At 39.9% G+C, this 72089-nt stretch overlaps 2 protein-coding genes across 2 annotated transcripts in view; both read right to left on the bottom strand.

Annotated features, from left to right (window-relative positions):
• Positions 1 to 23152, bottom strand: part of schip1 (schwannomin interacting protein 1) — an 816449-nt gene extending 793297 nt beyond the window's left edge. The window contains exons 1-5 of the mRNA XM_060905834.1: positions 23130 to 23152; positions 22806 to 22881; positions 10022 to 10086; positions 9740 to 9823; positions 5614 to 5764 (exon numbers count right to left, since the gene is read on the bottom strand). Coding sequence (XP_060761817.1) covers positions 5614 to 5764; positions 9740 to 9823; positions 10022 to 10086; positions 22806 to 22881; positions 23130 to 23152 — 399 coding nt within the window. The remainder of the gene's footprint in view (positions 1 to 5613; positions 5765 to 9739; positions 9824 to 10021; positions 10087 to 22805; positions 22882 to 23129) is intronic.
• A 14254-nt stretch (positions 23153 to 37406) lies between these two features.
• On the bottom strand, positions 37407 to 66025 carry mfsd1 (major facilitator superfamily domain containing 1). Its single transcript, XM_060905833.1, has 16 exons — positions 65604 to 66025; positions 65419 to 65471; positions 57354 to 57466; positions 56608 to 56650; positions 54583 to 54650; positions 52851 to 52959; positions 51890 to 51992; positions 50913 to 51011; positions 50477 to 50588; positions 47116 to 47172; positions 46815 to 46971; positions 46409 to 46506; positions 46118 to 46230; positions 43055 to 43102; positions 42844 to 42910; positions 37407 to 38428 (listed from the first exon to the last, which is right to left on the bottom strand). Exons 1-16 carry the CDS (start codon positions 65767 to 65769, stop codon positions 38425 to 38427), a joined length of 1410 nt encoding a protein of 469 aa, XP_060761816.1. The 5' UTR covers positions 65770 to 66025; the 3' UTR covers positions 37407 to 38424.
• Between the last annotated feature and the right edge of the window lie 6064 nt (positions 66026 to 72089).

The following is a 72089-nucleotide window of genomic DNA, read 5'->3' as shown; positions in this document are numbered from 1 at the left end:
CGTACGTGACTTGTCCAAGTGCATTGAAGGGGTTAATAGAGGAAGCCCGTCAGCAAAAGGAACCCACTATTAGAGCCTATTGACTTAGTGTGATTTTTGAGTGTGGCCTGTCTTGAACCGTAACAAAAATCAGCTTCAAAGCATCAGTCATTAGATCCATCCTGCTGTGCAGGCTTTCAAGCAAGCATGGTTGGATTTCATTACAGTGCTACATCGCTGAACTGATGAATATTCAATACTTCATCCATGCTTGCTGTGGTCTCACATTTCATAAATATGCATGAGGACCTTTGGGCATCACTGGGTTGTCCCACGTTTCCTATAGAGTCTTACTCCATATTACACATTCTCCATCTTACACCACTATTCTCATCACCTCATAGTACTTGTAAGCTTCATAAGATTGGTGCACCAGTCAAGGGTGTATGCGTGATAGCAAAAGATAAAAATTGAAGTGTGACAAGATTTCACAAGTGAAGGCCATATCTTGTACATATTAGACAGAGGATCGACCTAGGAGGTTAGTCCATACATTTTGCATGAGGCCACTTTGCTCCCACACTGGCGTGTCTTCTTTGCATGGTAAAATGAACAACTGCCTATGGACATAAAGCAAATATATTCCCAAACAATGGAAAACATAAACACCAAAACATGCCATGCTTGTGAAGCAAATAACCAATTTAAGTGTTGTGGTGATAAACTTGTTAATATCGCTGTAACAGTTTAATTTCATTGCTTTAAAAATTGCAACATTACTTGTACAAAGTCACTGATATGAGCTTGTGCATGAATTGTTTAGTGTTACATGAAAGGATAACTAATGGAAAGCAGTTATCCTATCATCTGAAGATCGCAAGTTTGAATCCCAATAATGCCAAAGCCATCCATGGCTGGGAATCAACAAGAACAAAATCGTCATTTCTCTTTGGATGGTAAGGATGGCATGTGCGCTCTCTCACGTCAGTGACAGTGATACTAGACAACTGTAGGTATCTGTGAGCTCATATTTGTGTAAGAGGGCAGATTGCTCTTTTCTTTCAAGCACCAACTTCAGTACAGTGGTGCTTGAAAGTTTGTGAACCCTTTAAAATTTTCTCTATTTCTGCATAAATATGACCTAAAACATCATCAGATTTTCACACAAGTCCTAAAAGTAGATAAAGAGAACTCAGTTAAACAAATGAGACAAAGATATTATAATTGGTCATTTATTTATTGAGGAAAATGATCCAATATTACATATCTGTGAGAGGCAAAGGTATGTGAACCTCTGCTTTCAGTATCTGGTGTGACCCCCTTGTGCGGCAATAACTCCAGGGACGGACTGGAACTAAAAAACGGCCCTGGACTTCCCCCCCAAATAGGCCCACTATACCATAGTATACTATACTATAGTGCTATAGTAAAGTGCTATAGTGGTATATTGCAGAGCATTTTTTTAACATAGTTACTGGGAGACCAAATGGTCTCCCAGTGGCCAGATTTGGTCTCCTAGTCAATGCCAAACCAGCTTCACTGGAAGACCAAATTTTAAACCAAGTTATGTCTTATCATTTGGTTCAATCAGTTGCAATTAATTAACCAAGTACCACATAAGTATACATTTAACAAGGAAAACGAAGATCTATGTTATAAGATATACACACAACAGGGGCGCCGCTAGGGGGGGAAAGTTAGGACGATTCTAAGGGCCTGGCACTGACAGGGGGGCCTGTGAGGGATATTAATATCATTTTAATAGTATTGCCTTGTGTAAGTTTTTGAAATAAAATATTTCATTTCATCTGTTAAAATAAGCAAATTATACATGGTTATGATTTGCTATAACATTTTTCTTGAATTATTTATGATATTGTCATTTCAGGCGGCACGGTGGTGTAGTGGTTAGCGCTGTCGCCTCACAGCAAGAAGGTCCTGGGTTCGAGCCCCGGGGCCGACGAGGGCCTTTCTGTGTGGAGTTTGCATGTTCTCCCCGTGTCCGCGTGGGTTTCCTCCGGGTACTCCGGTTTCCCCCACAGTCCAAAGACATGCAGGTTAGGTTAACTGGTGACTCTAAATTGACCGTAGATGTGAGTGTGAATGGTTGTCTGTGTCTATGTGTCAGCCCTGTGATGACCTGGCGACTTGTCCAGGGTGTACCCCGCCTTTCGCCTGTAGTCAGCTGGGATAGGCTCCAGCTTGCCTGCGACCCTGTAGAAGGATAAAGCGGCTAGAGATAATGAGATAATGAGATGAGATTGTCATTTCACCCCTCCACCCTTTTTACTAATGGTACAGTCTGATTCTGGGCGTGGGACACGTGAAATGTGTAGCTCCGTGCATGCACAGCGCCGCTATTAGCGCAGCTTAGAGCAGCTGGCAGTTTTTCTATGTGCGCAACAGAGGTGAACATTCTAGAAGTTGCTAAGAAGGAGCAGGTGTAATAAATTATGAAGTCCGGATATCACACTGTGTGTGAAAAAAAAATCACCTTTTTTCATAGGTATCTTTATTGTATAATTAAGTCTAGATGTTTTGCCATTGTTCATGTGTGGATTTGTTGATATTGTTAAGTATTTAACTTTAATATTTTGCACATTAGCTGTGGTCATAGATATCATTGCTATTGTTCATGTGTGGATTTATTGATACTGTTGCTAAGTATTTAACTTGAATATTTGAACATTTGCTGTGTTTTCTAATAAATGTGTGATGCCTAAAAGAAACCAAAAACACTTAGTGGATTTCTTGCAGTGCACTATGTAATTGTATCAAAAAACTAGTGTAGTTATTCATCAAGGCATACATTTGATCACATACAATAAGTCAATAAATGGAGGAAACAAAGGAATACATTTTGTAATCCTGATTATTGATGATGTTTGCTGGAGGGCTCTGGAGTATCCATAATATGCATACAGAATGTTATAAATCCATACTGATACAGTGATGCATGCAATTTCTCTCAACACAAACATTTGGATTGAATGAACTCCATAGGCTACTGATAATAGTTGCTCATAAAAGAAAAAAAAAAATATATATATATATATATATATATATATATATATATATATATATATATATAAAATTTTTAAGGCAACAGTCTATTCAGTCTAATTCTGACAGTTCTGCATTATTTAAAATGTTCATATACCAAATAATTGTATTACCTAAACTTGCTAGGTAGCTGATCAGATGCATAGTACAGTAGAAGTGCCAGCCAAAAACAGGCTTCAAATTCAGTTGCTTGAGCTTGAAAATTTTACCGGGGGGGCCCTAAATTTTAATCTTTCATAGGGCCCAAGATTTCTAGCGGCGCCCCTGACATGTTGGTTAAGAAAAACAAAACTAAAATTTGGTTAGGGGCGGCACGGTGGTGTAGTGGTTAGCGCTGTCGCCTCACAGCAAGAAGGTCCGGGTTCGAGCCCCATGGCTGGCGAGGGCCTTTCTGTGTGGAGTTTGCATGTTCTCCCCGTGTCCGCGTGGGTTTCCTCCAGGTGCTCCAGTTTCCTCCACAGTCCAAAGACATGCAGGTTAGGTTAACTGGTGACTCTAAATTGACCGTAGGTGTGAATGTGAGTGTGAATGGTTGTCTGTGTCTATGTGTCAGCCCTGTGATGACCTGGCGACTTGTCCAGGGTGTACCCCACCTTTCGCCCGTAGTCAGCTGGGATAGGCTCCAGCTTGCCTGCGACCCTGTAGAAGGATAAAGCGGCTAGAGATAATGAGATGAGATGAGATGAGATGAGATGAGACGAGATGAGAAAATTTGGTTACTGAGATGGCTGATGTCAGAATCCGATGTTATTACTGTGTAACTTTGAGTGTCTTTGACATAACATTTGTGCTTGGTAATTGCTCTTGATAGCTGTGTAGTCACTGTAGTGTGTTTGTCTGTATGGTGATTGGTGAACCATTTTGCATCACAGAATATGCCGCAGCGGTGCAGCCGCATGGACTCTGGGGCCTGTGATTGTATTGCCCAGACCAGTCGGTCTCCTAGTGGAAAATCCTTAAAAAATGCTCTGGTATATTGTCTGTCATAACAAAACCCACACAGATGAACTATTTATGATTGTTTATTCAAGAACTCAAGAACACCTATGTGGCAGCGGGGGCGTGGTCAAGCGCCAGTCTGTGACAAGAGGGCGGAGTCAGGGAAGGTAAGTGGCAGAATCACTACACCTGAGGGCAATTAACCTGTGTTTGTGTGTCTTCCCAGTGACCGCGCCCTACTTAAGGAGGGAGAGCGAGAGCAGAGGGAGCTCTTCCCCGAACCAGACGCCGATTGTGTGTGTGCCTGTGAATTCAAAATAAGTGTTCACTGAAAAGTGTAGCAATAAAACGCTGTACCAACCTGAACTCTGTCCTGCCGTCTTCTGTGCTCCAGATCCCGGGTTTTCAGCACCACTGTAGCGGTTCTCGTATAACGATGGAGCACAGAAGACGGCAGGACAGAGTTCAGGTTGGTATTATTTTCCTCAATAAATAAATGACCAAGTATAATATTTTTGTCTCATTTGTTTAACTGGGTTCTCTTTATCTACTTTTAGGACTTGTGTGAAAATCTGATGATGTTTTAGGTCATATTTATGCAGAAATAGAGAAAATTCTAAAGGTTTCACAAACTTTCAAGCACCACTGTAATATTCTATCACCTAGTAAGCTTTCTGAAATATTACAAACACCTATATTACATAAATCAGTGCACTCAAAATATTAATACCATAAAGCAATAGCTAATTATATACGAAAGATTGTCAGTCAACATTGAGCATTATCCACATATCATGTAAATCCATACACATTTGATTTCATTATTTGTAGCAATGTTATTGGTTCTGGTATAACTCTTCGTTATACCAAACTAGGGCAGAGCTAAGAAACCAAAAGGAAATTAAAAGCCTCTCAGCATAATGTGTAATTAATGTATTCATATAAAAGAAATACACACAAATAAATAGAGCAAAGGACAAAACGTTAACTGCCCTCACTCTGAAGGTTCGACTTGATGACTTCATTCAGGCCATAAAAACTTAGAGAACATGGAGGATATTCAGATAATATATTCAGCGTTCAATGAAACACACTCTAGCTTTCCTTCATTGATCTGCAGCTTTCAGATAGTAACCATGCCGTAGGGAAGAGCAAGATGGAGGTAATGTGAGGAATAAAAGCAATATGCCACTTACACCTCCACAGAAATGAGACTTACGCTGCTCACAATCCTGCACACCATCTTCTTTGAGAAAATGAAGAGAGAAAACTGCAAGTCTCATACAGCCCTCACCTCAATTAGTATGTACTGTAAATCTTGCTGGATGTCTGCATGTGTGTGTGTGTGTGTGTGTGTGTGTGTGTGTGTGTGTGTACACACACGCATTTTTGGGTTGGTGAGCAGTGTTTAATTCACAGAAAGCCCTAAAGGCAGACAGAACGAGGGTGCTGCACTCCTCAGACTACTTCATTAATCAATCAACCTACTTAGCAAATTAATCTAATTAGCTGCTAATTACAGATCTGGGCATCGTGCCAACGAACACTCAACATCTTCATCCCCCAGCTCAAGTCTGCAAGATGAATCTCTCATAGACACACACTCATTCACTCTCTCTCAAGGTTCCCTACCAGTGTGAGGTTTTGACCCAGCTCTCCAGTGGGAAGGTTAGTGGGAAGGGCATCTTCCTGTAACACCATCTCAAAATGATTTATGCGGTTCTTCGGCTCCTCCTGCCAGCCTTGTTTGCGCTCCAACAAAGTACGCCAGGCCCTCTGAATTCTGGGAAATTAAAACGTCATAGTTCATTTGCACAATTATAAAATACCCTCAGACACAGACACTGTTTATGGATGAAGGTCATGAATGTGATGTCAGATACATCTATTTATTTTTAACCCATAAACAATAATGACTGTACAAGTGAGCTTTATAAACACGATGCTGAGAAACAAAGAAATCAAAGCGGATGCTTTTTATCCTCACTCTACTGACCTGATGAAATCTGAGAAAACTAATTCTTATCGACTGCAGCAAATTGTCACCACTAGACAAAATTCAATTATAGTGCTGGGACCTGAATGGGGTCATTTGAGGGAAAATAAGCCATTCTGTGTGAGAATATTGCTGGGAAAATGTCTTTTGATTCTTCATTACTCCATTATAGAAACGGAACCAAGCTACAGGATCAAATTGTTGGAAAAATGAAGAAAAAAGAAAAAAAAAACTTTACCGTTGTGATTCATTTCCATTAAAACTAGAACTGACTTGCTTTTTTAAATGTTGGAAATATATCCACCAAATTGTATGTACAATATTTTAAACTGATACCGGTACCTAAAAGCTTTGACTTTCATATCCCTTTTTTAGGAAATATTTCAGTGGTAGTCTATGTGAGATGTGATTTTTTTTTTTTTTTTGGTAACACTTTATTTAATTGCGTCAACAGACTGTAAGATTTCAGCAATCTGAGAAGTTTATTGCAGGCTACACTGGATCTAATAAACATGGGTGCGACATCAAGTTTGATGTATGTAGACTGTATAACGATAACACTTACTGAATCATAGGCTACGACGCAAGTCAATATGCAAGAACAAGAATAAAATGTCATCAGCGTGTGCCATCCATCTGCACCACTATAGTGGTAAACAATGAAGCCAAGCAAAAATTGAGCCCTTGCTGATTTGGCACCAGTGTCACATTGGTCAGCATGTCATTTCATGCTGCATTCCTATTGGCTGGTCAGCAGATGTACGTCATAGCAGTCATCATATTGTGAGATGGTCATCCTAAATTTCTGACATTGTCAGAATTTTGTTCTACGCTATCTTTGCTAGCAAGACCATGACAATGGCCATCTTTAAACCTCTCTCACAACCACACAACCAAAGATATTACCACATTTCTTTCACTTTGTTCATCTTTCATCTGGGACAGCCCTATTGGTGGTGTTCATAAACCTACACAACATAAACCCTCTATAATAAATTTACAAAGGGCTACTCCAACAGACAATAAGAATATGTTGGTTATGATAATTTCTAAGCTGATTATATTAACTTATTACACTGAATTATTCACAAAAATAAGCCTACAGTATTTCTGTCCAGTCTCACAAATGTTCATGTACTGTGGCAGCACTATAAGCTAATTTCATTCTCACCCAAAGTGGCTTTGAACTGGCGTCACCTAGCAGTGAACCCTAATCTGACTATTGAAGCCTAGTCACATCTAAATTACATTAACAGCAATCAATAGCGGTGAGAACAGGAGAAACATGAGCCAGCAAATTATTCAAAACGACTGCAGCTGTAATAATTCAGCATGAATGGGAAGGATGCTTTAAAAAAGGCAAGAATAATAAGAAGGTGATGAAAAAGACCGTTCTATTGGAGGGTAACACTTTATTTTAAGGGTTGCTCCATAATTCTTTTATAAAACAATGTTCGATCATTTATGAATGACTTCGATCAAGGATCTTAGATGAGGTGGCAGATTTTATGTTATACAACTTTAGTTTGTTTTTATTGAGAATACATTCATAAAGCCTTTCTGTTCTGATACGTGAATAAATTATGTTCAAGAAAACGTTATAGAAACAGAGAATCTAATACGTGGCAAAATGATTACCACTTAGTTTGAGAGTATGAAAATCAGTTGTTCTGCTGACATTCATATAGAGGCTTCTTAAATAAGAAATGTCGTATGAGAAGGGTGCTTCTAATACAACCAACCAACACTACAGATACGAACAATCTATTTCTCGACTCATACATAGCACAGATACTGTAAAGCAAGTTCCCAGAAGGTAAGATGATGAGTGGGTAGTTCATAGAAGATCTCAAAGCTTTGTACATGTGCTGTTAGGATGCTTATGAATGTGCTAAGAAGTTTTAATGTAGGTAATCTTCCAATAAAGTGTTACCCAGGGATGAGAATGAAAAATATTTTAAAAGGCTGAAAAAAGCCGGGGGTTTGGGGGCCGCAGGCACCCAGCGGGGCCCAGGGGCAGAGCCCCGGTGGGGGCCCAGGGGGTGGGAGCTAATGATTTTGGGCTATTTTTTTTTACCCCAAAACCATTAATTTTATCAGCAAAAAGTTGCAATTTATCTGGAAATAAATTCCCCTTCTTGGTGGACTACCAGGTGAAAATGATTAATATGGTACAAGAGACTTGTTTTTAATCAATTCACATTTGATTATTTCAAAAAATCAATGCACCTTTTAATATAAACGAGCTCTACAGTATTATATTTCTGCATTTTTGCTATTCATGTCTTTGAATACTCTAATCCTTTAAAATGAAGTGCAAACCAGAAAAAGGTTCTATCATATAATTCTCTTAAGCTTTCTTCTGATGTTATCATGGTAGCAGGAGGTCTTGCATATTAAGCAGGCAACATTCAACATCACTCATCACTTCCCTTTCAACTGTTGTGTGTACTAACTAGGTTTTATCTGGACAGGATGTTGTGTAATGTAATACATATACCATACGGTCAATTTGAAGATCAAGATGGTGATTTTGAATTAAAGAACAGCCATGTACAATGGGCATTACATATTGGAAATTTTTTTAAAATCAAAAACTACAAGTTCATCTCGGCCTAAAAAATTTGGGCAGATGCTCCCACGCGGCACATGCCAGCCATTCCCTCCCCCGTCCCCCCATGAAATGAGCAATAAGTAGGAGAGTTATACACGGTATCATACCTAAAATTTTATCAGAAATATAGATATGATACTATGATTCTCCCTAACATGCTACATTTGATAAGCTAACCCCATTTATAAAAGATACACACTTATATATGACATGTATTTGAGATATACACACACACACACACACCATGGCATTGATTCGTGCGATATACATTATAAATATAATGAATCATTGAACAGGCAAAATAATTTTCGACCTACCTTTGTGTTTTTTGGTGTATACGTGAAGTTCGATAGTCCTTGCCCCTCTACTAGCGTAGTTTATCATGTCAGAACACAATGAGCAAAGTACTTTTCCTGGGATGTCTATTTTCCGTATGTGATCACCAAGCTTCATTGTGAGTCTGCTCGTCGATCTCGACAATCGACATTCAGTGTTCTGAACGGCAATTGCAAGCCACGCGTGGAGAGCATGCGCACTTGTGTTTATACACTGCACGCGATGGGATTTCCCGAAAATTCTACCGCAAATAAGTCGAACATTGTCGCAAAAGTGAATTAATTACGACATGTCGAAAGACTCGAGTGTGTTAACCCGGAGCCCACCAAGAATCAAGACGTTATAAGGTGACCACAGATCATTAACCATACCCCCCCCCCCCCCCCCCCCCCAATTTCTCAACGGATTTACATCGATCTCAAAAACGATCATTTTGGTCTGAAAAAGTCGGAAATCCGCCAATCGGCGGAAAATTCTCATCCCTGTGTTACCGCAATTACAATTGTAAAAGCAATACTACTAACAAAGTATTATTTCAGAGTAACACCTGAATGACATAATCCTGTTTGAGATGTTTGATGTCATTCAAATAGTTTGGCTTTTGGACTCATACATCATGCGAAAGGTTCTATGTGTCCCATTAACACAAACATTGTCTATTTAAAAAAAATTGATTGAATAGCTTGAAGTACAGATCTGGTGCACTTTACAGATCTTTGAAATCTCAATTTCAGAGTTTAGTTATGTCACACTGGTTCTCAAAGAGCCAACCTGACCTTCTCCACACTGCTCCCTTCAGGAAAAGCACTCACATTATGGCTGCCTTCTCCATTAGCAGCTGCTGTTCCTGTTGAAGTGCAGTATTTTCTTCTATCTCAGTCCGCTGATGATGGTTTCTGTAATAACAGACAGAAGGCAGGACAAAGGTAGGGATGTAAAGTTGATGAAAACACAGAAATCCATGAATTCAGTGTTTGAGATTTCAAAGTTCACTTATACTTCAAAAGTAATTTACAGCTAACTGTGCTAATCAGCTCACACTATGAATTTGTTGGGTTAAGTGGGTTAAACATGTTTACAGACAGCTCTCTAACCTCTCCATCTTCAGTCCTCCCAGTCCTCCACCGCTGTGGTTGCAGAAACGATGATGTCCTTCGTCCTAAAAAGCAAACCCCAAATTTTTTTTTCCCCACAGGATAATAAACATTTCACCCCCACATCATTTAACCCAAGTAAGAGTCTATCCATCCCAATTAGTGCCAAGTGAGGTACCAAGAGGAAATAAAGCGGATTATAAATCTACTGCCTAATGTCACAGATGGACCAGCTCACAGTCTCAGTCTTAGCAGAGAGCTTTCAGCAGGCCCGATATGTGATGTATTTACTTGCGTCTCTGTGCTGTCAGGGTTACAGCATGGTTTATTCTGAAGTCCTAGAGAATATTGGTAATTTCTGAAGATAAAGCCATTCTGACCTGGAAATAAACTAGGCCAAGAAAACTGGAATGACAGCACTGAATCAGACGAATGTTCAAGGGTGGGGTTTGACCTGCTCATCATGATGTTGAAGAGAGAACCATTATTGATGATGAATTCTAATTATTTCAATACTTACATATCTAGTGAAGTCATATGGCCAAATAAAGAACTTTGGGGTTGAAAATTGCATATTCCTAATCCTTCTTAATCAAATACTGTTAATGTTATGGTCATTAATCATATAACTGCGACCATATTGAGCATTGTGCCAAATTATCTAAATGTGTGTGAAATCTGTGTTATTGCTGCTTTCAGTAGTGAGCTGTGACATCTGCATAAAGGCCTAAGAAAGAAGACACCAAAGCTAAAGTAATTATTTTAATGTTGCAGCACATAAGCACTAACCACTTTCAGAATTTCTTGATGGTAAAACATTTGTAATAATAATAATATAGTGGTGTAGTGGTTAGCGCTGTCGCCTCACAGCAAGAAGGTCCGGGTTCGAGCCCCGTGGCCGGCAAGGGCCTTTCTGTGTGGAGTTTGCATGTTCTCCCCGTGTCCGCGTGGGTTTCCTCTGGGTGCTCTGGTTTCCCCCACAGTCCAAAGACATGCAGGTTAGGTTAACTGGTGACTCTAAATTGACCGTAGGTGTGAATGTGAGTGTGAATGGTTGTCTGTGTCTATGTGTCAGCCCTGTGATGACCTGGCGACTTGTCCAGGGTGTACCCCGCCTTTCGCCCGTAGTCAGCTGGGATAGGCTCCAGCTTGCCTGCGATCCTGTAGAAGGATAAAGCGGCTAGAGATAATGAGATGAGATGAGAATAATAATAATAATAATAATAATACAAGCTGGTTTTCAAAATAGTAACATATTCAGAATGTATCAGTTCTCAATCATGAGTGTATATCCAGATTTGTTCATAACCATGACCTTGCCCATTACCATGAAGAAAGATGAAACCAGAGGCAGTCAAGTTTCGCTCTGAAACTGATTTCTTTCTCAGTCTTTATGAAGCACTCTCAGTGCCTGAACATGCTGACATTGATTGAACGTCAACACCCACAGTCCCCAAGCAGAGGGTATAACATATAAAAACATCTTGAAAGAGAGACAGAGAGAGACTGACAGTGTTCATGCTTTTGTTGTTGTAAAGTTAGCTATAATAGAGGGCTATTATGGCATGTTGCTTCTTAGTGCCGAGGACAAGATCTTGCATTTTGTAGTGACCTCCCATGTATATTTTAGGCAGCCACATGAACCAGAGCTAGTTAGATAGCTTACAAGAATCATAAGCTGCAATTATGAACAAGTTTATGTAAAATATAATGCTGCATTAGATCCTAAGTGGTCATTTTTACCCTAGGCATGTTCAATGCCCCCATGTTCGTATTTTGTCAGCAACAAGCTAGGCAGCTAACTCGAATGGGTGATGTATATTTTCATTCTCATACATCAAACTGAATAGTCAGTGTTTTAGATTTAACAAGAAGACAGAGTCATCTATATCCCCCGCCCTATATACCAACTATATACCAAGTTTCAAGATATTATTTGTCACATTTTTCAAGTTCTGCTGCAGGAAACCAACCCTACCTCTTTACACTGACCTCAGCAGCCCATGGCATAAGCCCACCGGACCTTTGGTCCAGGTGAGCTAAAAATTTAAATTTCTCACATTTCTTAGTATCAAAAGGCACATATACATTACTTAATCAACACATATACCAACTTTCAAGACCATACCACTCATAGTTTTCGAGCTCTGCTCCGGAAACAAAACCTACCCCTAAGACTAACCTGAGAGACTAAATCTGAAATTGTTTCCATGGAAACATGAAAAATTAAAATTTCTCAAATTTCTTAGTATGAAAAGGCACATCTACATCACCTTGTTAATGTGTACACCAAGTTTCAAATCCATATCATGAATAGTTTTGGATATATGCTCCGGAAATGAACATTGCTCTTAGAAACTAAGTCAAAATCTATTTTTCTATGTAAAAATTTGGAAAACACTTTTTTTCAAAAATCCAAAATAGCAAAAGGCACCAGTTCACATGTTGCTTGATATGTATACAAAGTTTCATCTTCAGTAGTTTTAAAGATATGGCCCAGAAACGAAAACATGACCGGATGGACGGAACCCGTTTCTATATCCCTCACCAAACTTTGTTTGGGCGGGGGATAACAAATGAATGTCCTGTATGTTGGTTAATCTAAAGCTTGTACTTATATATAAAAAAAGTAATTTAAAAGGTAAGAAGTTTTACTTTGTTTATTTCTGATGCTGTGCGTAACCATGCTAATTTGATATCATATTGTCAAGTGAGAAATCAACTGCTCTGTTGAGAAAGGATTCACTAAATTGTACAAAAATAGTAACAGCACTATCGATAGCAAATAGTGCATACAGTTTTTTAATATCCTTTCTTTAAATATTCTAAATTGTTTTTAAATTCTTTGCACTATTTGTTTTCAGTGATGCGGTTACTATGTTGCACATCTACATTCTCCAAAGTCCATTCTAACAAATAAATAAACTTGGCACAATTTATTTATAATTGCATTATATAAGAACAAATAGACTCGAAATCATAATCAAGTATCTTTCATAAAGATGGAAAAAAAATCAAGATTTTTTTTTTCCTTGCTAATTGGCAATAATCATGTTCTAGGGTTAGCTATTTATTTTTTAATTTACTGCTCAGCTGTCAGAGGTATTCACTTGCACGCTATCATTTCAGAGCTTAGAAATAGCTGTTGTAAACTAGCTAATGTGTGCACAGTTCTATTAAAATGCCATTTTAGAGTGCTAATTTTATTCTGATATAAAATTAAAGTACTTTGAAGAATTTGAAACTGTACAACTTTTAGGAGAATTTGAGAAGGACTGTGTACTTCTACTACCTACGACTAAAAACTACAAACAGACCCTGCTGTTTTGGTGCTCCAAAGAATATCACCCAGCACTGTCTGATCAGCGCTGTGTTGCTATGAAGTTATTGACTGCTTGGTCTCGGGAAATGTTGAATCAGGAGAAAGAGTTGTATCTGTAAGGGCAGGCATTAATTGAAATATTGGAAATCGATTTACATGGGCAGCAGTGGCAGTGTGACAGTATCCAGCACGATAGCTGCAGATCCTGGAAGCAGTCTAAAGAGAGGAGGGTAAAATATAATGTGCAAGCCAAATGGTAATTGCACGATGTAATGCAGAAAGAAAAAGATAAAGTAAACAATACAACCAGAATATTGAAAAAAAATTAATTCAGGCAAAGGAAGCATGCCAAAATCAATATTACAAATGTCATACAGGCCAAAGCTCCAGTCTTCCATATTCTTCTCATCACCCCGTGTTGATCTGCACATTTTTAATATTTGTAAAAACTTTTAATATTTTGAACAGCATGCATCATACTTTATAATCCAAATTAGCATCGATTCCCATCTTGAATCAAACTGCACCACATCCCAAAGTGCTACAATTCATGGAAGAGTAATAATAGCAACAGGAATACAGAAAACATGACATGGAATCTGCATATCAGTGATCTGTAAGCCACAGAAACACACATACATAAGACAAAGAGGTCTGCAATCAGTGTCAAGTGATGAAGAAGGGAGATGACATGGTGATGTAAAGCCTTTTAATTTTAATTCTGGTGCTCAGGTTTGAAATTAATTTCATTAGCAGTCATGAAGGAGTCAGATGACAGATGAGGTTACTTTATTCAGGATGAAGATCTTGTGTAATGAGGAAGGTTTGTCATTTATGGAGCTCCTATAGTTCGCCAAGCATACCTCAGAACCCTAAGATTTAATTCGACACATTTCATTTTACAAAGAAGAAGGAATCAAAGGATCATTAGTTATGAATTTGAGCCTACAGTTAAGGTCAGAAGTTTACACACACTCAGCATGGATATAAACGTCATGGCAATATTGGGCTTTCAATGATTTCTTTGAACTGTTCATTTTCTGGAGGTGAATGATTGTACATCTGAAATAGAAAAAAAATAAGAATTTGGTGCACAGGTTTTACTTTATTTTGGGTTTTCTGAAATCAACACAGGGTCAAAATTATACACACAGAGTCGAATATATACAGTGCCTTGCAAAAGTATTCATCCCCCTTAGTGTTTGTCCTGTTTTGTTGCATTACAAGCTGGAATTAAAATGGATTTTTGGGGGGTTAGCACCATTTGATTTACACTACCACTTTAAAGGTGCAAATTGTTGTTTTATTGTAACACAAACAATAATTAAAATGAAAAAACAGAAATCTGGAGTGTGCATAAGTATTCACCCCCAAAAAAGTCAATACTTTATAGGGCCACCTTTTACTACAATTACCACTGCAAGTCTCTTGGGGTATGTCTCTATTAGCTTAGCACATCTAACCACTGGGATTTTTTCACATTCCTCAAGGCAAAACTGCTCCAAATCCTTCAAGTTAGATGGGTTGCATTGGTGTACAGCAATCTTCAAATTATGGCACAGATTCTCAGTTGGATTGAGGTCTGGGCTTTGATTAGGCCATTCCAAAACATTTAAATGTTTCCCTTTAAACCACTCCAGTGTAGCTTTAGCAGTATGTTTAGGGTCATTGTCCTGCTAGACCGTGAACCTTCGTCCCAATCTTAAACCACTGGCTGACTCAAATAGGTTTTCCTCCAGAATTGCCCTGAATTTAGTGCCATCCAGCTTTCCTTCAGTCCTGACCAGCTTTCCTGTCCCTGCAGATGAAAAACATCCCCACAGCATGATGCTGCCACCACCATGCTTCACTGTAGGAATGGTGTTCTCAGGGTGTTGGGTTTGCACCACACATGGCATTTCCCATGATGGCCAAAAAGTTAAATTTTAGTCTAATTTGACCAGAGAATCTTCTTCCGTGTGTTTGGGGAGTCTGCCATATGCTGTTGGGCAAACTCCAAATGTAATTTTTTAAGCAATGGCTTTTTTTCTGGCTACTCTTCCATAAACACTCTGTAGAGTGTATGGCTTAAAGTGGTCCTATGGGCAGATACTCCCATTTCCACTGTGGACCTTTGCAGCTTCCTCAGTGTTATTGTTGGTGTCTTTGTTGCAACTCTGATTAATGCCCTCCTTGCCCAGTCTGAGAGTTTTGGTGGGCGGCCTCCTCCTATCAGGTTTGTAGTGGTGAAATATTCTTTCCATTTTGCTATAATGGATTTAATGGTGCTCCCTGAAATATTCAAAGTGTGGGATATTTTTTATGACCCAACCCTGATCTATACTTCTCCACAACTTTGTCTCTAACCTGTTTGGAGGCTCCTTGGTTTTCATGTTGTTTGCTTAGTAGTGTTGCAGAGTCAGGGTCCTTCCAGAACAGGTTGGTTTATACAGACATCATGTGACAAATCATGTGACACTGGTTGCACACAGGTGGATCTTAATCAACTAAATATGTGACTTATGAAGTGAATTGGTTGGACCAGCTCTTATTTAGGGGTTTCATATGAAAGTGGGTGAATATTTATGCACACTCCAGATTTCTGGTTTTTCATCTTAATTATTGTTTGTGTCACAATAAAAAAAAAAAAAGATTTTCATCTTTAAAGTGGTAGGCATGTTGTGTAAATCAAATGGTGCTAACCCCCCCCCCAAATCCATTTTAATTCCAGTTTGTAATGCAACAAAACAGGACAAACACTAAGGGGGATGAATACTTTTGCAAGGCACTGTACATGCAGCACACCTCATATTTGGTTAAATGCTTCTTAGCAAGTTTGACCTTGATCAAACACTTTTAGTAGCCAACAACAAGCTTCTGGCAGAATTTTGGTTGGATATTTGACCATGCTTCTTCAAAGAATTAGTAGAGTTCAAGTAAATTTGTTGGTTTTCTGGCATAGACCTTACTTTTTAAGCACACTCCAAATATTTTCAATCGGGTTTAGTTCAAGACTTTGCGAAGGCCATTCCAAAAGTTTAATATTCACCTGCTTTACCCATTCAACAACCAGCTTTGATGTATTTTGGGTCAATGTCCTGATGGAGCACTCAGTTGTGTCCAAGTTTCAACTGTCTCACTAATGAATTGAGGTTATGCTAAAAAAAATTCTGAGGTAGTCCTCCCTCATTATTCCATCAACTTTGTTTAACCATGCTTAACAGTTGCTTATCGGTTTCTACAGTGTTCTTGGGGTTGAATGCTTCACCTTTACAACTCCAAACATGCCTCTTGTCTTTGTCTTATTTGACCATAAAACTTTCCGTCAGAAAGCTTTTTCATTGTTCATGTGGCCAGCTGTAAACTTTAATCAAGCTCCAAGGTGTCGATTTTGGAGCAGGGGCTTCTCTCTTGGATGGCAGCCTCTCAGTCCATGGTGATGTAAAACTCGTTTGACTGTAGACAGTGGCAATGGTGTTCCAGCAGCTCCCAGTTCATGGCAGGCCTGTGCCTTGTTGGTTCCTGGATTGTTCCTAACCATCCCAACCAATTTCCTTTCAGTTAATGGTTTGGGTCTTATTTTCTTACTGTCCCACACACCATACTCTCCACCTTGGGAGGCAGGTCTTTCAGTGCCATGGCCACCAAGCTATGGAATTCTCTCCCTTAATCTCTCCATGACTGCGCTTCTTTCTCAACCTTCAAATCTGATTTAAAGACTTGTCTTTTCCATGAATACATCTCTTCCTCCTCTCCTGTGTAGTCTAGCAAATTATTATTATTAGCTCATCCAGCCGACAGGCAATGAGCTTATGCCATCATGTGTTGTCCGTCATCCATCCGGCATCGTCCACAGTTCACGAAAATCGCTTCTCTTCTCTCAATTCTTCACCAATTTTTATTCTTTTTGGAAGGAAAGTAGGTCTGCCTGGGGTGCATATAGCTTCTACCCAAATTTGCATAATTGCAATTAATAATGAAGATATGGCGTAATTAAGCCTTAACAAGCAGTTTCCACACAAGTCGCTTCTTCTCCCTCAATTCTTCACCGATTTTAACTCTTTCTGGCATGAAGGTAGGGGTACCTAGGGTGTATATAACTTCCACCCAGATTTGCTGAATTACAATTATTAATTAAGTTATGGACTAATTAAGCCTTAATGAGCAGTTTAACAAAAATCACTTCTTCTCGGTCAATTCCTCACCGTTTTGGATTCTTTCTGGGAAATAGCTAGATATTCCTAGGGTGTACAGTGCTTCTAGATATAACTTGTATATAGCTTGCAGCATTTATTGTGCAAGGTGGCCTACGTTAGAGCGTTCCTTCTGGACTACACGGGGCTGGAGTGAGCTACACTGTCATTGGTGGTCTCATTATTATTATTATTATTATTATTAGTAGTAGTAGTAGTAGTAGTAGTAGTAGTAGTATTTTGTTTGTTTGTTTGTTTGTTTGTTTGTTTGTTTGTTTGTTTGTTTGTTTGTTTGTTTGTTTGGCTCTGTATGTATACATTTTGACCCTGTTTTAAATTCAGAAAACACAATCATTCTTCCCCAGAAAATGAACAGTTCAAAGAAATCATTGAAAGGCCAGTATTGTCATTACATTTATGACATTCATATCCATGATGAATGTGAGTAAACTTCTGACCACAGCTGTATGTGTATGTAAGATAAAACTAAATGTATTCATGAAGTACTTAAATTAGCACTTTGTCATTTTAAAGAAAAAAATATTTTGTTTTCTTGTGTTTTTCATACTATACTACTGCCACAATAGCATTCTTTTAGACTGATAGCACTCTCAGTTCCTTACCTAGAGAACCAATATCAGGACGTATTTATTGACAGACACTTCAGAGCACTTCTACAAGTCGCTCTGTATAAGTGCATCTGCCCAATGCTGTAAATGTAGACGTAAACTACAAACAGGCTAAGCTATAATGTTGAATTTATTTGGCTATTAGTAAAACTAAATAATGAAGTAATTGCCATAAATCAGACATGGACAAGAAGCAACAGATGTGCAGTAAGTACATGGATTCACTCTGTGACTAACAATAAAATACATTAAATAAACTCACTAACTTAACAGAAATACATATATTGAAAGACACTAATAGTTTGATTTGTTTCATTTTTTTAACGAATGAATACAATGGTGAATACAAACAAATGCTTGGTCTGATGTCATACAAGTACACTACCGTTCAAAAGTTTGGGGTCACTTTGAAATGTCCTTATTTTTGAAAGAAAAGCACTGTTCTTTTCAATGAAGATCACTTTAAACTAATCAGAAATCCACTCTATACATTGCTAATGTGGTAAATGACTATTCTAGCTGCAAATGTCTGGTTTTTGGTGCAATATCTACATAGGTGTATAGAGGCCCATTTCCAGCAACTATCACTCCAGTGTTCTAATGGTACAATGTGTTTGCTCATTGCCTCAGAAGGCTAATGGATGATTAGAAAACCCTTGTACAATCATGTTAGCACAGCTGAAAACAGTTTAGCTCTTTAGAGAAGCTACTGTATAAAACTGACCTTCCTTTGAGCAGATTGAGTTTCTGGAGCATCACATTTGTGGGGTCGATTAAATGCTCAAAATGGCCAGAAAAATGTCTTGACTATATTTTCTATTCATTTTACAACTTATGGTGGTAAATAAAAGTGCGACTTTTCATGGAAAACACAAAATTGTCTGGGTGACCCCAAACTTTTGAACGGTAGTGTACATTAGTGCTCAATAGCTATATAATAGTACAAACTACAACCAACTGTTTACCTGACCGCCATGAAGCATGATAACATTCATTACAATGGCAAATACTATCTATCCATCCATTATCTATACCATTTTATCCATTAGGATCATGGAGGAAGCTGGAGCCAATCCCAGCTGACTTCGGGCGAGAGGCGGGGTCTTCTTGCTGTGAAGTGACAGTGTTAACCGCTGCACCACCGTACCACCCAAATATTATCCAATTGCTTATACTAATATGTTGAATGAACAAATCAGTGTATTACACAAATATTTTTTTTAAATGTTACTACACTTATTTTGAGTTGCGGAAGTCAACAATACTTTTTAACATCTCACCATACACATAAGAGTAGTTGGCGAGTAAGCAATGTCATCATAGGTAGCTCAACACCAATAAATCTAACCACAAAATACCACGCATACTAATGACCATTTTAATCAAAATTATGATTCATTACATCAATTTAGATACAGTTATGGACCATATACAATATTTTGACATAGTTCATACATAATATAAACAGATTAAAAAAAAAATTACTACATGCTGACACACTGCTTACTATTCACCACATGCCTTTAACATAATTATCACTGCAGGAGTTGTAGATAGCTTGATATTTAAGAGATGCATTTGTATCCAACGTATGAGTGGGAAACAAAAGCAAAGAAGGCTGCCTTGCCCGACAGAATAAACTATTTTGTTGTCAAAGTACACAAGCAGGCAAGTGCTATGGATCTGATCTTGTTACACCGCTGGCTTATTAAGACACAGTCAGTTGTTTCAGCGCAGAGCCCGGCTGCACTCTACACACTCATATGCTTCCCCTGGGGAAGCAACTGGCGAAGAAGAACACATTTCTGACATCTAATATCTGTCTCTCTCTCTCTCGTCCTCTTTCTACAGTTGCCCATCTACTTGTCTCCCTGTTTACCTCGTGAATGAGGTTTCTGGCTTTTCCACACCACTACCCATCACTCTCCTTTATAATGCATTTCAGAAGCTATTAGCTGACATTTACAAGGCAATGTGCTTGTACCTGCATTTTGATAAACACTTGCTATGCTTCAAAAACACAGTTTAGTGCATAACATGCTTTCTGCATTTAAATGTAAGACTAAAGACACAACTAGTCATTCAGACAAAGTAAATGTTTCCTAGAAGTGCTGTCTTATTATTATCTTTTACTTTGAAATACATGTTTTTTTTAAAGTGTTATAGAGTGCCTGCCTCATCCTCTCCAACTCACTAGTCCTTAACATTCATTCATAACTCTAATAAGATGGAAAAAAGAGCAAAATCTTTAATTGTGTGGCTGCCAAAAACAGCAGTGAGTTTCTATTCGAGTTGAACAACACTTACTGTAGCTTTACGACTTGTGTTACTAAGGTAGTGTTTATTTACTCCACTAAATTAGCTACCTAAAAGCAGGCTTGACAAGGAATAAAGCAGTTTGCACATACAAGCAGACATCTTAATTAAATCGTTGTTGAATAATGTGTTGCTTTTCCAATCCTGAACAGGAAGATTCTCAATTGCAAATACAACCACTAGTGCACACATTACATGTAATTATATGCATATGGGAAGTAGCTAGAAGACTGCTGCTAGTATTTTTTACTTACTTTACTTTCCAGAAAAGTGCTGAGTAACAGCAAGCGCTGTTTTACCTCCCACCCAATCAGGTTCCAAGGTGGGAAGCAAGCAATTTAAGTTGCAATTTAAGTAAAAATAAGTAAACTGGTTATTTTTGGGACAGTCACAGCTTTGTTATGTTACGTCCCATTCTATGTGGCTATTCTATGTCAAGTCACACAAGCAGCTCTTCTTTTTATTTCTATCTCCAAAACTACAGTGAAGGGAAAGAACCTCATCATCACCAGAGTTTTCATTTTACAGGAATGCCATATCACTGGAGGCTTTCATCACTCATCATTTGAGGTTAGTGTTGAGTTCATTAGCCAATGTAAGCTTACAAAAGATGTCTATCTTCATTCAAGTTGCATTCCCTTGCACTGTAGATTGACAGCAAAGATGGCAGAAACACTGAAACCTTTGCAAATAAAAAGCAATTGTATTTGTCATGTGTAGCAGATGAAGTCTTTAATTTTGAACATATGTAAAAATAGGATTTTTTTTCCCTCCACAAATGAACTAAAAAAAGTACAAAGCACAGTTAGTGCTAGCGCATCTCCTTATGGCTTGAAAAGCATCAAAACACAGGGGGAAGAAAGCCAATTTCAACAATATACTTCCTTTAATGATATAAATCTGCTGTTACACTGTGTTCGGAAATATTACATTGTACATTCGTGTTTTATCAGTTACAGCTAAGGTGGTCTCTCAACTGTGATCTATGATGTTCAGAAAAACTAATCCCAAGAGAATACTAAGAGCTTTGCGCCAGGAAATATCCTGATGATTAGCAACATTATTATAGCCAATCACAGTGATCGATCTGTGCCATGAGGCTGAGCTCAATACCTCAATTTTTAAAGTGCTGAATACAGCACACTGTTATGAATTATTAAGGAGATGTGCTAGGAGACCCGTTCGAATTCATAAACTCTGCTGTTCTCTCTCTCTCTCTCTCTCTCTCTCTCTCTCTCTCATACACACACACTGCATGCATTCACTCAGTACTAAAGGTACGATCTGTTCATTAAATCTAAGATTGCCGATGCAGAATAATTAATCTGTGCTAAACTAACACATATTGTATGACTTTATAGGCCTACTACAAACACTCTCTCTCTCTCTCTGCACAGTGAGATTAAAACCCAGACTAAAAAGTTTTGCATATTTAATAATTAATAAACTGAGTGTTTAGTCTATGTCTAGTTCTTCTTATCTAGTGTTTATACTGCTTATTTATACTGTTTATATTGTTTGTCTGAGTGTTTAGTCTATGTCTAGTTCCTATCTAGAGCGTTTATACTGTTTATATTGTTTGTTTGTTTGTTTGTTTTTTCAATTATTCTATTTTTATTTATTGCATTGCCTGTTTGCACCGTGGGTCAGAGAGGACTGATATTTCATCTGTGCTGTATGTCGAGCATGTATAGCATATTTGACAAAGTTGACTTGACTTGACTTGACTTGACTTGACTACTTGTGCTCGTAGATATTATCTGACATAGTTTGTAGGCAGTCTTTTCCTAACCGTTCTTGGCAATGTCTCTACAAAGTTTACATTTTTTGGCATGGTTTTAAGGCTCGGACTACAAGCCATCCAGTCCTGCAACAATAACAGATGTTAAGTTTGCGCGTTCATGGCGGAAGCGTGCGTCGTCTCTGTCCGTGGTGCTGAAATGACGCGCAGGTGGCAAATTCAAACGTAATCGCTTGAGACAGTCTTCAACTGTTAGGATTCATTTCATTTCATTTGCATTCCCTTCGCGTTGTGTTTATTGTGCAAAATGAGCCACATGATGACCCTCAATGGGGTGTCAAGAAGAAATAACACAGACTGACCTTTCTGAATGAATGAATGAATGAATGAATGAATGAATGAACGAACATACACAAACGCACACGACGGACGTCGATGACGCAGCTACATCATTCCCATTAGTTCAATCTGAACACCTAACTGGCGACAGTGATTCCAGTCCAAAGGCACCTTGGAGATGCTCGTCTTCAAGCTCAACCCCTTAAATGCTCTGGGAATTACTCAGGAATAGGGAGCATTTTGTGTAAAAGCTGTCCGACTTTACCTGTGTGATTCGCAGAGATAAGCGCTTCCTCTCGGTCTCGCCACGCAGTCTTGCGCCTTCACCGCAGGAAGCGTCCCTGCAAACACCAGCAAAGTTACGTGTGTTAATAAAGCTCAGGACACACAGAAGGAATTCGGTCATCCTAAGGATCTTCGCGATGACATAATCGAGTAGGAATACTGAACACGGTATAAACCCACACACACACACACACACACCTCAATTTTGCACGCCTTCCTTATCGCTATTACAGCACGAGACGACACGGTAATAAACCCGGCATCCGCACATCACAGACCATGTCGGGGTTTAAAAATCACTAACCGAAAATCGCCCGTGCCCAGCATGCCTGTGTGTCGCGTCTCGGTCAAAGTAGCAGGGAGGAAAACCGTGAGCGGCGGGAAGCGGCTTGAGATGCGACTCCGGGAGCTCACACTCAGCCAATGAGGCGGCTCGGATCGGGAGAGGTTTATAAGCGCAACACCGAGCTCCGTAATCAGCACCTGAACACAACAGACACATTACAGACACACACACACTTATACTGAATTTATATCACACAAAATAACCTGAAGGCTATGAATAAATAAGTTGATATTGTAGCAAATAACCTGATAGGTTATAATAGCTATAAATAAGGTAATGAAGTAAGAGTAAAAACATTTCTAATGTAGCTGTCTGCAGGAAGCTGGTTCGCACTTAGCACAGTTTCTGTGTTAAATAAATGCTCAACTATATTAGCTCACTGTGAGAAATAGGGATACAGTAGGAGTCAATTTCTATGCCCCATGGACGGTACACTAAGGGCTCATTATTGTTCCTGTTCTTTTATAGAGTCAAAAAGGTACATATATGTTCCTAAGAGGTATATACAGGGTACAAATAAATAGTGAGTATTGCCCTCAATAAAGGTACAATAATACACTTTATTTTTTTCGCGGTCCAAATCCTGCGCTCTGATTGGCTGGCGAGCGGGTCCGTATCCTGCGGGGCCCCGGTTACGGACCTCTGGCGACTCGTTCGTTCACAACAACAACAAACATAGTAGCATTTTTTGTCAACATTTATCTTTTTTTTTTTTTTACAAGATTTATTTATAAGATTATCAAAAATCTTATAAATTTTTGCCAGCATTTCCCAGGAGAATAGCATTAATTTTGCAGCATCTCATCTCATCTCATCTCATCTCATCTCATTATTTCTAGCCGCTTTATCCTGTTCTACAGGGTCGCAGGCAAGCTGGAGCCTATCCCAGCTGACTACGGGCGAAAGGCAGGGTACACCCTGGACAAGTCGCCAGGTCATCACAGGGCTGACACACAGACACAGACAACCATTCACACTCACATTCACACCTACGGTCAATCTAGGGTCACCAGTTAACCTAACCTGCATGTCTTTGGACTGTGGGGGAAACCGGAGCACCCGGAGGAAACCCACGCGGACACGGGGAGAACATGCAAACTCCACACAGAAAGACCCTCACCGGCCACAGGGCTCGAACCCAGGACCTTCTTGCTGTGAGGCAACAGCGCTAGCCACTACACCACCGTGCCGCCATTTTGCAGCATGGATAGCGATAACGACAGTCTTCACAGCAAAAGCGAGTTTTACTACCCTGAGGAAGAAGAAATAAAAGAAAACATTTCAGGGGAAAGCTAAAAACCTGTAACTTGCTAATGCCGAGCAAAAACATGGCTGAATCCTGAATTACTCAATTTTGTATAAATAGGGGACTACATAGGCGGCAAAATGTAGTTTTTTTCCTGCCATGGAAGTGCACTTGTATACCGAGGAGGAAGCAATTTGCATTACAGCCGTGAATGAGGATTCAAAATGTAGTGGTGTAGTGGTTAGCGCTGTCGCCTCACAGCAAGAAGGTCCGGGTTCGAGCCCCGTGGCCAGCGAGGGCCTTTCTGTGCGGAGTTTGCATGCTCTCCCCATGTCCGCGTGGGTTTCCTCCGGGTGCTCCAGTTTCCCCCACAGTCCAAAGACATGCAGGTTAGGTTAACTGGTGACTCTAAATTGACCGTAGGTGTGAATGTGAGTGTGAATGGTTGTCTGTGTCATTGTGTCAGCCCTGTGATGACCTGGCGACTTGTCCAGGGTGTACCCCGCCTTTTGCCCGTAGTCAGCTGGGATAGGCTCCAGCTTGCCTGCGACCCTGTAGGACAGGATAAAGTGGCTAGAGATAATGAGATGAGAATGAAAAATAAATATATTGTTTACCAGCTTAAGGTTGGTCCATATGGTGAAATACCATGACGTCGGCCTTGAATACTGACCTCAGCACAGAGGGCCTCGGTCAGTACTTTCAAGTAGGGGTGGGCGATACTGCAAAATTTGGTGTCGATCCGATACCAAGTAAATACTGGGCCAGAACTGCCAATATCATTGCCAATACTTTTTGTACTTAGAAAAGCAGCTTATCTACTTTCGTGTTGGAGAGAGCAATGCGTCATAATTTATGAAGTGAAAGCATCATCAATATGCAAATTTGAATGAAAATTAAAATTTGAATTTTCATGATCATTGAATGATCTTGTGATTTTTCCTTTAATTAGTTATCATGATTATGATCATAATAAAACACAGGAAAAATATTGTAGGCAAATGAAAAATACTTTTTTATTAACTAACTCAATGCAATATTGCAATATTTGCAATTTTATCAGCAAACAATCAACAAATTTAAATTTTACTTTTTCAGTTGAATTTTGTTCAGCTTTTGTTCATAAACAACAACAATATAAAAAATATAACAATATAACAAAAAAATCGCTTTCATTACACATAATTGTTTGTGAAAAATAAAGGCAATAGTGCAAATAACTAAACAAAAGCAAAAACTACTGTTGGCTCTCATTTATAACCTTTGGCTTTTTGCCCTCAAAGCCCTCCTGTGTCTGAGGAATTATCCCTTGCAGTCCCCTTTTGGGCCCTGTCCCCATATTGAGAACTACAGATTCATAGGTTTTTGTTCAGAAACAATAACGTTTACATTTTCCCCCTTTATTGCACTTCTTCTCTGACTTACTAACTGTCCTGCCTTAGAGAAAATCCTTTCTGCAGGTACAGATGTTGCAAATACTCCCAGGTTTTTCTTGACAAGCTTGCTCAGAGAGGGGAATGTTGGCTCATTCGCTTTCCACCAAAGAAGTGGGTCTCCATCCCATGGAATTGGCTTCTCTTCTGAGTGCTGGTGCATTTCAATAATGGCATCAGTGACAGTTGTGTGATGCTGCTGGAATGTAAGGATTTGAGAGTCAAACTCTGTCCATATCCCACCTTTTGCTGCAGGTGGGGATGGAGAAGCTCCTGCAGGGGAGCTTGAGGTAGTTGCAGGAGCTGAGACAGAGCTGGTAGCAGAGCTTGTGCTTGGCTCAGGAGCTGACACTGAAGGGGCTGAGGTCTGGTTCACTAATTGCATTTCAGTGATGAGTCGTGTTTTCACAGCTTCAACATCTGCCATGTCACAGAACCCAAAGTTTTTAAATCTTGTGTCCAGGTAGGTGCTTACAGCAAGACCATAAAAGGTTTCAATACCTCTGAAACTGTGCTGGTATTGTGCTGACAGCTCAGCAGCTAGCTCACTACCATGGCACTCATGAGATGCAGTTGATCTCAGAAGTTGTGTAACCAGGGGAATCACTTTTGAAACTGAAACATGGTTTTCAGTTGATATCTCTCTTGTTACTTCTTCAAATGGTCTCAGGGCATCAATGGAGAGACTAACCATGGACCAGTCTTCTTCACTCAAGCACAGTGAGCTCTTTTCAAGACGACAAAGTACTGTAGTAGCAGCTTCCTTTTGCTCAAGTCGTCTCTCAAACATCTAGAACAAAGAGTTCCACCTTGTTTCAACTGATTGTATCAGTTTGTGTTCTGGAAACTTCAGTTGTTTCTGAATTTCTTTGAGCTTCTCTGTTGCGTTTGTGCTGTTGTAAAAGAAAGCTATAATAGCACTGCACCTCTGCTGGATGGCAAGAAGAATAGGGAGAGCCTTAATGGAGTCTTCATCTCCTCATCCCATTATCTCTAGCCGCTTTATCCTGTTCGACAGGGTCACAGGCAAGCTGGAGCCTATCCCAGCTGACTACGGGCGAAAGGCGGGGTACACCCTGGACAAGTCGCCAGGTCATCACAGGGCTGACACATAGACACAGACAACCATTCACACTCACATTCACACCTACGGTCAATTTAGAGTCACCGGTTAACCTAACCTGCATGTCTTTGGACTGTGGGCGAAACTAGAGCACCCAGAGGAAACCCACACGGACACGGGGAGAACATGCAAACTCCACACAGAAAGGCCCTCGCCGGCCACAGGGCTCGAACCCGGACCTTCTTGCTGTGAGGCGACAGCGCTAACCACTACACCACCGTGCCGCCTAATGGAGTCTTTTACTACTAAATTTAAGGTGTGTGCAAAACATGGATAATGTGCCCAACCTGCTTTGCGCACAGCAGCAACCATATTGGCAGCATTATCTGTGATTACAGCCTGAACCTTGGCAGTTATGCCCCATTCATCAATGATTCTTTTTAATTCGAGGCAAATGTTGTCAGCACTGTTTTCCTGAAAAACTACTGGTTTCTAGGACATATGCTTGCATTTGCCAGTTCTCATCAATGATCTGGCATGAGACAGTTAAATAAGCCTTTGTGGCTCTTGATGTCCACATAATCTGTTGTGAGTACAGCACTGTTTGCAACATCCAGAGATTTTTTCACTTTTGAGCAACACTCTTCATACAATGCTGGTATTTCCCCCCCCCCATTAAATCTTTCCTACTTGGAATCTTGTAGCGAGGATCAAGTGTCTTTACAAAACTTCTAAAACCCTCATCTTCTACCACAGATAGAGGTTGTAGGTCCTTTACAACCATTTCAGCAAGGCTCCTTGTTATAACTGTAGCTCTTGGGGAATCACCTAGGATAAATAAAATAATTAAATCTATAACCTATCTGCATGTAGCCTAAATATAGGAACACTAATGTTCCTTTGACAGTTACCACAAAAGGGTTATTATATTCAGTCATATTCATATTTCAGGTTTGAGATACAGTGCTCAGCATCAATGAGTCCACCCCCTTTGAAAAGTAACATTTTAAACAATATCTCAGTGAACACAAACAATTTCCAAAATGTTGAAAAGAAAAGTTTAATATAACATCTGTTTAACTTATAACGTAAAAGTAAGGTTAATAATATAAACTTAGATTACACTTTTTTTTTTCAGTTTTACTCAAATTAGGGTGGTGCAAAAATGAGTACACCCCACAGCAAAAACTACTACATCTAGTACTTTGTATGGCCTCCATGATTTTTAATGACGGCACCAAGTCTTCTAGGCATGGAATGAACAAGTTGGCGACATTTTGCAACATCAATCTTTTTCCATTCTTCAACAATGACCTCTTTTAGTGACTGGATGCTGGATGGAGAGTGATGCTCAACTTGTCTCTTCAGAATTCCCTGTAGGTGTTCGATTGGGTTCAGATCAGGAGACATACTTGGCCACTGAATCACTTTCACCCTGTTCTTCTTCAGAAATCCAACAGTGGCCTTAGATGTGTGCTTAGGATCATTGTCATGTTGGAAAAGTGCACAACGACCAAGGGCACGGAGTGATGGTAGCATCTTCTCTTTCAGTATAGAGCAATACGTCTGTGAATTCATGATGCCATCAATGAAATGCAACTCCCCGACACCAGCAGCACTCATGCAGCCCCACATAAGGACACTGCCACCACCATGTTTCACTGTAGGCACCATGCATTTTTCTTTGTATTCCTCACCTTTGCGACGCCATACAGTTTTGAAGCCATCAGTTCCAAAAACATTTATCTTGGTCTCATCACTTCAGAATATAGAGTCCCAGTAGTCTTCATCTTTGTCAGCATGGGCTTTGGCAAACTCTAGGCGGGCTTTTTTGTGCCTGGGCTTTAGAAGAGGCTTCTTTCGTGGACGGCATCCATGCATGCCATTCCTCTGCAGTGTACGCTGTATTGTGTCATGGGAAATAGTCACCCCAGTTTGGCTTTCTGTTTCTTTAGATAACTGCAGTGAACTTGCATGCCGATTTTCTTCAACCCTTCTCATCAGAAGACGCTCCTGTCGAGGTGTTAACTTCCGTGGATGACCTGGACGTCTCTGTGAGATGGTTGCAGTTCCATCTTTCTTAAATTTTTGTACCACTTTTGCAACAGTATTCTGACTGATAAGTAAAGCTTTGCTGATCTTCTTGTAGCCTTCACCTTTGTGGTGTATAGAAATTATTTTCTTTGGGGAATTCTGAAGAGACAAGTTGAGCATCACTCTCCATCCAGCATCCAGTCACTAAAAGAGGTCATTGTTGAAGAATGGAAAAAGATTGATGTTGCAAAATGTCACCAACTTGTTCATTCCATGCCTAGAAGACTTGGTGCTGTCATTAAAAATCATGGAGGCCATACAAAGTACTAGATGTAGTAGTTTTTGCTGTGGGGTGTACTCATTTTTGCACCACCCTAATTTGAGTAAAACTGAAAAATGTGTAATCTAAGTTTATATTATTAACCTTACTTTTACGTTATAAGTTAAACAGATGTTATATTAAACTTTGTCTTTTCAACATTTTGGAAATTGTTTGTGTTCATTGAGATATTGTTTAAAATGTTACTTCTCAAAGGGGGTGTACTCATTTACGCTGAGCACTCTATGTATCTTTATATAGGTGTATATTATATATATATATATATATATATATTTTTTTTTTTTTTTTTTTTTTTTTTTAATAATTCATTTAGATTTATTTCAACTGGCTGAATATATTCTATGTCTGTCTGAATAGTCTATATTTAATCAGTCTGCTAAAATTACAACTATGATGACCAATTACACTTTGAAAAATAACATTAACTAATGCTGAAGATGACTAAATCTTACTTTCACTTCTATAAATCAACTACCTGGATATTGTTGGTCATGCTGCAAGGCATCTACCAGTGACTTCTGTCTGGGTCCTGGGGGTCTGCTTGTGGTTGGGGGATTCCCCTCCTCCGCCCTCCGTTTGCTTTGGAGCTTGGAGTTCTCATGTGGGTGGGTTTTAAGATGTTTGTACAAATTTGTGGTGTTGCCACAGTACCTGATTTCTTTTTTGCAAACATTGCAGGTTGCAGTATTTTGGTCTGAAACTGTAAAGTAAGACCAAATGGCGCTCCCCTTTTTCTCTGCCGTGTTATAATACCAACCAGCGTGCTGCTGAGTGACGTGACTGCAGCCAGCAATACTCACAGTATAGCATGGGGGTTTGGGGGACAGAGCAAGCATGAGCAAAGTGAGTGAGAGGAGTGGTGTTTGCACGTGCACAACCACTTTGATGTAATGGGAGTTGTGTACTGAATGTAGAGAAGAGAAACTGAAACATACATATCGATCTCATCACGCAAATATCGATCAATACCGATACCAACGTTGGTATTGATATATCGACATTTTAGATCGATTCGCCCACCACTACTCTCAAGACCTCGGTCACGGTATTTCACGATACAGACCTCCCAGCTGGTAAATAACATACAACCCCGATTCCAAAAAAGTTGGGGCAAAGTACAAATTGTAAATAAAAACGGAATGCAATGATGTGGAAGTTTCAAAATTCCATATTTTATTCAGAATAGAACATAGATGACATATCAAAGGTTTAAACTGAGAAAATGTATCATTTAAAGAGAAAAATTAGGTGATTTTAAATTTCATGACAACAACACATCTCAAAAAAAGTTGGGACAAGGCCATGTTTACCACTGTGAGACATCCCCTTTTCTCTTTACAACAGTCTGTAAACGTCTGGGGACTGAGGAGACAAGTTGCTCAAGTTTAGGGATAGGAATGTTAACCCATTCTTGTCTAATGTAGGATTCTAGTTGCTCAATTGTCTTAGGTCTTTTTTGTCATATCTTCCATTTTATGATGCGCCAAATGTTTTCTGTGGGTGAAAGATTTGGACTGCAGTACCCGGACCCTTCTTCTACGCATTCTACGAATTTATGACTGGCTCTCTCGACTGTGACTTCTGACTGACAATATACAAGCCGTTTTATTTTACCTGACTAAATAAGCAGATCAAGAACATCCCACGCCATGATTAGCTGTTCAGCTGATTGAAAAGGTTATTGGATAGGATTTATCTGAGGATTAATGTGAAAAACAATTGTCTTCTTCATGACGAGTCATTTTCTGTTCAGTGTTGGAGTCCATTTTGTGCTTTGTTACTGGTACAGACACAAAATTGCATTACCTGCATAGAGAAGTCAGCCATCAACCATGGGGAGGTAGGGAGAGGAATAATGCTTGAAAAATTAATGCGTATAGTGACAATGTATCAGCACTGGGCAAACTGGGATACACTGGAATTGTGCAATATGCCAGTAATGTATGCAAAAATCTAAAACATTACATCTCTGAATGCAGTTATCAATTTATTGAACTCACCTTTTAAAATTTCACATTCGCACATGTTCCCCTTTCATACACATACAGTACCAGTCAAAAGTTTGGAAACACCTTCTACTGTAATTCAGTTGTTTTTCTTTATTATTAAAACACACTTCATGTCTTAAAGTAATGATAGATGCCATTTCTCTTTACTTAGTTGAGCGGTTCTGGACATAATATGGATTACTACAGTTGTGGTATCGGGCTGGCCATCCATCCATTATCTGTAGCTGCTTATCCTGTCCTACAGGGTCGCAGGCAAGCTGGAGCCTATCCCAGCTGACTACGGGCGAGAGGCGGGGTACACCCTGGACAAGTCGCCAGGTCATCGCAGGGCTGACACAGACAGCCATTCACACTCACGGTCAATTTAGAACCACCAGTTAACCTAACCTGCATGTCTTTGGACTGTGGGGGAAACCGGAGCACCCGGAGGAAACCCACATGGACATGGGGAGAACATGCAAACTCCACCCAGAAAGGCCCCCGCCGGCCACTGGGCTCAAACTCAGGACCTTCTTGCTGTGAGGCGACAGTGCCAACCACTACACCACCGTTCTGCCAGTATCAGGCCATTTACTGTATTTATTATTTACTGTTTGCTCTCAAACATATTAAGAATTATTAACCTGTTAATTAAAAAGCATTCCATGCGACTACCTTATGAAGCTGGTTAAGATAATGCCAATAGTGTACAAAGTGTCAAGGTAAACGCTGGCTACTTTGAAAAATCTAAAAATATGGATCATCATTTAACACCTTTTGTTTACCACATAAATTCCATATATTGTTTCACAGTTTTGAAGTCTTCAGTATTGCTCTACAATACAGAAAAACCTATGAATGAGAAGGTGTATCCAAACTTTTGACTGGCACGTTTGTATATTTATACTTTGTGACAGAATGCCACACCCTCAACATTAATGTCTCCTATGTAGCCATGCTAAGCTTTTAGGTAAACCTAAATCCGTACTTCAACTCCCCCCTCGGGACCTAATCTTCAGCGTAACGTGAAAGTATACCTCTGAGCACAATCAACTACAAACTAGGAGTGTGGTAATGGTGGACCAAGTAGCATCCCTGTTGCAACCACTGTTCAAGAGAGTTATGTGAAATTTAGACCCCATTAAATCTCAAGAGGATACTTTTCTGTTGACACTGTCTTTGTCTCAGTACATAATATCCTCGATAGGAGATGGAAAGTGGCAACGTTGCATGACATTCAGTCTATACCTGGAGTCCAGCATAATTTGACAGTCTCCTTGCAACAAATATCTCACCTAGCATGGCAAACAAAGGAAAATGGCTGTATATAATTAGAAATTAGGTTTGTTGACTCCATCCTCCAGATACTTGCTCTTATAATGAACTCAGAAATAACTGTTTGGTTTGTCATTATCTGGGGCTTATGTACGCTGCAGCCACATTTAATTGAAAACACATCTTCATTCAAGGCAAGACAGAAGTTAAGCGGATTGTGTAATTCAGTGTTCGAGTGATCTCAAGCACCTGACAGAGGAAGGGTACAAACCCCCATAGATGAAATCTCCATTTTGGGATGTCTTGGATGTTTTCTGCATCAAGACAGCTGGCTTGAGCATGCAGGATGTTGTTAAACTTCTAAGAAGTCAAACTAATGACAAACAAGGTAGGTATAGGCATTTTGTTTTTTGGATCAAGTGCAAAAATATATACATCATCCGATTTATGTACTATAAAACTGTCTTTATTAAATAGTCTTGCCTGATATACAATCATAAAATAAGTCCATTGAACAAGTTGAGAGGTCTGCAAGTCTTTCAAACAAAATGACCTACCATGAACTTAATTTCTGTTCACCAGATTAAAGTGCAGGAGTGAAAAATATAATATAGTCCATAAACAGTGTAGGGTGTTAATCTGAGTAATAGAACACTGACATGAATGGACATGAAATTACCTGAACAGGGAGAGTGCCCATAAAATGTTTAAAATAGCCTGAACCAAATAGGGTTGTATTTTGCAGTTTACATCCCCACAAAACCACCAAAATCATCATGCAGTGTCCTTTTTTTTTTTTTAAGCCCACAATGAGACAATGGAAAAGTAGCTTTAAGAGTATATCATCGGAGCAAACTTCTGTAGACGCTGGAGGACAGATGAATGTTGTAGTGGCTTGGGAGCTGTTCAGTGATGAAACAAACACAGCAAAAAAGTGTGTTAGATAAATATTACTAATGCTTTTTGCTAAACAAAAATCAAAGAAACTAAGAAATGCCATCAGAATAGGAAAAAAATGATATTAATTCAGTTTTTGTGTCAAACAGCAATTCAGTACGGCAGAACAAGCTGTAGGATAATACAACCCCGATTCCAAAAAAGTTGGGACAAAGTACAAATTGTAAATAAAAACAGAATGCAATAATTTACAAGTCTCAAAAACTGATATTGTATTCACAATAGAACATAGACAACATATCAAATGTCAAAAGTGAGACATTTTGAAATGTCATGCCAAATATTGGCTCATTTGAAATTTCATGACAGCAACACATCTCAAAAAAGTTGGGACAGGGGCAATAAGAGGCTGGAAAAGTTAAAGGTACAAAAAAGGAACAGCTGGAGGACCAAATTGCAACTCATTAGGTCAATTGGCAATAGGTCATTAACATGACTGGGTATAAAAAGAGCATCTTGGAGTGGCAGCGGCTCTCAGAAGTAAAGATGGGAAGAGGATCACCAATCCCCCTAATTCTGCGCCAACAAATAGTGGCGCAATATCAGAAAGGAGTTCGACAGTGTAAAATTGCAAAGAGTTTGAACATATCATCTACAGTGCATAATACCATCAAAAGATTCAGAGAATCTGGAAGAATCTCTGTGCATAAGGGTCAAGGCTGGAAAATCACAAAATGGAAATCACAAAATGGGCTCAGGAATATTTCCAGAGAACATTATCTGTGAACACAATTCACCGTGCCATCTGCCGTTGCCAGCTAAAACTCTATAGTTCAAAGAAGCAGCTGTATCTAAACATGATCCAGAAGCGCAGACGTCTTCTCTGGGCCAAGGCTCATTTAAAATGGACTGTGGCAAAGTGGAAAACTGTTCTGTGGTCAGACGAATCAAAATTTGAAGTTCTTTATGGAAATCAGGGACGCTGTGTCATTCGGACTAAAGAGGAGAAGGACGACCCAAGTTGTTATCAGCGCTCAGTTCAGAAGCCTGCATCTCTGATGGTATGGGGTTGCATTAGTGCGTGTGGCATGGGCAGCTTACACATCTGGAAAGACACCATCAATGCTGAAAGGTATATCCAGGTTCTAGAGCAACATATGCTCCCATCCAGACGACGTCTCTTTCAGGGAAGACCTTGCGTTTTCCAACATGACAATGCCAAACCACATACTGCATCAATTACAGCATCATGGCTGCGTAGAAGAAGGGTCCGGGTACTGAACTGGCCAGCCTGCAGTCCAGATCTTTCACCCATAGAAAATATTTGGCGCATCATAAAATGGAAGATATGACAAAAAAAGACCTAAGACAGTTGAGCAACTAGAATCCTACATTAGACAAGAATGGGTTAACATTCCTGTCCCTAAACTTGAGCAACTTGTCTCCTCAGTCCCCAGATGTTTACAGACTGTTGTAAAGAGAAAAGGGGATGTCTCACAGTGGTAAACATGGCCTTGTCCCAACTTTGAGATGGGTTGTTGTCATGAAATTTAAAGTCACCTAATTTTTCTCTTTAAATGATACATTTTCTCAGTTTAAACATTTGATATGCCATCTATGCTCTATTCTGAATAAAATATAGAATTTTGAAATTTCCACATCATTGCATTCCATTTTTATTTACAATTTGTACTTTGTTCCAACTTTTTTGGAATCGGGGTTGTACAATGATGGCATTTTCATGTGAACAGTAAAAACAAGAAGGAATTTTAAAATGTGTAATCCAGCAATTAACTTCTTGAGTGGTTAGAAAAACAAAAGCTTATTCTAGCTCTTAAAAGTAGGATGACATGTAGGTATAGCGACATTATTTTTTACTAAGTTATGGTGTCAAATCGCAATTAATGTGCTTTAAAAATGTCCAAAAAAAAAAAAAAAAGACTGCTTAATTTCCGCACACCTGGGTGCCAAGTGCAAAGTAGTAAGTCAGGATAAATAGTGTAATCTAAAGCACAGAAGAAGAAAGTGAGCGCACGCACGTGTGTGTGGTGTTACCTGCGTCCCCAGTCTGGAGAGAGCGATTACGCAGGACAAACGAGGACAGGGCTTTGAAATGGGCCTACTCCACCCGCTGCTTCTTTGAGATTTGCAGCTTCTGTGGCACTCTGTGTGTGTGTGTGTGTGCGCGCGCACGAGAGAGAGAGAACACAAATAGAGACAGACATAATAGAGAATTCAAAGTAAGCTTTAAATATAATGAGAAAAGATGCATTTGTACAGCCTACCAAGCAAACAAAAAGACGCAATGGAACGTGAAATCACATTATCTTTCATTTGTTCTTACAACCCTCAGAGTTTATACAGTACAAAAATAAGACTAATTTAATTTCTCGAGATCAAACTCCAGGCCCCTGTTGAATACAAAAAGCTGCAAATTTTAATCCAGACCCTCTTCCTGAGGCAATAAGTTTCAGTGTGAACCATGGACATGACTCAACATCTAACATCATATCAGAGGGTTTCAACTTTGTAAGGGGCTCCCCATTGGCAAACATTTCACAAAGGTCTTTAATCAAACTCTTTGGACAGGCCCTACTGCAGAAAATCGTTTCCATATTAAACGATTAACAGCCAGATGAAAGCTCAGTCCCAACGGGACGACTGACAAGTTTCCAAAACAACCCATTAATATTCCTCTCCCAGAAAGTGCAGGATAGAATCTGTCCATGCTTCAGGCATTCATCATTATGCTACGAAGTAAAAATAAGTCCACAGGCAACAAATAGTGTGAAGCCAGAAAGAGTTTTGATCCAAGATTACTGTCCCAATGGAAAAGTAATCCTATTCGTTAGGATGGGATGGGAAAGATGCAATTTGATTATTAGTAAAATTATAATGTACTTCTAAACAAAGGCAAATCAGTTTGCAGTAAATGTACAGTACCCCCCCAAAAAAACCCACCATGTTTCGTTGTCCAATTTCAAAGCAAACATGGCTGAGCATCTTGAATACATGGATTGGTTTAAATGGGGCAGGAGTCATGTTCAATTATTGCTCCTGACACACCCTCATTGACTTCCCCTTGCGATTTCCCCAAGAACACACTAGATTCTTCACTAGTTAATCAAGTAGACTTCAGGAGTAGAACCTATCCAGAAACCACGACTGCAAATAAGATGGATGAAGTGGTTTAAGATTATTACTGTATGACATCTAACCAGAGGGCTGATTTATCTTCATTTCATCGTTCTGCTAGCTAGTTAGTAAAGCAATATGTGTGTGAAGAAAATGGATTGGACAAAACACCAAGTACAATGTGTGTTTGGCTAGGGGGAAAAAAAAAAAAAACTCCCTCTTATACCCTTTTTCTTTTTGTACTCAACTTGACAAGCAAGTGCAAAAACCAACATGGGCATGTTAAAAACAGTATTAGAACCTATTGCCAGGCTTCTAAAGCTGGGCATACACTGCGATTTTTTCAATCGCGGTATTCAGCTGCTGCTCACACTGTACGAGTGAATCGCAGGGGTAAACAGCACGCAGCTTACGATTCCTGTTCTCACACTATACGATCCGATGCTCGGATGTGATGCTCGGATGCGATGCTCAGGATTTCAAACAGGTTTGATTTTCATCCGCTCGATCAGGAGGAGGTCGTGAGGTGTTAATCGCCTGTCGTTATCCCATGTATACTACATGATCCAAGACGCACGATTGAGCCAAAACTCGGCCCGATCTCCAAAATAGTCACACGAGTGAAAATCGTGTCAAAAATCGCACAGTGTATGCCCAGCTTAAGAAAGCCCTAAGGCACACACACACACACACACACACACACACACACATATATATATTATATAAAAATAAAAAGTATTTTGAAGCATATTTGCTGTTAATATTAGCAATTAGTCTACATTTCATTCAACGTAGGCAAACAAGTTGATACGTATCTGCACATATGTACACAAAGCGTCTATGATACACGATTTGAAACTTTAATCAATGATGCCCAAATGAAAAAATACAAGTGACCAAACTGGCATTCAAAAAGTCTGATGACATGCGAGAAATCTTTTGAGCTCCAATTTAAAAAAAACAAAAAAAAAAAACCAAACAAAAACACTTTTTGTAAATTACTGTCATATTATTTGCAGTTACGATACCAAATCCAATTTTCTTCATGAATACCATGTAGATTACAATGCAGATAATATATTAATACTCTGGAATAGATACTGCACCTGGTGATTACTGAACTACATGCAATTGTAAGGTCACTATTTATGTTAAAAATTCATTTTAAAAACCGCTTGGCAGCAATGCACCACAGGTTGAAGATAAAAAATAATCTTAATTTAAAAAAAAAAAAAATTACATATGTCTTAAAAAAGATAAAAACCTGGAATAAAACACTCATCTGTCAAGTGAGCTCATGTAAAAAGTTAGGAAGAACCACAACATAGCTTCTCACAGTGGGTGACGTACCAAAAATGTTGGGTGCTGTGAACCCGTGAACCAAAAAGGCATAAGCTATATCCCAAGAAGTTTTCCAGTGGGTGAAGATTCACCAGTGCAAAGGTCTGTAGAAAGAACTGATAAATGATACCAAGAGAAAAAAAGGAAGTAGTCTTTTCAGTATCCATGAGTGAGTGCCAGCTATCCTGAGGTGGAGTTAAGAGAGTGGCAGGACATCCCCTCTGGCATGACCCAACCAGCCAAATCAATTCCATCCTCCGCTCCTCAGCCTGTACAATATCCCAATCCTATATTTAACACAGTAGTGATTATTAAAAGTTCTATCTGCAGGGAGAAGTCTATTTGAGTGGGCCCTATACCCCTGTGTTGGGATTAGACCGGTCAGTGTGATCAAGAGGAGGACGTAGTGCAGAAATGCCCACTGATGGGTGATTGACAGGCTGAGTTGTCCAGTGAGACAGATCACAGCAGGAAGGGTGGAGCCAGTGGACTGAACAGCTATCACCTGGAAGACAGCACACAGGCTTTGTTACAATAGCAATGACGGGCCATTTTTTAAAGTAGTTGTCATAGTGTTGTGTAATGTATCAAATTAAAGCGTGTGAAGATCTGAATCGAAAAATTGTTTAATTTTGTAAACACGTCTAATAAAACCAAAGTTATGAACATATAAAAATCCAGTGTTTTATAAAATTTCCATTTCTGTCCGTTGCCCTGGTCACAAACCAGCAATCAATTTTCCATTGGTTTAATTTTCCATTCATGAGAAAAAACCTCAATCAGAAATTAACAGCCGAAAAAGCCAAAAATAAAGAGATTTAGAATTTTGATCATCAGGGCAAGAATTATAGATAAATGCTTCTTCTTGTAGATCATAATTACAATGGTAACTGAAAGTTCGTGAACCCTTCATAATTTATGTTTCTGCATAAATATGAACTAAAACATCAGATTTTCACACAAGTCCTAAAAGTAGATAAAGAGAACCCAGTTAAACAAAATGAGAAAAAATATTATACTTGGTCATTTATTTATTGAGGAAAATGATCCAATATTACATATCTGTGAGGGGCAAAATGTATGTGAACCTTTGCTTTCAGTATCTGGTGTGACCTCCTTGTGCAGCAATAACTACAACTAAATGTTTCCGGTAACTGTTGATCAGTCCTGCACACCGGCTTGGAGGAATTTTAGCCCATTCCTCCGTACAGAACAGCTTCAACGCTGGGATGTTGGTGGGTTTCCTCACATGAACTGCTCACTTCAGGTCCTCCCACAACATTTCAATTGGATTAAGGTCAGGACTTTGACTTGGCCATTCCGAAACATTAACTTTATTCTTCTTTAACCATTCTTTGGTAGAACGACTTGTGTGCTTAGGGTTGCTGTCTTGCTGCATGACCCACCTTCTCTTGAGATTCAGTTCATGGACAGATGTCCTGACATTTTCCTTTAGAATTCACTGGTATAATTCAGAATTCATTGTTCCATCAATGATGGCAAGCCGTCCTGGCCCAGATGCAGCAAAACAGGCCCAAACCATGATACTACCACCACCATGTTTCACAGATGGGATAAGGTTCTTATGCTGGAATGCAGTGTTTTCCTTTCTCCAAACATAATGCTTCTCATTTAAACCAAAAAGTTCTATTCTGGTCTTATCCGTCCAGAAAACATTTTTCCAATAGCCTTCTGGCTTGTCCACGTGATCTTTTGCAAACTGAAGACGAGCAGCAATATTCTTTTTGGAGAGCAGTGGCTCTCTTCTTGCAACTCTGCTATGCACACCATTGTTGTTCAGTGTTCTCCTGATGGTGGACTCATGAACATTAACATTAGCCAACGTGAGAGAGGCCTTCAGTTGCTTAGAAGTTCCCCTGGGGTCCTTTGTGACCTCACTGACTATTATACACCTTGCTCTTGGAGTGATCTTTGCTGGTCGACCACTCCTGGGGAGGGTAACAATGGTCTTGAATTTCCTCCATTTGTACACAATCTGTCTGACTGTCAAGAGTTTGGTGGAGTCCAAACTCTTGAGAGATGGTTTTGTAACCTTTTCCAGCCTGATGAGCATCAACAACGCTTTTTTTGAGGTCCTCAGAAATCTCCTTTGTTCGTGCCATGATGCACTTCCACAAACATGTGTTGTGAAGATCAGACTTTGATAGATCCCTGTTCTTTAAATAAAACAGGGTGCCCACTCACACCTGATTGTCATCCCATTGATTGAAAACACCTGACTCTAATTTCACCTTCAAATTAACTGCTAATCCTGGAGGTTCACATACTTTTGCCTCTCACAGATATGTAATATTGGATCATTTTCCTCAATAAGTAAATGACCAAGTATAATATTTTTGTCTCATTTGTTTAACTGGGTTCTCTTTATCTACTTTGAGGACTTGTGTGTAAATTTGATAAATGTTTTAGGTCATATTTATGCAGAAATATAGAAAATTCTAAAGGGTTCGCAAACTTTCAAGCACCACTGTATGCACCTAGAAGCCTTAAAAGGTGATACATCAATGAAATTGGTACATCCTTTGTTTTTAAACATAAAAGCCAGAATTTAGCAGGTATGCTCACTTTAAATTGTGGACACCAAGCATGACTAATGACTGTGGTGCTTGAATGTGCTGTGTATAAGAGGGTGAAACTTTTGTTAATTCTCTTCAAAACAGTATTACTGATATTTATACACCTTCTCATTTTTAGTCCATGAAAAATAATTTGGAAAATCATTGATTTTTAGGAAGGATACAAAATTTCTCAGTGATCCGATTTTTCGCGGGCACGAGACAGCAAAGTGTTCAGCTGATTTTATTGGGAAAATCAAGTCAGCATGAGAGATTCGGCCACTAGGTGGGAATCATGAGTTTTAAGCTGACTAAACCAACAGTGAGCAAGCTGGAAGCTAAATAAATAAAAATCAATCAATAAATAGACAGATAGATAGACAGACAGACAGACAGACAGACAGACTGACCAGTGACGAATATCACTAAAAAAAAAAAAAAAAAAAAGGTGGCAGCACCTGTAAGTTTGGTGTGTTTGCATTACATAACATTAAAAAAAAACACAAAGTAAAAGCTCATCGCACCACCACACAAAATTAACAATATATTCTGAAAATACGTTATTTATTCTTGAATCGACACTAGTTTTACGTAGATTAAACACTTTTACATATCTTTAAAGGCCGAACGAAAACATGCTGTTCTCCCATACAAACGTACGGAAGGTTCATTAGCGCAGCACCGCGCGGTCAAGCCTAGTTACAGTACAACACACATGCGTTAGAACCACTAGGTAATTATAGGGGGTGAGAAAGTTGCCAACTTGTTAATACTGTAAGTCCTGTATATCACAGGTGTTAGCTTACTGATGCCATACGTGATGCGCCACACTGGTGTTTTGTATGTTACAGAGAGCCAAGTTCCAATTCCAGTCTTGACACAGAGTCGGGTTTTCTTTTGAGTGTATAAACACAAAAACCACCCTCAAATAAACTGTTCAAAATCAAACGGAATTCCATTATTGTAGAAAGATAATAATGCACTGCAAAAAATAAAAATCTTAGGAAGTTTATTTGTCTATTTTCAAGTCAAAACATCTAGCCACCCTTATTATAAGACATAATTGCCCAACAAGCAAAACCTCATTTAGCTAGAAAGGCTAGTTTTTAGACAGTCCATCTTGAAAATCTTGTATAGACAAAATGTCTTGAAAAAGTCTTATTTGGAGCACCTTTGAAAATAAAACAAGTTTTTTTTTAAACAAGTACATTTTGGACATTTGTCAAATGCGGTTCATCTTGTTTCAAGAAAAAAAAGTATGCTTGTTTTGGGAATAAATGAACTTTACTGAAATCTTTGAATCTTTCATTACAATTCAACTCCACCACATATCCTAAGTTTACTGCGACTGTTTTCTCAGTCAGTCATTCAGAGTGAGATCCTTCTAGATGCTGTACAGACTCTAGACCAGACAAGTGCCTTCAAAAAGGCTATGAGTGAGTGGAGGGCGTTTTAGTGAGGTCTTTTTGGAATGCTGCGAGTTAAGTTCAGTGGGTTTTTTTGTTTGTTTGGGGGTTTTTTTGTGCCTGATCTTGTAAACCCCTCGTACACATGAATAGTCAGTGCCCCCAAAATGCACTGTTGCTTTGGCGTTGTGTAAGCACTAAGTCAAAATGCGTAGACTTTTTTTTTTTTTGGTGCCTGAGGTCCTGGGGAAGTGGAATCTTAAGAGATGTTTTAATGTTTGAATGCTGAAATGGGAAAAAAAAATAAACTTGTTGCAATGCTACACGTGTCGTCAACTTGATTCAAGATAGTCTCTGGTCTCATATCTAGAGTATTTTACTAATTAAAGGTCACAAAAGGAGAATCTTTTAAGCTAGCAATGCTTAGTTGTAGAATTTAACAATCCTAATATTAGTATATTTATCTTAAATTCAGTTTTTACTGCTAAGACTTTGTCATGAAATACCCTTAAAATGAAAAAATAAAAATGACTTGAATGGCTAAACGTAAGAAGTACGATCTTATTATAAGAACTATTTTGAGTTAATCAGATCTCACATAATAAGTTCCCCAATCTTATTTTGGAATTATTTCATCTAAAAACAGGTTAGATTTGTCATCTTACTTTAAGAAATCTTACCAAGTCAAATTTGACTAGTTCCATTGGCAGATTTTTTTTTTTTCACCTGATTCAAGCAAATATGCTTTGTTTTAATCTTTTATTTCTTATTTTTGAAAGGCCATTTTGTGCAGTGTGCAGTCCATGGCCCTGACTCTGAATCTGCGTAACTTTGCGTTATCTGAACATGAAGATGGCCCTGGAGATGAAATCATTCAGAGTTCAAGCTGTAATAAGGAAAGTGGGAAAAGTTAACAGGTCAAACCATAATGAACTCACTCTGACTCAGCAGACAAGTCCTTCTGAAGTCTGGCTCGGGCCGAGGCTGAAAGGTTCAGTTCTCCACCTGGTTTAAAAAATAATAATAAATAATAATAATAATAATAATAATAATAATAATAATTGTGGCGAGTGTGAGAAACGTATAATGAGGTAGATCATTCTGGTGAAGTGCTAGAAATCAAGCGATGTAGTTTCCTGTCCAACATACCTCGGGCAAAGTTCACAAAGTAAAGCATCACCACTGCTATCAGAGCCACTGTTGAAAGAGAAGAATAATATATTACACCTATATAGTGTCTAATAATTTGACATGACATCAGACATGTACCATGCTCTCTAGAATGTTTTTAAGAAGGGTGTTTGATATTTTGAGCTCAAAAGTATTTGATACATTAGATAATTTATTTAACTCTCCCCCCCCCCAAGCCTTTATGTAGTGCATTTTCTTTTACAAAGCACTGGTTTAAGAATCATCAGCACCCTTACAATTAATATGAATACACTAAATAAAATAGGATTTCGTAACGCCTGCCTTGGGAAGACTGAATCTATTCCTGTAATGTCCAACACGTTTAGAGCCACTTGTAGAAGGATCTTGGGCCTCTTCTCCACACAGAACATTTTAAGCTGTTTATATTCTTGTATTTGTACATATGAACTTCCCTCTTTAATTCGGCTCAGTTCGATAGGGTTCCCTTTTTGTTCACAAACACGCTTATATTTTGCATGACCAAAATGTTTGAGTCTGACCACAAGACAATGCCGATTGTAATTCAAATGAAGTTCAAGTTTTTCATTTTGTGCGATGTTCTGTGCAAGTCTAAAACCGTTATCTTCTAAACCTGGGCTGGTGTTCGCCTCTTTCACCATGAGCCTGATTGTGATCATGGGCCCAACACGTAGCACATTTACAAATATTTCTGACATGAGAAGCTTTTGTTATGGCCTTATTTGCGCTTAAATGGTATTTTTAACCGTGCACAGTACCAGTCAAAAGTTTTAACACAGCTTCTAATTCAATGTTTTTTTTTTCTTTATTTTTATTTATTAAAAGACCAGGGTTCACCAGAAAATCTGAAGTAGCCAGTTATACACTACCATTCAAAAGTTTGGGGTCACTTTGAAATTTCTTTATTTTTGAAAGAAAAGCACTGTTCTTTTCAATGAAGATCACTTTAAACTAATCAGAAATCCACTCTATACATTGCTAATGTGGTAAATGACTATTCTAGCTGCAAATGTCTGGTTTTTGGTGCAATATCTCCATAGGTGTATAGAGGCCCATTTCCAGCAACTCTCACTCCAGTGTTCTAATGGTACAATGTGTTTGCTCATTGCCTCAGAAGGCTAATGGATGATTAGAAAACCCTTGTACAATCATGTTAGCACAGCTGAAAACAGTTGAGCTCTTTAGAGAAGCTATAAAACTGACCTTCCTTTGAGCAGATTGAGTTTCTGGAGCATCACATTTGTGGGGTCGATTAAATGCTCAAAATGGCCAGAAAAATGTCTCGACTATATTTTCTATTCATTTTACAACTTATGGTGGTAAATAAAAGTGCGACTTTTCATGGAAAACACAAAATTGTCTGGGTGACCCCAAACTTTTGAACGGTAGTGTAAATACATAAATAATGCCTGGGGACATGTTCCTCCAGAAAATTTTGAAATTTACATGCCTTCTGCATGCCATTTGACTTGCTAACTTTAGGACTGCAGGTGTCATGAACAGTTTTGCACTCAAGTTTCCATCAATGAAGAGTTATAACATCAACAAAACTGACTTCATGTTAAAACTGTTAATGTTATAGTCATGCTGTCTGTTGTTGCCCAAATGAGGATGGGTTCCCTTTTGAGTCTGGTTCCTCTCGAGGTTTCTTCCTCACGTCGTCTGAGGGAGTTTTTCCTTGCCACCGTCGCCACAGGCTTGCTCATTGGGGATAGATTAGGGATAAACTTAGCTCATGTTTTAAGTCGTTCGAATTGTGTAAAGCTGCTTTGCGACAACGTTTATTGTTAAAAGCGCTATACAAATAAACTTGACTTCTGGTGCATTCTCAGCTAATAAATTACTAACCATTTCCCTGTAAAATACTTGCAAAATACGTATGAAATTTCCCTCCAGATGTATGTGTGCTTGGCTTTCTCAGTTACCCTCTGTAGTACGCTGCCTGGCTCTGTAACATAATTACATGGTATAACTTAACTACAAGGCGGCATGGTGGTGTAGTGGTTAGCGCTGTCGCCTCACAGCAAGAAGGTCCTGGGTTCGAGCCCCGGGGCCGGCGAGGGCCTTTCTGTGTGGAGTTTGCATGTTCTCCCCGTGTCCGCGTGGGTTTCCTCCGGGTGCTCCGGTTTCCCCCACAGTCCAAAGACATGCAGGTTAGGTTAACTGGTGACTCTAAATTGACCGTAGGTGTGAATGTGAGTGTGAATGGTTGTCTGTGTCTATGTGTCAGCCCTGTGATGACCTGGCGACTTGTCCAGGGTGTACCCCGCCTTTCGCCCGTAGTCAGCTGGGATAGGCTCCAGCTTGCCTGCGACCCTGTAGAAGGATAAAGCGGCTAGAGATAATGAGATGAGATGAGAACTTAACTACATACGCTACGGCATGGTCACATGGTCCGACTCGGCCAATCAGAACGCGAGAATCGATCAACAAATATAGCGTTGCTTCCGGTCACGCTAGACCCGAATTGAAGACAATTTATTTGTACTAATTAACTTTTGACGAGGCACAACTTTTAATTGAAAAGCATTCCAGGTGACTACCTCATGAAGCTGGTTAAGATAATGCCAGTATTGTGCAAAGCATCAAGGTAAACACTGGCTAGTTTGAAGAATCCAAAATATGAAACTTTTTTTTTTTACCACATAAAATGTTCCAGAGGTTATTTCATAGTTTTGATCTCTTCAATATTGATCTACAGTGTAGAAAATACAAAATACAGACCCACCCATGAATAAGTAGATGTGTCCAAACTTTTGACTGGTACTATATTTTTATATCCATTACAGATTTGCGCAGGTCAAACAACCATCCGTTTCTTTTGAGGGAACAGCTTTCATAAAGGATGGCAATAAAAGTACGAATATGGATGTGGCATTCAAATTTCATTGTAAAACATTTTCTAAAATGAGCAATTTTATCAAGAGACCTCGTGTACTACACCGATGTATTTCCATACACATTTATAAATTCACACTGACGGCAGGCTTCACACATACAGTATATATAGCCTCTCAGTGTTCACACAGCATTGTCACTCACAGCAGATGCATGCACAGAAGAAGACCTCGAGAAAGAGGTAACCCTTGCTGTCAAGAATGGCTCCTGCTGCCAAGGAAATCAGTGCCAGACCCAGGTTCTGTATGGACTGCATACTGTTGAGAGAGAGAGAAAATAGATAATAAAGCTAACTAAGCTTTATACAATACCATATTTTAGAGACGTTTACTAAACACAGCTAGTAATGTTTCAGTTCTCTCCAGATCCATCAGGGGAATCAAGAGTAACTTCATAGCACTATATAAAAGCAAAAAAGTAAAACTAGGTTCTTACAATCCATATGCTGTGCCCAGTTGGTGTTCTGGCACTACAAAGGCCACCATTGGCCAGAGAGCACAGGCCAACAGTGAATATGACAGACCCATAAGGACCTACGGAGAAGAAAACAAAAATGTACACCTATACACACACAGGAAACGGTCACTGAGGCTCAGCCTGCCATGTGCAAAAACTCAGGTATTGTAAAAAGGCACAAAAAGGTTCATACTATTATCAAAAATGGTCATATTGTGCATCACAATAAAAGATATCAAGATACATGATTGAGATTAGCCTTGCAATGGCCTGGCATCCCATTCTGGGTGAATTTTCACCTCACACCCAGTGCTCCTGAGATGCACAGATCCACTGCGATGATGAATTAATTAATCAGCTTATTGAGATTGCACAAAGGCTTTACCATAGCAATCCAAGGATTCCAGAAGGTGAAAGCCAACATCATGTGAGCAATCAGCGTGGTGACCACAGCACAGAGAACCCAGGTGATGTTTTTGCCTATTTTATCAACCATGAAACCCAACAGAGGAGAAGCTGGAGCGGAGATGATATACACAACACTGGAACAGAAAGAGAAGAGCCTCATTGAACCACCATTGTATTTTACACCTTTTTATGTATGCATACTGGTTATTATTAGCAAGCCACCATTACAAATCCTCTGCTGCCACTTGGATACATGTCATATTACCATGCGAGATTACCTGTTGATTGCTCTTGCTTGAGTTGGAGTGAAGTGAAACTTCTCAATGAAGAAAACCCTGCAAAGGAGTGGATAAAATCGGTTTGGCAAATCAAACCAGTGTCAGAATGCATTTAGTATCTTTAGCTCCTTATTCCCGATGCCATATCTGCACTTTTAGCAAAATTAATTAATTGATTGATTAATGCAGCATATTAAATGAATCATCAATGATTTCCATCCATCCATAACCACCTATCCTGTGTAGGGTCGAGGGCAAGCTGGAGCCTATCCCAGCTGACTATGGGCGAGAGGCAGGGTCCACCCTGGACAAGTCGCCAGGTCATCACAGGGCCGACACACTCCGTGCGTTTACATGCACATAGAGAATCGAATTTCTGCCATTGCTCGACTGAAATCGAAATTCAAAATGCCATGTATACACCTTAATTCGGCTGAAATTGAACCGAACTTGATTTCTCGGAATCGAGCTACACGACCTAGATTATGCGATTTCTGCCGAGCTACTTAGTGCATGTAAACCCTATTGAGCTACGTATTCGAGCTACTTACTTCAGCACTGCCCCTTCCGGAAGTAACGAGACCACAAGCGGGAAACACAACAGCCTCGGTCGGCATGACAACGAATCATGACAACGGCATGAATCTTTTCTTTTTGTGGCATTGTTTGCACTGTTAAAATTTAGCTCACTTACTGTATCACCAAATACATCTGTACAGCTGTTGCATAGCTGTGAATTGTGTACATAAACAAGTCATTGTATTTGTGTGCGTGTGTATATATATATATATATATATATACACACATACACACACACACACAACATCTGAAGAATGTCAATAAAAACAAAACAATTGAACTTTGTGTGTGTTTATTAAGACACAAGTTAAATTGTAAGCAAAAAAAAAAAATTTTTTTGTAAGCAAAAAATGGACTTTAGAAAAATATACAATTGTGCAAAATAAGTTGTCTTACAAAACAGTGGTCTGCGCAGGACAGTTTGTAGCCATACAGTCTGTTAGAGCAAGCCTAACAGCTTGAGCACGGAACTTGTGAGCACGGAACTTGTGAACACGGAACTGCCAGTGTTGCCAGATTGGGCGGTTTTAAGTGCATTTTGGCGGATTTGAACATGTTTTGGGCTGGAAAACGTCAGCAGTATCTGGCAACACTGCTGATAACTTTGTTTCTTTGTTTATACTCTTGAATAGCTCTTCTTCATGACGACAACCGGAAGTGTACCAACACGATGGGGCGTGTAGCGCCACCTGTGGCTCGGGTGCACAATGTACCTCACACAATAGCTCGATTTCCTTGTGTGCATGTAGGATTGGATTTCTCTGGCACCCCTGCTGTGACCCTTAGCTCGATTACCGACAGTAGCTTGATTTGGATGTGCATGTAAACGCACTGAGTGACAAACAACCATTCACACTCTCATTCACACCTACGGTCAATTTAGAGCCACCAATTAGCCTAACCTGCACGTCTTTGGACCGTGGGGGAAACCCACGCAGACACAGGGAGAACATGCAAACTCCACACAGAAAAGCCCCCGTCAGCCACTGGGCTCGAACCCAGAACCTTCTTGCTGTGAGGCGATAGTGCTAACCACTACCCCACCATGCCGCCTTCATCAATAATTTGCGAAAAACTTTTAATACACTTATTTAAAAAAAAAAAAAATCCAATAGTCAGAGGTGAAAAAAATAAGGAAATTGCTGATACTCTGGCAAGAGACAGAAGACAGACAGCCAGAAATGAGGTCTCAAAATACTCTTTTTACTACTTGTGGCCCACACAAACTTAAATCATGCCTTATGATTTCATAGCATGCAGATGCAGCGTCAGTACATCTTTATCGCCTTAAATCGAGACAGGGTGCAAAAGAAAATGCAACAAGACACACGGGATTAAAACGGACGCATATCTGCTGCATGCCACATGTTTTAAAAAGGCTTCAGAAATGGGTCTGGATGGCTGACTGATTCAAAATGCCAAATTGCATCAAACATTGTAACAACCTACAAAAATGGCGCTCAGGAATATCTTAGAGAGGATAAGCTTATCTGATTTCCTCTTTACTGTAACAGTAAAGAGGCTGTGACATGAATAAATACAGTTTTGCTATCTTTGAGAAACAAAAATTCATAAATATGATAAACTAAGGGCGGCACGGTGGTGTAGTGGTTAGCGCTGTCGCCTCACAGCAAGAAGGTCCGGGTTCGAGCCCTGTGGCCAGCGAAGGTCTTTCTGTGCAGAGTTTGCATGTTCTCCCCGTGTCCGCGTGGGTTTCCTCCGGGTGCTCCGGTTTCCCCCACAGTCCAAAGACATGCAGGTTAGGTTAACTGGTGACTCTAAATTGACCGTAGGTGTGAATGTGAATGGTTGTCTGTGTCTATGTGTCAGCCCTGTGATGACCTGGCGACTTGTCCAGGGTGTACCCCGCCTTTCGCCCGTAGTCAGCTGGGATAGGCTCCAGCTCGCCTGCGACCCTGTAGAACAGGATAAAGCAGCTAGAGATAATGAGATGAGATGATAAACTAAACAGGCAAACAGACAGAGTCATAGTGTGTGGACCTTTCTGCACTCACAAAATTTCTGATGTGGCCAAAGCAGAAATTGCATTCGACACCCCTGTGAAAGTCTTTATTCAGTCGCATTTGATACCCATTGAACAAAGTGAACATTTCCTGCTGATGGGCAATTTTGTTTTGAGTACAAAACGCGAGCTGGGATTGAATAACGATCTGCAGAAAAAGTTAAGAGACTATAGAGAAATGCACAAACTTCGGATTTGGCCATCAGCAAAGCAGCTTTCCGGTCTAAATCTGAACCAACAGCTGTCAGTTCTTTTTCAGGCTTCTTGTGTCTGTGTCCTAAATGATTATCGACATTTTATCATAGGATGCCTCGGCGGATCTGTTTGTTGCTTTGTTTGTCCACACTGTGGCTGCTCCATGGATTTTTTTACCCACTTGTACTATTGAGTTTTCACAGCCTGGAGCCAGAATACTGGCTATTTATTTGTTCATTTGGCCAAGACATGCCTGCTAGAGGAGCGGTGCTGTTTAAAGAACAACAACAATGAGACTGTTGTTGCTATGCAATTTACTACTGCTTCTGGGAGCATAGAATGATCCTGTATTTGTCCATTTGGGCCACAAATTTCAAACAGCGGACATCAACCACTATTCTCTAGTTTCCTATATACTGTAATTTCATGTTTAAACCACATTTAACTGTGTAGGCATTAAACATACTAATACAGTCCAAGTTCATTTCTGTAACAACATTTTGAACATTTACATTATTTTGAAAAACAAAGACAAAAGTACTCCGTGTGTGTGTGTACTCTTACTGTCCCAAGCCAATAAAGGGAAAGATGGCCACGTAATATCCCACACAGATGAAGAAGATCATCCACAGTTGGAAAGAAAAGTCCTTTACATCCGTCAGCTTGATCACCTCACCTACACAAATAATAAAAAACAAATCACTTCCCTTTTCCAATCGCAGCATTTACTGCCCTGTTGAGTCATTATATTGACAGCATCATATAGAAGGAGTTATGAAAATCTTTCAAGGTTGAAGGAAAGACTGTAATTATGTCCCAGATGGGTTCTAATCCTTACTACCAAGCTGCATGTAATAAGGTCACAAAAATGCACTAGGATCAGCAGAATACACGTTGATTATCAATCCATTTCCAAGTGGTGCATACACAGACAAGCAATCGAACACCTTGATTTTTTTTTATAGTGTACCAGTCATAAAAACACACACAGTTAACTGACCAGTCTTTCCCTGCTCCTTGTTGAGTATCCTCTCTGCCCGCTTATCAAAGTAGGCCAACATCAGGGCACAGATCAGAGAGAAGACACATGTCGAGGCCGCTGAAAAACAAGACACGCACGCACACACTTCAGTTCCTCTTAGATATCATCAGTTAAACAAGCCCAAATTCCACCGCACTTAGTTTCCATGGTGGATATTTACATGCAATCATGTGTGTGCAACAGGGAGCTTCTGTGCACCAAGTACAACACAAACGGTCATTTAATATACCATGCTTCTGTTTCTCGGAGAAGTGAAAGGAAATGCACTGGAAAAGTATTTAAAAAAAAAAAATTCTGTCCAAATCCAGTAGTTGAAGTAAGTGAAGTGCAATACGAAAACTGAAACCATTTAAAATAGAACTGCTTAATGATTAAAGAGAAGGAAAGGTCAACTTTACAAAATGTATCCCTAAGCAGAAAAGGGAAAACGATCAGGCTATGAGTTATCTGGATGAGAGCAGCATTAGACGGAAGGGTAACAGAGCAGAAGAAGTGAAACGGGAAATTCAACGACATGACAGCTTTCAGGCTCAGATTTCTTTTTTTTTTTTTTGTTCATAGTAATGAAAAATGGCTTTACATTTCAACCAAGCCCTCACTGACAGTGTAACTAGAGGCTCAACTTTTGAAGATGGAGCATCAGATGATATAAATAAGGCACAGAGTGTTTTTCAAACAGTAATACTATCCAGTACAAAGTGTTTGTCCTGATTTGAGAGTGAGACATCTATACAGAATGGATGATCACAGATTTAATATAACTAAAATGACTAAACTAGGGTTCATTTCTACAGCCATGAGTGCTACCAAAATGTCAAGCTCCTTTGTTTTAAATATATGCTCTAAGGCAGTAGTGTATGTTGTAGCAGTGCAAAACAGTTTGGAGATTGTTTCATTCTCTCCCGCTATATTTTTGCTTGACACTATCCACTTACCGATCAGGAGTGCAGCTCCCAGAGTGTAGTGACCATTCTGGCCAAATAAATGTTTCATTTGATCATACACCCATCCCATGATGTTCATGTTCACTGTACTGCCCTAGAAGGAATCAAACATACACAAAGAAACAGTTAACAGGCTATTGGGGAACAATTAACTCTCAAGGTAAATAATGCAATCATCCTAATTTTTTGTCAATCCTATCAACCGTCCTGGTTTTCATTCATAATAATAATAATAATAATAATATTTGTACTTGGGGCAGCACGGTGGTGTAGTGGTTAGCGCTGTCGCCTCACAGCAAGAAGGTCCGGGTTCAAGCCCCGTGGCCGGCGAGGGCCTTTCTGTGCGGAGTTTGCATGTTCTCCCCGTGTCCGCGTGGGTTTCCTCCGGGTGCTCCGGTTTCCCCCACAGTCCAAAGACATGCAGGTTAGGTTAACTGGTGACTCTAAATTGACCGTAGGTGTGAATGTGAGTGTGAATGGTTGTCTGTGTCTATGTGTCAGCCCTGTGATGACCTGGCGATTTGTCCAGGGTGTACCCCGCCTTTCGCCCGTAGTCAGCTGGGATAGGCTCCAGCTTGCCTGCGACCCTGTAGAACAGGATAAAGCGGCTACAGATAATGAGATGAGATATTTGTACTTGTAAGTAAAGCTTAGTACGAGTTTTTAATTGAGAACTTAAGAGTACATTTAGTACATGAAGGTCTTAACTGGTCTCAAAACTAATTTTATACTAATTACTACATAACTAATTTTCATACTGACTCCACGGTTTCTGTTTTTTTTTTTTAGAACAACATATTTTATCATCAATTATAGAATTAAAACATCCAAGTTGCAACCTAACAATTACACTAAACTGGTCTCCAAAATGGAACAAATTATGAACATTTTTTTTTCACCAACTGAGGCACTTCCTTTTTTACCCAGAAGCCACCCATGCATCTTTCCTCACCACTCTCGCCATGCTGAGCTGCAGGCCAAATACCAGGTTCAGCTCCTTCCCTTTGAACCAATTCACTGCATATGTGTTCTGAGCCACAGCCAAAGACTCTCCACCAATACTGCATATTGAGAAAAAAAATATATGTTCACAGTAATTCAATCACTGCTATTTAAATAGTGGACATTTTCTCTATGTACAGGCATGAAAACGGGTCGGGGTGGAAAAAGGTGAGAAGGGTGCGCGAGTGGTGACGTGGCCTCTGGTGTTGTTTTATTTTGTTTGGGTGGTCCTCCCCCAGAATAATTATTATAGCCTTCTTACTAAGTATACTGTATTGACATTTGCACAAGGACATACAGTACAAATACAAATTCAAATACATGCAGTTATAGTGAAATTATGCCCTGGAAAAAAATGTGAATAATAGAATGAAGAAAGTGGAACACACAAGGAATAGTGATCATTTTTTTCCTTTTATTTGCCTGGACCACCAGTGTCTCCATGGCCCGCTTTCGCCGAGTTGCCACATGTTTCAGCCTTGCCCGCTTCTCTCCTTCAGCAGCCTGTTTCTTGGCCTGCTGAGCACTGTTAGTTGCTTGACAGCCATACTTGCTCTGCTGCTTTTCCTCCTTGTTCACCCTCTGCTGGTGTTTGTATGTGGCTGCTGCAGAGTTAATATTCTTGCACAATGTTCTGTCCACTTCCCCAAACTTCACGTCCTCCCTTCTAAAGAGCTGCATAGCTGTCTTCCCCCTGGACATCAGCGTATACTTGACCATCTGTATTGCATTAAATGTTTCCACATTCATGTTGCCACTCCTTTGATCAATTACATCATTCATCAGACTAAACGAGGACTCGAGTCAAGGTCCGTGAAAGATGGAGAGGCAACACTTAACCAGTGCACCCAGGGAGGGGTACTTGTCTGGTTTGTCGAAGACATGACCCCACCACTCCACAATGCTCTCTCCCTCCTTGAAGCTGGGGATGGTCAGGTCAACACTGAACTGCACAAGTTCCCTCTGGATATCCTGGTCTGCTGGCAAGAGGTGCCCCAGCATACCACTCAGCCTGCCAAGATATGGAAGTACCTGCAGCTTTCAGTTCTTTTTAAATCAAGGCTGAATACTTTCTTCTTTGCTGCTGTCTTTTATTAAGTCAAATTTGAGACTTTTAATTTGATTTCTTTCAGCATGGACAGCACTACAAAATGGCTTCTCCACTATACAGTGCCCTATATAGTGAGTAGCGAGCAATTTCGGACACAGGGATTGTCAAAAGACACGCGCGCCCTCTTTCGAATGCTGACGTAATCAAGCCGGAAGTTTTGTTTGTTTTGATAGTGATCAGGAAAGTTTGAAAAAAGTAGGAAATTCAGTCCGATGACTCAATCCAGCTTCCAGCTTCTGGTGGTCTGGTCTGCACTCTGACTGATGTGTGCACGCTCTGGCCAGCAAGAGAAGAGGCGCGAAATGATGCTGCTTGCCCTTTGCAGCGAGATGTACTCGTCGCTATGGCGTCAATATCAAAGCAGGAGGAGGAGGCGCAAACCGGTATGAACTGTCTATGGGTGCGAAGTGATCTCCTTGCGCTTTGGGTCAATATCAAACACCCCCCCAATTTTTTTTCTCATCGGATCTACACGATTCACGTAGGTCACCCATTTTGGTTTCAAAACAGCAAATTTCGCCGAAAGGTGAGGGATTTTCATGTATGTATGTATGTATGTAGTAGGACTTACCCAAAAACAAAGCGCCCAAATTCCATCAACCAGAAATGGTTGACCAAAGCACCCATGGCAAATATGACCTGAAAAAAAAAATCATGCAATTAAACGGTACAGGGTTGGTAATTAATAAAATACAAGTACATGGCTCAGTCCAGAAGAGAATAAATACAGATAAGTGACAAATTAAAAGGGGAAAAATCATAATTAAAAAAATAGGTACCCTATGGGTACATGTGGCTACTGCTTATAAATAAATTGTTTTCTGACATCATGTCCATACAGTAACTATAGCATATATGCACACATATAATCAATGATACTAGCTTCATCTCTTGCAAGCATCACCAAGCTGTGAGCAGCATCAGGGCTTGGAGTATTTTGGTTACCAATTTTGTTTACTGGGTTTTGTTCAAAGTACAGCGCTGTGAACTAGATCTATTTTCAAAACAGTAAGAAAGCACTTGTTCATGAATTGTCTCACAAGCATTATTTAGTACTAATGAGCACATTTCGTTTCACAAGCGTAGTGTAAAGACTAAAATAAAAGATCAAATTAAAACAAAGCGAATAGCAGAAGTTTGACCAATTGTACTTTTACTCTTAGTTTTCACAAAGGAGCTGATTTATTCCCACATGGGACTTTTGTAATTGCAAACCGAGCGGATAGCTCAAAAGATTCCAATGTCGTCTTCGCTGCCTTATCGAGTTTTTGTTGAATGGCTGGAATTCTTGGTGTAAATATCAGCCAAAAAGCTTAAAAAAAAAAAAAAAAACCTTTCATTTGACCTTTCAGAAGGACCAAACAAAATCTGTGATAATCAAAAGGTAAATTTTCTTAAAATAAACACCACTTACTTGATATTGAAATCAGTAGCCTTGGTGAACAACGAAGTGAATTTCGTTTATCTTTTTATCTGCCGATTATCTTCCGATACTACGAAGTTATCACGAGGTTTCTCTTATTTCGTTTCTGGTTCTGATTGGTTCCGAAGTTTATCAAGAAGTAGAATGGGTAATCAAACTTGATCAGGATAAGTGCTGATTGGTTATGAAGTTTCGCTATTGCTACACTTCTTACATTCTTATAACATGATAATATAGTGGCTTCGCCACTCGTTCTTGTGTACCTTTGATGATAAGAGATCAACTGTTCGTATCGCGAGATCACGATTTGTCGTTCTGGTGATTGTAATGCTTATGCGTATGCACTCCGCCTCTATGAGGCAGTAGCCACAAAAAATAAAAATCTATTCCCCATTACGGGGATTTTTTTCAGCATGTCTCGAGTCCATCCGTCTCCTTTAGAGAAAGAGGTCACTGCAGACGAACACTGCAGGTCTGACTGATCAGCCTCATCTTATAATGAAATATTTCTATCCTGATGGACATGGTCTCATTCAGAATGACTCCACCCCCTATCTGCAAGGCATGTGGACTCACTGAATTATTTGATGAGGATGAAAATGGTGCAGATGGTGCCACATGAGCCTTTAAGGTCTCAGCTCAATTGAACATCTATAGGAGATTTTTGGAGAGACAAGTCAGACATCGCTCTCTACCACCATCAAAACACCACTTGCAAGGGATATCTTTTGGAAGAACGCCATTTCATTTCTCCAAGACGGTTCCAAAGACGTGTCTAATCTATGCCAAGGTGCACTGAAGCTGCCCTGGCACCTTGTACAAAAGCTCAGTACAATATGAAGATGCACTATGTGAGTTTTTGTTTCTTTAACGTGTCACCAGTCTGGAGGATTAAGTAAGTATTATACATTTCATCTCCATGGCAGAGACAAAACCCACCACTAACAGTTATGGCTTATGGAGCATACAAAGTATCGTATTAAGTTAACCTTTCAGCTGCACAATAACAGTCCATACATTTAAATTTTTCTCAAGTATTATAATACAATACTGTGTGTAGTAATAATGATCAGTATCAAAGATTTGCCTGATTAATTTTATAGGGACATTAGTACTCATTAAAGCATGCCATTAAAAAAAACAAACACCATTTAACTGAGGCTATGTACCTACCTGTCCAATACATACAAAGAGTGCAAAGATGACTGTCCCCAACCTAGAAAGAACGACAGGGTCAGTTAATACCTACTGACAACCTTAACAGCACAGAAACTCAAACTAGAGCAACTTACAGTTTTAAAGTCATCATATAAAGCTAACTGGGTGATTCAGTACCACTTTACAACTCTACATCTGATCTTTTAACCTACTTAATCTACCAGGCGTCAGAAAAATCAGAAACAAGAGACAATAAAACCACATATACTTAAATATCGTACATATAAATTTTACATGCGTGCACTAAATGTTCACCCTTATGCTCTACACCAGGGGTGTCAAACCTGATCCATAAAGGGCCGTGTGGCTGCAGGTTTTCATTCCAGCCATGCAGCAGCACCCTGATTTGGCTTATTCAATCAACTGACACACCCACCCTTTAATCAAGGGTGGGTGTGGCTGCAAGTATTTGACTGTGTGAAGACAGTTCAGTTGATTGAATGAGCCAAGTCAGGTGTGCTGCTGCATGGCTGGAATGAAAACCTGCAGCCACAAGGCCCTTTATGGATCAGGTTTGACACCCCTGCTCTACACGTTTTATCAGCCGGTGTATTGTGTTATTGTGGTTTTACTCAACATATTCAGACCGACATATTTGCTCAACATAACCCTACTGGCTCCTGATTTTTCAGATATACTGCATTAATCATACCATGGGTTAAAGAAAAGGGTAAAATTAAATACAAATACATAAGACTTACCTGATGCCAAACACGCTGTCCAACAAAAATCCCCCCACGAAACAGAGAACTACATTGGGCCATGAGTACCAGGCATAAAGCTGCATGAATTTGGCGGTGTTTAACTGCATATCCTGTTAAAAGAGAGAGAGATGCATGTTATCTTCCATTACAAATTCAACAGCTTAATGCCAGAAATGTTGACGACAAAGGCGGCACGGTGGTGTAGTGGTTAGCGCTGTCGCCTCACAGCAAGAAGGTCCTGGGTTCGAGCCCCGGGGCCGGCGAGGGCCTTTCTGTGTGGAGTTTGCATGTTCTCCCCGTGTCCGCGTGGGTTTCCTCCGGGTGCTCCGGTTTCCCCCACAGTCCAAAGACATGCAGGTTAGGTTAACTGGTGACTCTAAATTGACCGTAGGTGTGAATGTGAGTGTGAATGGTTGTCTGTGTCTATGTGTCAGCCCTGTGATGACCTGGCGACTTGTCCAGGGTGTACCCCGCCTTTTGCCCGTAGTCAGCTGGGATAGGCTCCAGCTTGCCTGCGACCCTGTAGAAGGATAAAGCGGCTAGAGATAATGAGATGAGATGTTGACGACAAAATTCAGCAGGAATTTCAGACAGATTTCATTTTAAAGGCCAAAATCCTGGGTAAATTTAACTTTAAATGTTTATACCTCCCAAGTGATCTCTGCAAAATTCAAAACTTCTCTAGGTCATATGAGGTACACTATAAAGCACAGAATGGTAATGTGTAGGGGTTGACCGATAATCAGCCTGGCTGATATATCGGGCCGATATTCTGCATTTTTAGGGTTATCGGTATCGGCCATAATTTCCACCGATATGCCGATAACATGCCTTTTTGCAGCCATTTCGTTCCTAACGCGACTGTCACTGCACGTCCTTTCCTGCACTCGCCTCTCTGAGTTCAAGAACACGGTCCCGCCCACCACAACATCTGATTTGTTTGGCACAAGAGATATAGCCAATCGACACATGTAGCTAAACGCTGTGAACTGTTTCAAGGCGGCCGTACGGGCACTCGGGCAGAAGCGGCACAAGGGATACAGCCAATCAACACGCGTAGCTAAACGCTGTGAACTGTTTCAAGGCGGCCGTATGGGCACTCGGGCAGAAGCAGATCCCACTTCAAGGTAAGGACACGCTGCTTTTGCCGCAATAAGTCACAAACACACAAGTTGCAAAAGCACAACATCATTATATGTTTACATTCTTCATCTACTACTCGTTAAAATTGTCCATTTGCATCTGTGTAGCCAGGCAAACTTAGCTTATGGAAGGAAGCACTTGAATTAGCCTACAACCAACTAGTCTCGCTGAAACTACATGTAATGCTTCCTTCACTACAATATAATCCTCCTAAATTGGGAATATTAGGCTTGGGCATTAAAAGCATTAGAATGTAGATGGTTACTTGTTAAGTTGTTACATAATAGGGAGTGATAGCCTACTTTATGTTTGATTTTACTTTTTAAAAAATGCTGCAGGCAGCTCCCTACACTTGATTTGTTATTTAAAAACTACCTGAAGTTGGTAAGTCTTACTTAGTTCTTAGTGTAAAAGAATCCAGAGTGTATTTTCATTTATTTTCCACTGAAAATGGTGAGCTGTAATATAGTAGGGAGTGATTTGTTTTTTTATTGGTGAATATTTATTTTATTATTATTTTATTTCTCATTTTATTCTAACTAATGTTTGACTTTATTGTACAAATGCTGCTGGCATCTCCCTGCACAAAATTTCATGTTCAATTTTACAATTAAACATACAGTTCATGGATATGAAGGTCTGTGTCAGTGTGTGCTATGTTTAATTTCATGTGAATTATAATGTTTACATTTATCGGTTGCACATATCGGTTAGGCGGCACGGTGGTGTAGTGGTTAGCACTGTCGCCTCACAGCAAGAAGGTCCGGGTTCGAGCCCCGTGGCCGGTGAGGGCCTTTCTGTGCGGAGTTTGCATGTTCTCCCCGTGTCTGCGTGGGTTTCCTCCGGGTGCTCCGGTTTCCCCCACAGTCCAAAGACATGCAGGTTAGGTTAACTGTCTCGTCTCGTCTCGTCTTCTTCCGCTTATCCAGGACCGGGTCGCGGAGGCAGCAGTCTAAGCATGGAAGCCCAAACTTCCCTTTCCCCAGACACCTCGGCCAGCTCCTCGGGAAGAACACCGAGGCGTTCCCAGGCCAGCCGAGAGACATAGTCCCTCCAGCGTGTCCTGGGTCTTCCCCGGGGCCTCCTCCCGGGGGGACATGCCTGGAACACCTCCCCAGGGAGGCGTCCAGGAGGCATCCGAAAAAGATGCCCGAGCCACCTCAGCTGGTTCCTCTCGATGTGGAGGAGCAGCGGCTCTACTCCGAGCTCCTCCCGAGTGACTGTGCTTCTCACCCTATCTCTAAGGGAGCGCCCAGCCACCCTGCGAAGGAAACTCATTTCAGCAGGTTAACTGGTGACTCTAAATTGACCGTAGGTGTGAATGTGAGTGTGAATGGTTGTCTGTGTCTATGTGTCAGCCCTGTGATGACCTGGCGACTTGTCCAGGGTGTACCCCGCCTTTCACCCGTAGTCAGCTGGGATAGGCTCCAGCTTGCCTGCGACCCTGTAGAACAGGATAAAGCGGCTAGGGATAATGAGATAAGAATGAGACATATCGGTTATCGGCATCCCAATTCCATAATAATCGGTATCGGCCCTGAAAAAAAAAAAACACATATCGGTCCATCCCTAGTAATGTGTTGATATTTGTTTCATTTATGTGATAATTTATCACATAGACTTTGAAATATCACTACTACGTTCCTTGAAAAGCAACATTTTTGAGCAGTAGAAGTCCAGTTTAGAAGGCAGCGTGCAAAAAAACAACACAGACATTTATCTAGTGAGTCACTTAAAGTTGGAGGTGTTCTAGGCAAATTGTCACAATTTGTCAAATTTACTGCCGTTATTAAACCATTAATTGAAGAGAGACAAGACTAGTGAATGACTACATTCATTTTTTGTTACCAAATATTCTTGACGAAACTCCCCCACAAAGCATTCGATCTAAAAACAGTTTTTCTGCATTTCCCTAAGGGAAAACCCTTAACAAAAAAAAAAAAAAAAAGGGAGTTGAAGCAAAACCTACAAGAGAGAAATACAGAACCCTTAACCGTCAAAAGATTCTCGGAGTTCCTAAGAGTCTCTTTTGGAAAATGTACCAAGAACTGGTGTGTGTTCACTTAGGAAGTAATACAGTCTGTGATATCCAAGCTCCCTGAACAAATGTTGACTCCAAAAGCAGATATATTCAACATTTGTATTGAGACTCTTAACAATTCTCCAACAAAGCAAGATTCTCTCATTTCATTCTATGACCATATGCGTGTTTATACCTTCAAATGAAACAGGAAGCCATGGCTAACCAGAAAAGTCCATAAACTAAAGATCAGCTTTAAAAAAGGGAAATATAAAAAGACACCTTTGTTAAATTTTGTTGACAGCTTTGCAGCAATGGTATGCATGTTCTAGTTTCCACACAAATCCTTTTTTACGTTATATTTGGAGATATACATTAGGTGGGGGGGGGGGGGGGGGGGGGGAGATGGATGGATTATTTAACAATTATTGGCCAAAGGTCAGGTGAATAACAACCAAGATGAAGTCAAGGCTGATAATTGTTTTAGTACAAATACAGCGGTGATTATTTAAAAAAATTTAATCATATTCAAAAAAACATTCATTTCAATCTTCGAAGGTAATGCGCCCAGACTTGTGTCACTTATCTATGCCGACTCACGTAAAATACTTTGTTTTGAAATCGATAAAACAAAATCACAATTCCACCTTACCTTTGATTAGTTTTAGACCAAACTTCGTAGCATCTTTAGTGCTTTTCGGAACAGCATTTTCTTTCAGAATTTGTAATTCTTCTTCACTTACGATAAAGCAATTGGCTGCTATTTTGCTGAGTCGCTGAAGGCGATTTTCAAGAAATAATCCGAATTTATTGAAAAATCAGCACGTGCAATTTTCAGTAATGACCTGTGTATTTACACTAAATAAAATTATACAACAATGATGTTCAGGAACAACTTGCACAGGAAGCTGCATGGCAGAGCCTCCGCATTAAAAGATTTATATATTTAAAAATCATGCATTTGTTGACATGCTGACGTTATCTGTATGGAGATGCTTATTTAGCACTTTTGCAAAGATTCTTCAACGTCAGCGCTTTGTAACAGAGGTAAAGCTGTTCTAGTTTCTTGGTAACATGACAAGCTGCAGTTTTTGCCTCATTAGCTTCGGGGGGGGGGGGGGGGGGGGGGGAACGCCACAGGCTGGTGAGGGGATGATTGTAAGTTACAGCGGTGATAACCTACGTCATACTAGGAGTCTGTTTTATGCATGTTCCCCAACATGAATTGTAAGTATAAACAGAAGAAGTATGAGGTCCTTCTTTAATTAACAATTAATTGTTAGCTGCCAAGACTATAAGTTTGAATGTGCTGTTGTAGGAAAATAATCAACTTCAGGTTCTGCTTCACTTTGGCATACATCACATCACCCAATCACTGATTATGCCCCATATTGGTTTATTCCATATTAAGATAATTCAAAATGGTATGACGTCTAATCAGAATATCTGTAACCAGATGCAAGAGTAACGTTAATGTTACTCCAAATGATCAGTCTCATTTTATTCAACATTCAGAGTTGTATAAGATTATTTTAGGATGACTGTTGTATTCAGTTGCTTGGTTTTAGTATGGGCAGTTTTAAAATAACCCACCCATGGATATATTTCACTGTTCAATCTGTAGGATACATCAACAACATACACTATAGGGCCAAACGTATGTGGACCAGGGCTGTGAAATAGAAAATGACAAAATCAACTCCAGCCATCGCCAATTCCATGGATTTTTGATGCCGTTTTCCTTGTCAATGTTTTTGACATCGTCGGTCTCACCGTCCTCCCTCTGAACGATGTCCCTCCGTGACACAGACGTACTGCGAAATTCTCCTTTTCAAAACTGTTGATATCGAAAGCGTGTTTAAAGAACACAATGGTAAAATGAAAAGAATGCAAGATTCGCGCCGTGGTTTGTAAGCATGGCGCAAATGCCGTAAACCGGTTGGTCATTGTAGCAAAAGAAACCTACCCCCCCCCCAATTTTTATTCCAAAATTAGATGATTTACTAAAATGATATTTTTGGCGGCCAAATTCACGGAATTCCGCGGATCCGCAGATTTTTCACAGCCCTGGTGGACACCTGATTATCATTTCCATTTATGGGCCTTCACATAAAAAGTCAGAAAGCCACATTTGTCCAGAATGTCTTTGCATGCTGTACCATTACAATTTCCCCTTTACTGGAACCTTGGAAGGTTTCCTCTGGGTGCTCCGGTTTCCTCTCATGCGGATTAGGTCAACTGGCTAATCAAAATTGCCCATAGGTGTTCATGAAAGTGTGAATGGTTGTTTGTCTCTGTGTTAGCCCAGTGATAGATTGGTGACCTGCCAGGTTATTCCCCACCTCTTGTCCGAAGTCAGCTGGGATTGGCTTTCGCTCCCCCCCGCAACCTTGACGGTTAAGCAGTATAGATAATGAAACCAAGTGTGACAACACGAGCTCCATGAAGACATGGTTTGCAAAGTTTGGAATGGAAGAATGAGTGTCTGACCTCAACCCTACTAAACACCTGGGATGAACTGGAGCACTGGACATCAGTGCACAACCTCTTGTGCTTTTATGGCTGAATGGACAGAAACCCTCACTGCCACAGTCCTAAATCTAGTGGAGACTGTTACAGCGGTAAAATATGAACCAACTCGATATTAATGTCCATGGTTTCGGAATGGCATAGCCATTGTTATTACATATTGCCAAGATAGAGCTCTAGTCCATTAAATCCAGCAGTCCTACACTAAGGGTCATTCAAGCTCCCTTAGCGTCTCCCTCAACAGCATCACTTGTAGATGATTGGTATACTGATATGAGATTGAATGATTAATTTGGGTATTTTAAAATAATGTTTCAACAGTTGTTAATGTTAAAAAAGTTTCCTATTTCTGTTGATATGTCAGCCATGTCATGCTTCGAATGAACTTCCCAACCTCTGTCATACTTGCCAATCCTCCCGATTTCGGCGGGAGGCTCCCGATTTTAGCCTCCGTCTCCCAATCGTATTTGTTAAAAACTGGATAATCTCCTGGTTTGGGGAAATCCCTACCGCCAAGTTAAAAATACTCCCGATGTCGTCCAATCAGAATCGTATGAGAAACACTGCTGACATCAACTGATTTTTAACTAATCAACGAACAGAACGACAGTCACTTCCGTAATGTAGGATTCACCCAGGCCGTCTGACATTTTTTACAAGCATTCGTTCATCATAGCCACTAAACCAAATACCAAACGGCAGAAATATGAATGCAAATACCAGGTTGCATGGGAGAATGAATTTCCATGGATGAGCAAATGTTCGGCCAGCCAGTTACACATTTTAAGGTAAAGATACCTTAAATCAGAATATAATGGACATTTGAGTGTGAAATTAAACTAGTCTTCCATAGCATTTCAGAAACAAACTGTACAACTTCTAAAGCGTTTAGTGAAATTTTGCCTGACAGAGAATTTGTTTGATGAGCGTATTTGAATAGTGTGGTCGTGTCTTAGTGCTATTTTGAATTTATGTTTGAAAGTTTTAAGTGAAAGTTTACAAGTGAATTATCTGGAAAGTGATTGATTTTGATCGAGTTTTGAGGTTTTAAGTGAAAGATTACTAGTGAGAGTGTATTTTGGTAGGACTAAAATTTTTGCATTCGAGTGTATTTCTTTGTGGAGTATATTTTGATAGTATGGTAGTGTTTATAGTGCCATTTTTTAATTTTGTTTGAAAACTTTCAAAGTTTGCAAATGAGCAAATTCCTTTGCTGCATTCCGATAAGATTTGGATAGGATTTCTAGTGCTTTTTAAAAATTCTGTTGGAAAGTGTTTAGTGAGAGAGATGCGTTTTAGTAGTACTAAGACAGCGCAGTATTTATTTAATTGTTACTATTTTGTTTAAATCTTATTAAAATTTAACTTATATACACCGGTATGATATAGTTCTCTGTATTTTTATATGAGCTTACGGAAGGAAAACGCATTTGATGCAATTCAATAATACTTTTCACTGCGACTATTTTAAGAAATTATAAACATTCTTCGAAAGTGTTATTTTCTGTGGGTCTCTGTACGTAGACAATATTCAGGCAGGAGATTTTTCAGCTAAAAATCTGATTTAAGACTTCCCTTTCATTGTTATTATATTAAAATTCAAGACGAGTATTATTTCAGATTTTTCACTCTGAGCTCTCTCATGCGTGATCCATGAATCCCATAACCTATAGGAATTATAAAAATAAGGGCGGCACGGTGGTGTAGTGGTTAGCACTGTCACCTCACAGCAAGAAGGTCCTGGGTTCGAGCCCAGCGGCCGACGGGGGCCTTTCTGTGTGGAGTTTGCATGTTGTCTGCATGGGCTTCCTCCGGGTGCTCCGGTTTCCCCCACAGTTCAAAGACACGGAGTTAGGTTAACATAGGACGGCCTTGGGCTTTAGTGCCCAAGAGTGGCGGTGCGTACGTATGCAGCGGCTTTGCTCTCCTGTGATGAACTAAATTTCGTGCAGTGACAAAGGCATTCTATTCTAATTGATAGAACAATATCAACTCTTTAATTGTATAATTTTCAAATGGTTTGCAATTAATTGGGATCCACTGTCTATCGTTTCAACCACGCATCATACCCTCATCCAACTGAAAATGTCATTCACGCACTTTTCTCCCCTATGAGAATTTTGAAAAGTTGGCAAGTATGCTCTGTCCCAAGCCAGATCTTGGACTGTCTGATCACCCTAATTAAGATCCAATCCGTTAATCAATACACATCATCATCATGTCCAGTTCTACCTTAAAATCAATCACTACCTTAAAAGAGGAAGTCCTGTCAGGAAAGCGTGATTGATTTATCAGATAGGCCCATCAGACAAAGCAGTTAAATTTTATATGAACAATCTTTCACACAGCTAATAAACACCTCCCTCTAACCTGGATGACTTGTTTCTGCAGAGCAGCCGGGTTGTCATAACAGAAGTAGCTTCCTGAAACAGAATCAGAAGAAAATTCATTATTATTTTTTTTAAAGCAGGTTATAAGATACAACCCAGCAATAAATACAAGGCATTTCGGAGCTGCTAGTCAGTAACAAGGCTAGCTGAAGTCAAAGAACTCACCGAATCCCAAAAAACACATAAAAGCAAGCACCACAATCCGGTGGAGTAAATGATTCGGGTCACAAAACGGCGACATGCGTCTTCTGTGCCCGTCACTGGACTCATTTTCATTTAATAACCTTCGGTTTTCCTCCCGGTTGTCCATTTCCCTGCGCTTCCGGCTCATCTCCCGCAGCCCTCAGTAAAAAACACCCAGCCGTTCTTACGATCATGTGACCGCAGGAGGTCATGTGACCACACCAGCACGCGCTTGTGTGTGTTTGTTTAGGCCCCGGTCACACCGCCCGAGCTTTGCTGGAGCGTTCCTTGAACGGTAGGGACGGGGGGCCGAATCTCGACAACGCTCGTCACCGCGCACAGAATGGGAAAAAAATCGAAAACACGGGCGTTGGCTTAGCGGTGCACCGCTGAAGCCGGCGTTGGTTTAGCGGTAGCGAGCGTTGGTATAGCGGCGTTCTGCGCATGCGGGCTTTGGCTCGGCGGGGGTATTGAGGTATTTCACCTGACGTCACAGGGTCACGTGACGCCCCGGTGTCCGCCATTTTGGACGGCAAGCTAGCTAATGTCAACAACAGTAGCTAGTATGTTACTGTAGCAATGTTTACGTTCAGTCATTTGGATGACTGTTAAAACCTTTCAGTCTCAAGTTTTTCCTTTACTGGATTTACTAGTTTACTGAGCCAGCGAGCCCCGGAGCGCTAGCTAGCCGGCCAGCGAGCCCCGGAGCACGCTCAGTCTCATCTCATCTCATCTCATTATCTCTAGCCGCTTTATCCTTCTACAGGGTCGCAGGCAAGCTGGAGCCTATCCCAGCTGACTACGGGCGAAAGGCGGGGTACACCCTGGACAAGTCGCCAGGTCATCACAGGGCTGACACATAGACACAGACAACCATTCACACTCACACCTACGGTCAATTTAGAGTCACCAGTTAACCTAACCTGCATGTCTTTGGACTGTGGGGGAAACCGGAGCACCCGGAGGAAACCCACGCGGACACGGGGAGAACATGCAAACTCCGCACAGAAAGGCCCTCGCCGGCCCCGGGGCTCGAACCCAGGACCTTCTTGCTGTGAGGCGACAGCGCTAAGGCACGCTCAGTAAATTAGTAAATACAGTAAAGGAAAAACTTATAACGGGCCATGTCTCAACAGACTAAGAAGTTATTTCAATGACATTTAATAACATTTTGTTTATCCTGAGTAAATGAAAATGTGAACAAATCTTAGCTGTCAGTGAACAATCCTGGTGGAAGCAGGTAAACATCGTTCTCTAAGCCTGCTAACCTCAATTTTTGCAAATACCTCTCCCTCTGCTCGCCCTGTAAATGCCCTACATCGCTGGATAGTGAAGGTGTTTTCTGCATCTCGCTCCTTTTTCTTTTATCTTTTTCGTTTGTCGCCTTCCTCACATTCAAACTGATTCGAGCCGTGACGTCCAAAATGGCAGCATCACATGACTTGGTCACGTGAGTGAAATACCTCAATAAAGTTGGTTTAGCGGCATACCGCTTGTGACTGCGGAGCTAAACGGATCGTGTTGATACAAGTTCTGATAGATTTTTGATAGAAGCTCCACCATCAGCTTGTCATACAGTCCATTTTCAGGCCTTCTCAGTATCCACTGTCTGACCCACACAACTCTGTCTCTCCTTCTTCTCTCTCTTCTCCTTCTGTCAACAGCTTGTTGCAATCTGAGGAGGTTCTGATTCTGCTGCTGGACTAGTGCAGCATTCATAGCAAGTCTCTCAGCATCCATGGTGATACAGTTTTACTGTAACTTTGAGCAAATTCGATATAGATGAGGTCTGAACTCAACGGCAGCTCGATTCCAAATGAGCTCCTGGTCCATTTCTCCCCGTATTTATAGCCAAATTCTGGTCCCGCTCCGACACCTCTATACCAACGCCAAACCAAAGTTCATCGCCGCCATGGATAGCTGCTTCAACGCCCGACACCGTTCCAGCAACCCCGTGTCCGCTCGTAAAACGCTTACAACCACTCCACCGAAGTTTGTGCAACGTTTAATCGCCGCCCGGGCAACGCTGGCGAAGCAGCGGTGGTCCAGCATTCAAGATTTCTGCGTTGGCCTAGCGGACCCAAGCGTCCACGAACTTGCGTCTAGCGGTGCCAAACTTTGACTGGGCGTTGATGGAGCGGGGGTGAACTTTGCCGGGGCGGAAAATTGCCCCCTCCTCACCGCTTGCAATATTTTGTGCAGCTCAAAACTTTCGGAGCGGTAGGAGGGCCCCTCGAGAAACATCAGCGGTGGCCGAGCGTATACGGCGTTGCTTTAACGGGGGCCAACTTTTGTTAAACGGTGGTGAACGGTTACGAGCGGTGATGAATTTTTTTCACCGCTCCAGGAACACTCCAGCAAAGTTCGGGCGGTGTGACCGGGGCCTTAGTCCCGGAAGAAGTGTAAACAGGGCGGAGTGCGGCAGGGGCTGGGTTCACATCCCACAGTGCTGGCCGCTTTATTATAATAAGGAAAAAATAGCATGATATAATGTGAAATTCATGTCGTAGTTTGTCACAGGGCTCATCGACGTGCAAAATGGTGTCGCCCGCGCGCGCAGACTAGAAAAAAAAATTCTCTAGATGAGAAACAAAACACTGTTTTCTCAAAGGGGAAAAGCTAGAGATCGAGAGAAACGAGAATTAAAAAACACAAGGATAAGTATATATTTGTTTAATCTCTGGGAAAAAAAACTAGACCTAGAAAACAAAACAAAAAAACCCTATTTTCTCTAGAAAAAAAATCTCGAGGAACCAGAACTTTTTTTTTTTTTAACAGACTAGACAAAATATGTTCTCTCGGAAAAATCTGAAGAAACTAGAACTAGAAAAGCAGACGAGAAAAAAACTTTTCTCTTGGGGGGAAAAATCTAGAGAAGCTAGACCTAGAAAAAAATCTAATTTTCTCGAGGAAACAAATAGACTAGAAAAAAAATATTTTCTCAGAGACAAATTTAGAGAAAATAGACCTAGAAAATATTTTCTCCAGGAAAAAACACTAGAAAAACAACTATTTTCTAAAGAAAAAAAACCTCGAGGAACTAGAACTTAAAAAAAAACAGACGAGACAAAAATGTTTTTCTCTAGGAAAAATCTAGAGAAACTAAACCTAGAAAAAAATTCTCTAGGAAAAAATAGACCTAAAAAACTATTTTCTCAAGAAAATAAATCTCAAGGAACTAGAACTTAAAAAAAAAAAAACAGACTAGACAAAACTATTTTCTTGAAGAAAAATCTAGAGAAACTAGAACTAGAAAAGCAGACTAGAAAAAAACTATTTTCTCTTGGGGAAAAAAATCTAGAGAAGCTAGACCTAGAAAAAAATCTAATTTTCTCGAGGAAACAAATAGACTAGGAAAAAATATTTTCTCAAAGAAAAATTTAGAGAAAATAGACCTAGAAAATATTTTCTCTAGGAAAAAACACTAGAAAACCAACTATTTTCTAAAGAAAAAAAAAACTCGAGGAACTAGAACTTTAAAAAAACAGACTAGACAAAAATGTTTTCTCTAGGAAAAATCTAGAGAAACTAAACCTAGAAAAAATTTATCTAGGAAAAAAATAGACCTAGAAAAAAAACCTATTTTCGCAAGGCAAGGCAAGTTTATTTATATAGCGCATTTCATACACAGTGGCAGTTCAATGCACTTTACAGAGGTAAAAGCAAAACAGTAAACAATAGAAAATAAAATTACATAAAATAAAGGGGGAAGAAGAGAGAAAAAAATAATAAGAATTAAACAATAGTAGAAATACAATAATAAAATGAAGTCAAAGTTCAGTAAAAAAACAGCAGAATAAAATAGAATAAAAGTTAAGTAAAGTTTAAAACATGCAGAGACTGGAAAAGTTAAGTAAAGTTTAAAACATGTAAAATGATATTTATCAGTTAGCAGAAAGCATCTGAGAACAGCTTGGTCTTTAGTCTAGATTTGAAGCTGCCAACAGCAGGAGCATTTTTAATGTCCTCTGGGAGTTGGTTCCATAGCTGTACTGCATAGTAGCTAAAAGCTGCTTCACCACACTTTGTTTTAACAACAGGTTTTACCAGTAAATTTTGCTGCTGCGATCTGGTAGATCTGATTGGGTTAGGCCGCTGCAACATATCAGAGAGGTAATTGGGCCCTGTACCATTTAGAGATTTGTACCCCAGCAGCAATGCTTTAAAGTCAATTCTGTAGCTTACTGGAAGCCAGTGAAGGGACCTTAGAATTGGAGTAATGTGCTCTGTTCTTTTTGTTCGTGTGAGAACCCTAGCCGCTGCATTTTGAATCACCTGAAGTCGTTTGATGGTCTTTTTTGGCAGGCCTGTGAAAAGGCCATTGCAGTAATCAACCCTACTAGAGATGAAGGCATGTATAAGTTTTTCCAGATCATTTTTTGACATAAGTCCTCTTAGTTTGGAAATGTTTTTTAGGTGATAAAATGCCGATTTAGTGATTGCTTTCATATGACTGTCAAAGTTTAGCTCACTGTCAATGAAAACACCAAGATTTTTAACCATATCTTTTGTTTTAATCCCCTTTGTGTCAAGAATAGTGGTAATCCTGAGTCTTTCATCTTTTTTCCCCAAATAGAATTACTTCTGTTTTATCTGTGTTCACCATGTCCCCTCTACGGCTCCGTAGGAACTAGAAAAGCAGACTAGAAAAAAAACTTTTTTCTCTTGGGGGAAAAATCTAATTTTCTCTAGGAAACAAATAGACTAGAAAATAAACTATTTTCTTGAAAAATTTAGAGAAAATAGACCTAGAAAATATTTTCTCTAGGAAAAAAAAACACTAGAAAAAAAACATTGTCTCGAGAAAAAAAATGTAAAGAAATTAGAAAAAAAAACTGTTTTCTCTGGGGGGTAGGACTCAAGAAACTAGAAAAAAGTATTTTCTCTTGGAAAAATCTAGAGAAACTAGAAAACAATTGGGAACAAAACTATTTTCTCTAGGAAAAAATCTTGAACTAGAAAAAACTAGAAAAAAAACTATTCTCTTGGAAAAAAATTTAGAGAAACTAGAGCTAGAAAAAAAACTATTTTCTCTTGGGGGGGGGAATAGAGAAACTAGAACTTAGGAGGAAAATATTTTCTCTAGGGAAAATTTATAGGAACTAGAAAAAAACAGACAAGAAAAAACTGTTTTGTCTTGTGACAAAAAACTAGAGAAACTAGAACAAGAGAAAAACCCTTAAGCTACTCTCATTATACAGTCTTTGCATTTGAAAAGGTCAGTGAACCTGCTGAAGATGGGTCTTCTCGCTGATAATGTAGTGTGTGAGCAGTTGATTTTTGAAGGTATATGTAGGCTGTATGTGATTCTCTGTCTGATTGCTGATTAATCATGTTGACTGTTGGAAGTGATGAATAGCCTACCTCGTCCTGTGAGGCGTGAGTCAGTCAAACCAGTTGTCAGTATCAGACTGCATGTATGAGAATCTGTCTGAGACTCATGTTAAGTGGAATATGTTACCACTATACTGTCCATTTCCACGCAGACAGTGAACTAAACAACATCTGGGACTTATACAGGTTATTCAAGAAAGGAATTAGTTTACTTGAGTGAAAATCAATATTTGGGCAGTGAAGGTTTGTTTTCCCATTTATTTATTAGCTAGCAGTCTATAGTGATCAACTATGGCCTTATGACTGTTTCACAGAGGACACTGTAACATTAAAGTTAACTTTATTTACTAATTAGAAAACCTGATTTATAAACGTGAGATTACAAAAGTGATGAATAAGCCCTTGTGAGTGTGGAATTGGATTTGTCTATAGTTTAAAACATTTTAAAACATGGTTTTATGTTTTTACTTTTAATGTTACCCTTTGTAGAATGTAAAAAAAATAAATAAAAATAAAATACTATATGCTATTTAAAAAAAACTGCAAAGCAGTCACCCAAATGAAATGATACACTGTATTGGAGCATAGACAAAAACATGCAAGTTGGACATTTAGATAATCTGGCATCATGTCTTTTTTTTGCTAAGGTCATGTCACATTAATCGGCATCCCACCTTAACCACCCTCGTCGAAATGTTCTGGATGCACCATTGGACCATTCCTACCTTGTAATAATACCTTATATACATTACACTGGCCATTTTACCAGGTAAACCTACCATATAAGTGAACTTTACGCTAAATGACCAAAAGTATATAGACACCCGACCATCACACCCACATGTGAGCCTTCACCAAACTGTTGTCACAGAGTTGATAACACTGCTTAGTGCATCCTGTTTGGAAGAATTCTTCCCAATCTGTTCCAGCATGACAGTGCTACTGTGCACAAAATGTTTTGCCTGACCTCAGCCCCTCTTACTTCATCTCAGGCCTCTGCACCCTGCCTTACTCAGTACAAATCCCCAGAGCCATTCTCCCAAATCTAGTGGAAAACCTTCCTAGAAGAGTGAAAAGGGGGATTCAATCGATAATGTGATGGTCACCAAGGACATATGAGTGTGATTGATTAGG

Source organism: Neoarius graeffei, chromosome 23 (genome assembly GCF_027579695.1).
Source record: "Neoarius graeffei isolate fNeoGra1 chromosome 23, fNeoGra1.pri, whole genome shotgun sequence".
NCBI classification, from domain to species: Eukaryota; Metazoa; Chordata; class Actinopteri; order Siluriformes; family Ariidae; genus Neoarius; species Neoarius graeffei.
This window is presented reverse-complemented; position numbering and strand designations above follow the sequence as displayed.

Coding starts and splice junctions, on each gene's coding strand:
- mfsd1 (XM_060905833.1), bottom strand. CDS start 65,769: ATGAGCCGGAAGCGCAGGGAAATGGACAACCGGGAGGAAAACCGAAGG. Junction 57,467..65,418: donor TGCAGAAACAAGTCATCCAG/GTTAGAGGGAGG, acceptor CTCTTTTAACAG/GATATGCAGTTAAACACCGC. Junction 51,012..51,889: donor GGGAGCTGCACTCCTGATCG/GTAAGTGGATAG, acceptor CTTGTTTTTCAG/CGGCCTCGACATGTGTCTTC.